Genomic DNA, 56,732 nt, shown 5'->3' on the forward strand with positions numbered 1-56,732 from the left:
TTGTGTTTCCGCGAGAGGAGACAGAGATTTGTGTTTCCGCGAGAGGAGACAGAGATGTCCAAGGAACAGGAGAAGAACCGTTCTCAGCTCAACAAAGGGCTGCCAAGTGTGCGAGAGCGCCGCCAGGTACAGGACATGGTGGGAAGGAGAGGGACAGCATGGCACCAAAAGAGCCATAGTGTGGAACAAAGTAGCTGGGTGACATGGCTGGCCCTGAGCGCCTCTGGCCAATGCACCTCTCCTCCTGCCCCGGAGCATTTCCAGGGGATATGCCAGCTCTTAGGCTGGCCTAGGCGCATGCAGGCCCAGCAATGCTGTGTCCAGCAGCACACTGAGCTCAGCCGGACTGTTTGTGTCCAGGAGCTGCCTCCTAATGGGAGTCAGGAGTGTCGGCACTGCTGGGGATGCTGGTGGCAATGGAGCCAGCTGCATCCCACACACCTCCTTCTTCCCACAGGTGGGCAGCAGGCCACTGCAAGCAGTGCTGCCAGGCAGCTGGAACCAGGAATCATCCCTCCGTGAGGTTCATCTGCCATCACTACCCCACCTGGAGAGCACTCATGCCTCTGGGAGTCACAGTGCACAGGTAGGGAGCCCTGGGGAAACTGGGCAGAACATCTTCCTGAGTTCAGGGAGCAGGGCAGCAAGAGGGGCTGAGTGTTGCCCTCAGGGCTCCCCGCAGGGCCTCAGGGGGGCCTTTCCAGTACGGACACGTAGAGCACAAAGGGAAAGAACCCCTCTAACTTAGCTCTCTTTCTCTTGCAGGCGGACAGGAAGAAGCTCAGGCAGGTACCGCCCCACAGCAGTGACTCCAGGGAGGGCAGACAGCAACCTTTGCCAAGGCAGGCAATGCCACTGGCAGGTGCACCCCGGCATGCAGCTTCTGCACATACGGAAGTTCACAAATTGCCCCCTCTGCAAGCACCAACCTCCATGCGTTCCCCAAGAAGCAGTCACTATGCTATGGGATCTGCAGCTTGCAGACTGCCCCCACTTGTTCCATGTCCTCCAGGCAATGCTCAGCAGCAGGATATGCCAGCGAGGGCCAAGAACTGGGAGGCAGATAAACTAGTTCCTATGCCCCCCCTCCAACCAGCACATAAAACAGCAAAGTCACTAGCGTTGGCATATCTTAGGCGTCCAGTAGCTGCAAAAATGGCAGAAGTTTGCCAGAAGCCAGTTGCCGCAAGACCAAAACCTTGCTGGAAACCAGCACATCCACAGCAAGGCCCACCCACCAGCACTGTGGGAGCATCAAGAACAACCGCTCCAGTGCTGGTCCCTGAGGCTGGGAGTAGCCCTGCAGATGAGGTGCTACCAGATCCCAGTGCTCAAGAGGGTGTAAGAGATGCTGATGGGGCTTCTACTGCAGCACAACAGGCAGCGGATGATGGTGCCAAAGCTGTGGGTATTCCTCAGGGCATGCTGTCTTCCAAGGATGCTGAAAAGAAGGTGCGCTCCTGGGTGAAACAGCACATGTTCTTACCCTGCTTACTTTGCGCTTCCCGAGACATTGTTCTGGTGGACGTACAGGAAGAGAGGAAAGACACCCCTGAGAGAGAGGCTGCAGCAGAGGCAGCTGAAGTCTCGTTGAGAACACCGTCTGGCGAGGCAGTGGCCCAGCCTGCAGCTTCTGCTGTGTCTGTGCACTCTCAGGACAAGGTGAGCAAGGCACATGTGGTTGGCAACAGGTGTGAAATGGTGGCAGGTTGTGAAGTGTGTGTGGTGGAGTGAAGCCTGCCAAGATGAGCCCTGGTGTAGTGGGCTGGCTGCCAGGATGTGTCAGCGGCTGCTGAGACGGGGTGGCTTGTCTGTAGGGGTGCAATGTACAAAGCCTGTGCAGCTCTAGGAAGCAGGGCAGCTGTGAGCAGGGGGCTCAGGGCTACCCTTGGGGCTCTCTGCAGGGCCTTCTGGAAGCCTTTCCAGCAGGTACACATACGGTATGAAAAGACAGGGTCCTGCTAACTTTGCTTTTCTCCTCCATTTCTCTTGCAGGCAGACAAGCTGGAGCTCAGGCAGGCACAGGCCCCCAGCAGTGTCTCCAAGAAAGGGAGACAGCCTCAGTCAACTTCTGGAGCATCTCTCTTTGTTCCTGTACCCCCACTCCAGCCTGCACATGCCACACAAAAGTCACTCCAGTTGACATATCGTGGATATCCAGTAGCCCCAAGACCAAAACCCAGACAGAAACCAGCAGTTCCACAGCAAGGCACACCCGCCCGCACTCTGAGAACAAGAAGAACTAGCCAGGTGCTGGCCCCCAAGGCTGGAAGTGGCTCTGCAGATGAGGCACCAGGTCCCAGTGCTCAGGAGGGCGGAAGAGATGATGATGATGGCGCTTCCACCTCATGTTCTGTCGCAGCACAACAGGCAGCAGATGATGGTGTCAAAGAGGCTGGGACTTCTCAGAATATGTCGGGTGCCGTGTACATGCGCTATAGGCCACTCTCCCTTATGAGAGTGCGTGTGTACTTGTCCTGCAGTCTTTGCAATTGCAAATACGTTGTTGAGAGGGATGTCAGGAAGAGTTGGAGGGTACCCCTGAGCGAGATGCTGCAGCAGAGGAAGCCAGTGAGAACACCATCTGGTGAGGCAGAGGCCCATCGTCCAGCTTCCTCTGTGGCTGTTCGTAGCAGGCATACCTAGCCCCAGCTCACTGCCAGATGACTTGGGAGACCACAAGCCCATGCTTTTTTTCTGTGGGACAATTGAGAAGACGGCCCTGAGTAAAATGGAGCAGCAGAGGCAGCCGACATCCCAGCAAGCATGTCTAGAGCCCAGTCTCGTGAGGCAGAGGCCAAGCCTTTGGCTTCTGGTGTGGCTGCGAACCCAACAGCACCAGGTAAGGAAGGCACACGTGGTTGGCCATGGGGCTTGTGAGAATCCTTCTTTTTTTTTTGGCTCAAAGCTTGCTTCCTGAGGTTTTTCTTGTGATAAGACTCTGAGTGACTTGTCAAGGAGGCAACTGATGGGTGCTAACTGTGTGACAATTGATATCGCTTTGGGAACATTTGCAAGCCCCTTCCTCCAGAGCTCCTTGCTCTATAGAAGAGTGGATGAGAGTGCTCAGGAGTGTTTACTGGCGGAAGATCTGGCCTGTGACTAAACAGCTCCAGCTAGGTGTGGGAAAATTGGGGAACGATACCATCGTGTTCTGTGAGAAACAGGATGCAGATGGGCATCCATGCTCCCTCTTATCTGCTGGCAAGGCCCGGAAGATGGGAACAAAGGAGTTTCTGCTGAGATCCCAGAGCCAGAAGCTGCCACTCAAAGGAGAGCTGACTCAACCATGTTCGATTTGAGCTGTCACTCCAAAGACAGCTGACTCGACCACTTTGAAAGCATTGAAAAGGGGCCATCATCGCCATGGTTCGTCGTTGTGCGTCGTCCTTCGTCGTCAATAGAACAACAATGCCCGACGACCCACCATTACTGAGGATCAAAGACTGAACTACAAACCTCGCTGGATCCATGGTGGTGACTATGTCCCTCTTGCTGCCTATAAAGACTCCTTGCTTCTTCTTTCCTATCTTTTCTATTGCCCTCCTTCCCTTCCCCCATTACCCTAATTCATAATAGTGTCCGTCCTCCCCTTCCCCATTTCCCTGATTAAGATTTGTAATAAACTGGTCGGACCAACATTTGAACCGTTGCTTCCTAATCTCACGTCGGGTATATAGATATTAAAAGAACCTCCTCTCCCTCCTATAAATTGGAGCGAGACAGGGCTGAAATGGAGGCAGGGGCCAGAGAGTGCATAGTGGGGTGAAGCCTTGCAAGCTGAGCACTGCTGTAGCAGGCTGGCTGCCAGGGCTTGTCAGGGAGTGGAGTCTCAGGGATGGGAGACAGCCTCCCTCAACTTGAGGACCGTCCCTTCACATTTTGGAAGCAAACCAGACTGCAGATGACGGTACTAAAGCTGATGTCTCTTCTCAGGTCCTTCTAGGTGCCAGTGAGGCTGACGGTCCACCTTTGCCAGGATGGCACTCTGGGCTCTGAGCAGGGCTTTCACCTGAAGCTGCATCAAGGGACAGCAGGAGGAAGAGTCACGAGGTTGCTGGCACCAGGCAGCTTCCTGCAGATGGCTGCTGCCAACTCAAGGATTTTGGAATTTTGAATAAATCTTTTATTAACTTTCTCTTGGCTGTGTGCCTGTGTGTGCTTGTGCTGTGTGCTCTTAATGGCAGACAGTCCCTGTGCCTGTGGTGCCAGTGACTGGAGTGCCATCTCTGGCTAGCGAAGGGGCAAACCAGATCAGCCTGTGAGTGCATGAGGCCTGTGAAGAACTGGCTGAGAGGCCCTCTAAGGCCCCTCTCGCTCTCTACTCTGCCCTCCTGAGGCTCCATCTGGAGTACTGCATCCAGCTTTGTACAGGAGAGGTGTGGAGCTGCTGGACAGGGTCCAGAGGAGGGCCACAAATATGAACACAGGTATGGAGCACCTCCCCTACAGCAACAGGGTGATGCATCTGGTCTTGTTGATTTCTGTGGAGACAGCTTCAGATCAGGAACGACTGCACAGAGGAAGGGATCCAAAGCAAAAAGGGTGACAAAAAACTCTGGAGCTTTCTGAAGCCAGCAAAGAGCGCTTTGCCTGTGCTGGGGAGCTTGCAGCTTGTGGACAGGCTGCTCAGCTAGCATGGGCAGAGCCAGCACTGCCCTCCCTTGAGCAGGCTACCAGGCCTTGGTAGAGTGCACAGGGTGAGTGATTGGGGAGTGTGTAGTGTGTGCGTGTGTGCCTTGCAGGCTGCAGCTTGCATGGCAGTGTGCTGAGCCTTCTCCAGTACACAAGGTGAAGGTGATTGCTCTAAGTGGCTAAAGATCAGGGGTACTCATCCTAAGTGACCCAACCCAACCCTCAAGTCACAAGCAGTCAGATACTTGCAGAGATCCAGCCATGGTTGCTATGTGGTCAAGGGCTGTTGTTACAAGAACTGTGCATACTCAGACAGAGGCCCCACACAAACAGGTGGGAGTCTGGCACTTGCAGTGGAGAGCGGAGACAACACCTGTGTCAGATGCAAATGGATAAATGATCTGCTCAGCCTGGTGGCTGAGCTGAAGAATGGAGAGGCTGTAGAGCAACAGAGAGTATAGGCGAGAGATGATGAAACCCCAGATAAATCGTAGGATCCCTTCTCCACTGCAGCATCACAAAGATGATTATGGGAATGGAGCATCTCCCTTAAGAGGATAGGCTGAGGGAACTTGGTTTCTCTAGCTTGGGGAAAACTGGTGACCTCATTAATGTTCATAAATACTTTACTTAAAGGTTGAATGCTAGGAGGATTGAGCCGGTCTCTTCTCAGTGACATCCAATCATAGGACAAGAGGAAATGGATGCAAGTTGAAACGTAGGAGGTTCCACATAAATATGAGGAAAAAAACTTCACAGTAAGTTTAACAAAACACTGGAAAGACTGCTGAAGACCATGGGGTCTAAAATTTAAATTCATCATCACACGAAGGCACTAACATATTGAAAGTTCAACAAACATAAGAGCTATGAAGAAAATTTTCCTACCACTTCTCACTAGAAATGCAGTTAATTGTCTGGCTTATCTTATCTTTGTGCTTTAGCATGGTAGTTCACTGTAAAGTTACATCATGAGTTCATTGCAGATGAACTTGCACTGATATGGACCCATCCTAAGACAAATCTGCCAAGAAATATTAATATTTGGAGTTAGTTTTCTAAAGTAGCTAAACTCCTTTTTTAATTTGCTACTTGAGAAAAATTGTTTGATTTTTCAGGGATACTATCTTGTGAGAAAGAAAAGCAGACAACTTTATTTGTACAGTCTGAATAATGGTAATGCAACTTCTGAATGTGTTGCACTCTTGATTAAAACAAAATAGGCAAAATAGGACATCTGGGATGTTTTAATGTGTCTTCTAGTTTATTGCAATAGCCTACACGTAAAAAGAGAGTAAATTCACTACAAAGAGACACAGTGTAACAGCTAATTACAGTAGTGCAAAAAATGCAGAAAGTTTTAGAATATGTCACCTCAAAAAGTTCTTGGGTTTTTTTGTTGTTGTTGCTTTGTTTATGGATTTATTCCCTGTCTTCTCCCATGATACAATAAGGCTTTATTTCTTGCTTTTAATGCCTGTGCTTAGGGATTAGATATTTAAATTAATTGCTGGAGGATGAAAGCACATCAGTAATTCATCTATTTAGTGACAGTCGCGCTTTTAAAATAGAATGGATACTACTAAATGTTCATAAACAGATTCTTTCGAATCGATGCCAAAATGTATCCAAGGTCTTTGAAGTCCAAGGAATATTTTAAGCAATTTACAACTAGTATGAAATGCTTTTCTTAGTCATTTGATATATAAACTATATATTACTAGAACCAACATTAACTCATCATCAGAAAAGTCCACCTTAAAATACTTATGGTTTCATTACATTTATCACCATGAAAATTCACACAAGGATTACAAGTCAGATTACAAATGGGAATTATTTTTATGAAAAATAATTAGGTCTTGCTCCAAAATCATATGCTTCTGATTCATTTAAAGTCAGTCCATATCAGGTCAACTCAGTTTTGATTTCATTAGGGATGAACATACGTCAAACATTGCTGCCTGAGTTGAGACTTTCAAAGATCCACAAAATCTAAACTACAGTGACCTGAAGTAACATTGATGCTTGTCACCTCAAATGAACATCAGCAAAGGCATTGGTACAGCAGAGCCTATAAGGAATGCAAATACTCTCTTGTTATGACTGGGGAGACCCAGAGGCATCTTGTTCTGGTTTCGGTACAGACTTCCTTTAGATTGATAATGTTTAGTGTGTTGACTTCTAAATTTCCTCTTGGATTTTGAGTGGTTGAGCCTTGACTATATTCTGACTTTTTGCTATTCCATTCTTCATATTCACTGTCTCTCTTAATGATCCTGGGGTCAAAGTAATTATGTGTGAAAATACACAGAGCATGTATAGAACACAAAAAAGCAGAGGCAAAGTTCTTTTGCTGTGATAATACAGAAAATAAATTCAAATTCATGATTGTTGTTTAAACTTCTCTGGATGCTCCTGCTCAGAGCTAACTCCACTTTCTTCTCCAACTATCATTGCATTCACTTTACAGCACCCCCTCCAGCTTTCCCAACCTGAAGTAGTTCTGCTATACAAGTGCCCACCATTATTTATTTTTCTCCTCAAAACTTCCTCTCTCCACCATCCTGTGCCCATTATGCTCTGTCCACCCTGTGCCACATTCTATATCCATATTTTGTGGACTATGCACTTTCTTCTGGAAAATAGTTATATACTGGATTTTTTAATTTAATCTGCCCTAAACAGTAACCATGTTGGGTTGTGCTTTGCCACAGAAACCACCCTGTCAAGTTTTTAAGCTTACATCACTTTGACAGCAGGTGAGATTGACAACGTATTACTTTGATTCATTCAGGTCACACATTATTTCATAGAAATCTCTTTGACAGTCTTTATGTACACACATATATACATTTTTCAGATAACTCCTCTTCAGTCAGGTGAGCATGTCTTTGCAACTGTATTTTGTAATGCAGGCATACAATAAAACAGAAAAAAAAATAAAACATCTCTGCCTGCTTCCCTATACAATAAAAATTTTGTAACACTAATTCTTTTAGTTGCAATATTCATATAAAACCCGCTTTTTGAAATTCCTGTTTTATATCCTTGTGTCTCAGAGTTTCCTAAAGATGATCCACTTTTCCTATTACTAATACTTTTCAAAACTGCAAAGTCCAACAACATTGCTCCTGTTTTGGAGGGGAGCTCTGTCATCTGAAGAAGGCATCACACAGCAATCAGTTGTATGACCTTGTGAAACAGGTCATCTTTCCCTTACTCCTTAGTACTTAACTGAGATTTTCCAAAAATGTGTACATCTTTACATACTTGTTTTGCATTACATCCATATTTTAAGAGTATTAGATGTTAAATGGAGCATAAGTTACTATAAAATTTTCTCAAAAACAGTTTGTACAAATCATTAAATGCAACCTAGATGGGGCTTAGAGCAATCTGGTCTGGTGCGAGGTGCCCCTGCCTATAGCAGGGCAGTTGGAACTAGATGATCTTAAAGGCCCCTTCCACTACAAGCCATTCTATGATTCAGTGTATTATCCTTTTCTTTAAAAGCCACATTTTTTAAAGTCCCTACTTATCTTTCCCTAATGCATTAGGTACACAATGTCCTAAATAAAAACATTATCTGCTTGTTAGTACATTAAATTCTTACACGATAAGACAACTTGAAAAATGCCTCCTTGTAATGTTAAAATTCATCATCATATACGAAGGTGAATACTCTATAGGAAACTGCTACCAGCATGAGCTTTCAACATAGGGTTAATAGAATAACAGTCTAGAAATAGTTATTAAATGTTGCTGAATGAAGATAAAACAGGAATGCTTTCTCTAGCCTATGATATTGATCAGAAGTTAAAATACTCCTTCTCAAAAGGAATCAGGTGCAATGTGAATCTACATTGTAGAGCTATTTGAACCACCTGAATAGAAAAAAAAAAAAGCCAAATGTTCCCATGTGGGCATTCCCTCGATAGCCGGAACTCCTTTCACAATCAAGTCTGCTTAGCCACTCTTTTAACACAATTCTGTGACTCAGAAAACACAGGCTGGTTTAGATGCACAGAAACAGCCACATTCTTGGGGTAGTGATAACCTGTTTGTTGCTGTCTTCTATCATAATCTTAAAATAGAGTCCATTTCCTTGTTCTGATACTTTTAAGTAAAGGGAATAATCCCCAAAGCGTCTGATTATACACTGTGCTACTTTCAGTTCATAGCAAGCCTTTAAAGCTACTTTATAGATGTAATGATTCATACTGTTATCCCCAAATGAAAATATATTAACGAAGGCCTAACAACACTGTTTTCTCAAATGATTATTTCCATATACCACAACAAATGGCACACACTGAGTATAGCATGAATTCAGGCTTGAAATCTATGCGAAACCTGCTGTTATATTCTCCTTGCTTTGTTTCTGTATCTGGATGCAAACACGAGGACAAGAGAGGATCTACTCTCTTATATTCCCTGTAATCTTTCTGCTTTATGAAGACAGACTAAAAACACATATCTTGCTACATATAAAATATTTATTACCCGTAAACATTAGATGAGACAATTATAATATAAGCACTTTAAGGTTGTCAATCAAGTTTACCTATATTAGAGAGAAGCAAGGTCTGTCTTACCACTAACTCTTAGCAACAGTGTTCTCTTTTCTACTCCTAGGCAACCAGTTCCCACACAGCTGTTATTCCCTATTTATTCTTCTACAACTGTTTCACAGCAGATTAGTTGCAGTTGCATAAACAGAAGGCCACACTGTGTCTGAAAGTCAGAGGAGAAAACATGATCAACAGAAAATTGCTATGATGTCAGTTGTGAAAGTTGTACAGATGTACAACTTATGTCAATAGGGGAAGTAAAATCAGCTTACACTATTTAAGAAAAAAAAAAGCCTAAAATGTTATTCTCAAACTGTTGCTCCCAAGATCCGGTAAATCTGTGGAATGAAATGCAAACGTATTCCCAGATAGCAGTAAGAAAAAAAAGAAATTAAATGAAAATGCCCTGATTTGTCATCAGGTAAGAGAGTAAATAAAAGAAAATATTTCCCTGCATGAAAAGTTAAAGTGATTTTTCACAAAGAAGAAATGAAATTCCAAAAGGAAAAATCCTATAAAGGAACTATCAGATTACAAAGTCATCTGAGTTACTAGAGACAAGGAAAAGGGATTGAAGTGTGGAAGAGATATACAGCATTGCCTCTGTTCATAGTTTTTCTCAGTGATTAATGTCTCTACTTAAAACAACAATCAAACACTTGAAACAACAGTTCCAAGCTTACCTTAACTGGGCTCCACAGCAGGCACAGCAGAGGCAGGGCCTCTGAACCTTTAGCTGCTTCCTACAGGAATCTTGTGATTGGAGTTAATGTTGAGGGGGAAAAAAAAAAAAAAAAAAAAAAAAAGCAAAACAAGTCTAAAAGTTATGCTGACTTGATAATCTAACAATCAATAAATAAATAAATCACAGTCACTGTAGTCAGAGCTTCTGTAGTCAGAGCTTCTGTAATAATACCTTATTTGTATTTATACCAACTTTATTCAGTATATTTATTTAACATACTGAATCCTTTACAGAAAATTAAGGTCAGTAACAGCTGTGATAGTCACTGAGTTACTCTGCACAGAGAAATGGTCTAAAAAAAAATACTTGGAGACAGCTATAACCATTTGCTAATTTATCTGAACGATGCCAAAATCTGAGTTTCTAATAGCTTCAACAGCAATTTGTTGTGTAATAGGTAGACAGCAACACAAATCAGTGCTTGCTGACACCACAACAGTTCACTTAGATTTCAACTAAAGCAAGAAGAAGTAAGAGGTGTCAGTTCTTGACATAAAAGATTTTTATTTTGCTTTATTACAAACCATGTTATTAAGTGGGCCTAATAACGCAAGATAAGATCACAGAAAGCAAGAAAAATAGCAAAACTCTTTGTTTTCCAATAAACACTGCTTATTCCTCATACCAGCTTGTTATTGAGCTCTGTGGACCTCTGGCTGCATCAGATGTTGTCTAGGCTTGTCTTCAACAGTCTGAAACTGATTTAGCTTGTAATAGCAACTAACACACTAGCTATTACTGCCAAATTTGTTTTAGCTTGTCTTTAGCTTAGTACAAGTATATGCTGTAACATCTCCTTTTATACACAAGGTTTGTAGGACAAGACAAGTGGTTAAAACTATTAATCATGTGCAGAATGAACTACATTTGACTGTGGCATAAAGCACAATGTAGGTGAATACAGATGTGAGATAATAGCAGGAGCCGTTTATGTACAATTACAGGTTGCTAACCAAGATCCAAAGGTTATAAATTGAACTGTGCTACTTCCTAGAGGTCAGTCATTAGTCAAAAGAATACAGCCCTGGGAGATGAGCCAAAACTGTGGTGGGGATAACAAAGATAACACTATTCTATGATTCTGTGATTCTATGTAATACATGCCATGGACAGCAAAGTGGATGCACCATGTGACTGTGAACGAAGGTAGAGACAACAAAGCATAAAATTTGTTAACAACTTGTAAAAGCAACTTTACATAGGTTATTGTATGTAGATGAAGAAACTATCAGTATTGCAGTTCTTCTGTTAAAGTACATAGGACACTACTGACTTGCTGAAAGTGGCCAGTACATTTGTAGGTAGTTGGATTTTCTAAAAAAAATAAATTCTGAACTTCTCCATCTATTGAAAATAAATTGAAGCATCCAAACACGACAGAAGAATACATATGAAGGACAACGGTGTGTGTCCAAAAAATGAACTTTAATGATAAATACTGAGAGCAATAGAGAAATGGATAACATATAGTGTTGAAAGCATAGACTACACTGCATTTTGTAAATCTTTATCCTTGATTGACTTTGCTTTTTAGTTATTTTTTTCAGCTATGACAAGACTAACAATCAGAATTTGGCAAATAAAAAACGTTAGTCTGTGAGAGGATTGCTACAGTGCAGTAAATATTTTTGAGTATCATTTAATTTGCTTGTGTAAACATTCCTGTTCAGCATAAAGAGGAATCGCTGGGAACTTTGCCAACCCACATCCAAACTCAGTGTAAAGAGAAATTCTCAACCTCTGCTGCATAAGCAGCAATTAGAGGAACAACGATAGCTTCTTCACAGAAGACTTAACTCAGATCTCTTAACAGGAGAGCCAGCACATATTAAACTAAGGGACTAGGGCAAGAAGTGCATCTTAGCCTCTTCAAGCAGACATAAAGTTGTACGTATCTGTATGGGAACTGCTGAATCACAGCCTGAACCTCTGATTGATCACCTGAGGCGAGCAATGAGTCAGTCACAGGAGCACAGGTGAAAGCAATCCAGCTGTGCTGCCTGAAGGGGTGGAGCCTGGCTCCACCTCTCCTAGACCCATTTAAGAGCTGACTACCAGTGGAAAGGCTCTTCTCTGGAGATCCACTCCACTGGAGTTTCATAAGCAAGCCCAGGATACAGGTAAGCATCCTATCTTTTCTGCTTTGATGTAATAACTACATAGCCAAGCTCTCTGGTATACCTCATAACTATATAACATCTGTACATTCATTGATTGTGCAATATCTCATTAAGAAAGTTAGAAGTGCTGTCAGAATATATGATTTTGTGCACTGTAAGCTTCACATAGTTTTCTGACAAACACAGCAGAAAGATGTAATTCTGTAAGTAAATGAACATGCTTATAAAACTTTAACAATTAACTTGTTGACACCAGAGTAAATGAAATAAACATAAGCCTTTGTCAGCTAAGATTTAGTTGATGAATTTTTTTCAAATATATTTATAGGCTAGGCATTTTTTCCCCTCATGTTTTTACAGTTGAAAGTTAGATCAAATGGAAGTCCTTCTGAAGTCAGGTGCTTAGAAACCATTTAGAACTTTGAAACACTTCAGTAAAACACAAGAGGACACCTACTGGAGTGACTGTAGTGGACAAAGTAATCCAAGATAAAGGAAAAAATAAACATCTTATTGATGGAGCATTTTGTCTGCCAGCTGCAAGGTTTAACTTAGATGTGTCATAGCAATTTAATTTTCTTATTCAAACAAGAAAGCCTAACATTTGTTTTGTATGCTTATAATCAGTTGATTTTAAAACATGAATATTCATGCCTATTTTATTTCTTATTAATATTCCTGTAAACAACCTCTCCAGTCAGTTGTTATTATCAGAACCCTTGTAAGCACTGGTGGAGAAGGAGTCTTAAAAATAACAAACACCAAAGCCATGGAGCTAATTTAAGACTGCATTTTCCCTACAGTAAACCACTCAAATGTAGAGATATCTTTAATTTGAGTGGCACTAGGAGAAAAAGATTTTACTTAAAGAAATTAAAAAGATGTTTCTGTTTTCACTTGCATTTCAGAGCCAAAGACTCTAGAAATTCTCAGCTTCAGTGGGCTGAAGGCCACAGCCTTTTCAGGGAAAAGTAAACATTTATATTCTAATAAAAGCACCCTTAATATGGTTATTTGAATTTATTTATTTATTGTGCGTGATATCGTATTGTATGGAATAAATATCCTTTTGGTCAGTTTAAGTCATCTATGCTTGTCTCTGTACAGCACTACTCTCAAACAACTAGAAACTTGGTCTATTATCAACAGTACTTTTCTTGTTAAAACATAGCATCATATACACTGTGAAAGTAAAATCAATTCTTTCCCAGCTAAGCTAGGACAGAGACTCAGGGTATTGTCATAATCTGCCATAAGAAGTCTAAGAAGAATGAATATGGTAGATTTCTAATAGGACCACTCAAAAATACGACAGTGTAAAATTCTTTCAAGTGAATACTGTGAATAAGGATGAGATATTAAGCAGGAATTAAGTTAGCTACTAAGCTAGCTCTGGTAGGGTGTTGCAAAAACAGAGGAAAATATCAGAACAGAAACAATGTCCCTTGCCATCCAATACTAGGTATGCATGCTTGAAAACATATGATATTTTTTTTTAATTGAATCACTTTTTAAAAGCATGAAGGAGGCAAGGAAACTATTGATTTCTTTCACGTGGGTTGGTTACTTCCCATTACAGATGGTAGGACTTACAATTTATCTCTGGATATTTTATGTTAACGTGGATTATATGAACAGAATCACAGACTAAGAGTGACCATCTACTGAATTTGATTACCAGTAATTCTACCAATAAATAATAGTAATAAAACAATATAAAAAACAAAATAAAGCAAAGATTGCCATGCCTACCATCTGATTTATACTGTAATCAGACAAAACAGCAAGCCAAGACAGTATTTATTGAAAGTAACAAACAAACATTAATCTGTTCATCAAATTCCCAAACTTAAAAAAAACGTTCAAATACTACTTCTTCCACAGCTTTGAGGGCTATTAGCAATCCATATGTCCTGATGAAACCTATTGCTAGGGATGAAAGAATAATTATTTTTGCTCTCTGCAGATGGTATTTTGCTGCTTTCATAGGAAGGTTGAAAACATTCAGTTCATGTTTTCAAATGCGCAACATTTGCCAGATGCTATATTGAACTCAAAAACTTTTTTTTTTAAACTGAAATCAGAGAACTAATAGCAGCAGCTTTGACATCGCAGAAGACATAACACAAAAGACACCTGAAATAGGTTAAGAATACCAGTATCACAAAACATAGTAGTAATTGTTTTATTCATTTGTTCACCAATCTTAAAATGAAAGTAGAAACACAATTGAAGCTACGTCCCTTAAAATGAATAAAAGTAAAATATTAGTATACTTTGTCCTAATCCTTCTCTAAATATTAAGAGAAGTCTTCCTGCTTTATTTTTTTCTCAACTTTTAAACATTTGTAGCAGTAATATATAAACTTCTTGTGCAAGATATACTAACTCTTTTGCAAAAAAAAATGAGTACTCATTCATCATTTACCTGCAAATTGGTTTAAGCTGTTAGCTAGCATAATAGTGGAGAAAAAAATAGATAGGAATATAGTTATTTATATTTATATATACACACATGCTGTGTGATTTACATTTCTTAAAAGTTTTTTTTAAAGGAAATTCTTTTTTTTTTTTTTGTATTAATTTAGAAAGATAACGCCAACTTGAACAACATTTTCCAAGAGGATATAAAAAATCTGAATTCTATCTGTTATTGACAAAATAAAACAAAGAAATCTACAGATTTCTCTTGATGTAATCATGTACTGGAAATATTTTTGAGTCAGTAGTCACTATCATCAACTAACTATATGTCACATTGGACATGTAGTCAGTGCATCTGACCTTCACATGCCACACATCTAAATCATGAGCTGGAAGTATATAGACTTGTAGGAAAAAAAAATAGATTACAAAGTGCAGAAAACTAAAGCTCTTGAATAATCTCATAATTTAGTACTTTATTGGAATAGTATGTGCTATACTTCAGAGCTGTTTCTCAATCCTTGTGTTTCATTAGTTGATAGAGTTGAATAAATATTTCCTACCTATGTCAAACTTTTAATTATTAGTTCTACCACAGAGCAGGAAAATTATCATTCAAAAAAATCTAAGCAATAAATTCCATTAGGACAAGATTTTGAAGTATGATTTATGAGCTTTTCCATGCTACTTAAGTCACTCATGTGACATCTTACTCTCTGCCTGTGAGAGTATGTCCTCACATAGTCTAGATATCGCCTGAAGGTGAACATGACCAATCTTGCAAACTCTGCAATGATCCCTAATACTTTCTCAATCACTATTTGTAATGTCACTCTTCTGACCATCAGGCTATACTTCCACCACCCACTGTAGACCTTTTGGCACGTTGCCGCTAATGTATGCCTCTGTCCGTCTCCATATTTCATACTTTTGAAAACTACAGTGTCTGCTACTGCCAAACAGCGAGTAAATTGATTTCTACCCTTTCAAAATGATTCAGTAAGGATCAGTTTCTAGTCCACTCACTCAAGCATGTATCTACTCCTCTGCATTCTTTCAGGTTGTTGGTTTTTTTGTTTTTTTTTTTTTTTAAACACTGAATATTTAAAGAACTTTCCTTTACTAGAAGGGTTAGACCCTTCCTGCAAGCAACATACCTTAATTCAGCTAAATTGTTTCAAAATTGCCTTAATTTCTATAACCAGCTTTCAGCAGACATTTAGCATTTAGAAGGGAGGTTGGGCTTGAGGGCCTCAAAGCACTCCTTCCATTCTAAACCGCTTTAGGATTTTACATTTTCAGGTTCTTCTGTGTTTTCTCATACACTGATGTAACTAATTATTCTCACTTCAACCTTCAGGTCTGACCTACTGACAATTGTTTACATAGCCAACCAGTACTGATTACTCCCATGACCCCTACTGTCTCTGTAATTTCACAGACATGGACTACAAACTCTTCAAGTTCTGTTTATCAGCTCTCGGATGTAAGATGCTCTCTATCTTAAGACAATCCTTACTTTCTCTTAAACAGAGAAATCAAATCTGCAATGTAATATCTAATCAATTTCTTATAAAAATGTATTACGTTAGTAAATGGAAAGTGATTACTGTCTCAACATCTTAAGTTATATAAAAAAATTACTTCCACCAGAAGAATAAACTTTTTATATATGCCCATCACAATCTGTTTCTAATATACATACTTGAAGTTGGAAATATGTAAAACTTTCACAATATTGGATGCATCAGCCAGCCATTTCAGCTTGCTTTTCACTGAATTCTATTACATTCAGTCAGTGAAAGTCTTGACGTGCTTTGTATTTTCAGGATCTCTGTCTTTTCAGTATTTTCAGAACTCCTACTTAAATACATTTTGTTATCAGTGGGAAGCATTTTCTAAAACATCAGTGCAATTCAAGAAGTCCTAATTGAGTCAAGGGAGTTTGCACTTCTTGATTGCATGCATACTTTTCTACTTCAAGCATTTAACAAGAAATCTTTTTTATTTTTATTATTCTTGCAACATTTTTTCAGTGCTTTAACTAATTTCCTCTGAAGGTAAAACATTTTTCATTTTCAATTATTGGAGTGGAAAATTGCACACATTTAAAAATTTATGAAGTAGTATGTAAGGGCCTGTGGTCTCATCAAATATTTATGGTACGGCACCATATTTATTCCACGTACTTGTTAAATTTGCTTGAAGTGCCCACTGTGATTTGTTTGGCAGAGCATAACTACTTATTTTTCCATAACAGTCTTGTGTGTGTTTTGTACAGTATCATGTATTGTTTGAACTGTACCAGGGAAAAAATAAGTGTAACGTTGCAGAATGCTTTTCATCTCTGTTAATAGAGGGTAGCTTCTAGTGGGAATCCTGGACACCACTTTTATGCGGTCAGCCAGGGAAACTTAGAAAACCATCTACAAAGCAAAATACTTTTAAAAGTGATTTCATGATAATTTTTGAATACAACTGAAGTGTTGCATCAAGCTCTGTGAACCTGGAAGGAAAGTGTCAATTCTATTTAGTGATGAGGTTATTTCAGGTAGTTACGAAAATCTCATTCTTAACTTGTAGAAGAAAATAAAAGCCTTTCCAGTAAAATATCAATGTCGTTCAATAGGATGGTTACCTTTAGCCTTTGGACAGAGCAGTTTTCCCTTTCATGTTAATCTAAGATTTCTTACCTTATTTATTCTTATTTAGTTCAGTAATTTTCAGTCTGAACAACACTACAAGTAGTCATTGTTAAGATCCTACAAACAATTAAAGGGACAAAAACATGTTAAAATTCTATATATAGAATTGTTTTATTTTGCCATAAACTTCATTTTTCAGCTCTGAATTGACTCAGTAAATAAATACAGTGAATGAGCCTTTGTACTGATCAGCATTGTTCTGTACAGTAATAATTTTCTGAATATTAGAGATAAGTTACAAAATGAGAGTCAGACTTTGTATCCTGTTAAAAGGATCCTCATTCTGAAAGAAATGAGGGAGATTAACGCTTATGCATTCAAGAGCAGTTAGAAGATCAACACATGACATTTCCTTTAGGATAATGCAATACTATTTTCTTAGATTTTTTAAATTATTTAATGTTGAAATATTATGAGCTATCAAATACCTCTAGGCAACAGCTAAATTCAAACGGTAATTTATTGAAACTGACAAAGTCAAATACTCTTCATTAACATTTTGTTCTGAAAACAACAACAAAAAACAAACAAGATTCCTCCCTGTTTTCCCTTTATTTGGAAATATACAAGTGTCATCTACTTAAGCTGCTCTCCAGTTTCGATTTCTTGACCACATTACAAACAAGAAAAAAAGAAAGGATAATCCTTAGAGTTTCTCTAAAAGCTGAGTACTGCTATCTAGAAGAAATGTTCTCCTGTAAGAGAAGCACTTCCATATTTTTCTACCTACTACCTGCAGAAAATTATTTATAATCTTATATCCTTAGAAAGTTATTCAGAACGCCTTCAAGCTTAAGTGCAGAATCTGCTTGTATGTCCTTAAGTATTGAGCTCAAAACAGACGCGCGTAATCTGAACAGGGAGAAAATTTCATGGATGGCCAGCAGGTTTTGAAATGCTTGGATTTTTTTTTTCTGTCTTTGTGTGTGTTTCTTTTGCTCTCCCTCAATGATTTCTGTATCAGTGTTTCTCACATCCCACTTACAGCTGGTGGTTGAATGCTATTTACATCACTGATGTTTGTAACTAAGTCTCAAGGTAGATTAGGTTCAGTACAGCTGAGCATTTCAACTGAAAACAATTTCCCTCTGGCAGAGAGCCAGGAAGTTGTAGATGTCAGCAGCAGATAACTGCTGTACCTAAAAAGTAACACTTTAATGATTTCACAACAAAGAACAGGGGTATCAATCATTCTACTCTCACTCTTCCACCCAGCACAAGGTTTCTCACTGTAATAAATGAGAAAACTGTGAAGATATAAAACATATCTTCAGAAATTGTTAACAGCATTTTGTACTGCAAACAGATTTTCTTGCTATGGCTTTCAGTTCATGCTGTTTATAGGTACTGATCTACTTTAAAAATGCAATATTGGCTGCAAAGCATCCTTAGTGAAGATCAAATTTAACTATTGACAAAAATAATAAATCAAGGAATTTCTAGTCATTGTCACACAGAAACTCCAAGATATACTTCATACTTTCTACCTTTTCTAGTAAAGAATTTCTATCTGCAGGCTGAAAACATTGCATTTGTATAAGTAGACAGTTACAGAGTGTTACAGCTGAATTTACCAGTGAGCTCAAATCTGACATTTCTAACCTCCTTAAAAACAGGTTTCCTAGGCAGACAGTGGTTTTGAAAACTCTCAAGTCAGCTCTGCCATGAGGTTCTCAAAGCATAAAACCACACTCCAATAACCAAACTATTTCATTAGGAAGCCAGTGTCTACATAAAATGGTCTTATCTTCCATCAGCACACAAAATCTGTTTGGTTTACGCTAGGTAATAAAAAAGTACTTTGATCAGGAACCTGTTAAGTTTATATTCCATCTTCACCAAGCCTCAAAGCTTCCTGTTTTTAAAAGATCTTTTAAGAGATATTACAATGAAAGAAGTTTGTTTTAATAAATAATAATTTTAAAAAGGAATAGAAGAGGCAGCAAATGCATCATGGAGTTCAAGAGAAAGTGATGGAAGAAAAAAAATCAGCACAAAAGGGGTATTGCAGATAGGAAAATTGACAACTGATTGATTATCCTCCTCTTATGACCTGAAAGATTCCTTAAGTGGAAGAAAAAACAGTTTATAGTAGAATATTTTTAATTAATTAAAAGATAATTAATTGATGTCCCTAAAATTGGGGACAACATTTCTAACTGGAGCCATTTCAATTGTAAATTATGAAGCTGCATAAATTTGAAGTAGAATTCCATTATTAGTAATTCATTTCTACCATATCTGTTAAGATTTACTCTAGAGTGGAAAAGATTAACTTGTTCCTACTTAACTAAACTTCCAGAACAGATCTTCTGAATAGAAGGATAAACGGTCTTATTATATAGTGCTGATAGTACTTTTTTTCTGCCTTCTCCCAGTGAAGTATATCACAGGAGAAAGAACTCCACATTTTCGTTATTTTTAAGATTTACCAAAATTAAGATCTATCAATGCTTGTTCTAGCAAACTATAATGAAGCGTGGCATGAAGTGAAAGGGGCTGGCAGTAAAGACAGGCTTTGGCATATTAAAGTAAGTAAGATTTTAGAGCAGGTGCAGAAGTCCTCGCTTGACAGATGCTTACAGTATAGATTAGTTTGCAGATGCTGCACCATATGTTTGGTTACAGAAAGCAGTTACCTTTAAAATTGATACATAATCCACACAGTAAGATTTATGTGTATGAGATTATGGCAGTCAGCTGGAATCACTGTGCCTAGATAATTAAGAAGTAGTCTTTATTTAGCATATTTTGGAAAGAATTAGAGAGAACTTGAGAAGTACAGACCACCTGAGAAGTACATGGAACTCCTGCCAGATCCAATCAGTACGTTTTTCAACCTGAATCACATTATCTAGCTACCTGCTCTGGATCTGGAAGTCTCATGCTTTTGATGAGGAGATGGCTGCCAAATAGATTTGTAGAAGTTACCTTTTCTTTCTAACACAGGAATAGTAAAACAAAAATAGAGATGGCATGTGGAATATATAAGAAGTACATTAAGGAAAAGAATGTTTCAGTAAGAAAAAAAAGAAAAACAAACAAAAAAAAAATTAGAGAAAAGGCATTCAGTGATAATAAACACCAAATATTTGAATTTGCAGAATAGAATAAGAGCTCCACAACCGCACATGCCTGAGAAAACAAAATACTTTCTATTTTGGTGTTTGTTTGATTTTTAGCATTTTGTGTACTTTTCCCCAAAATTAGCAGCTGTTAGCACCATGAAATGGCCCAAAGTTTTTAGAATATTCCAGACCACCTCTGCCTTCTAGAAAAAAACATGGGCTGCATGTCTGAGAAGTTACTGGCCTTTCCAGATGCAATAAAGGTGATAACATTACATCTAGAAGTGTTGTGTTGAAGGACTGAGTCAATACTAAAGAGCACAAAACAATTTCATGTATAGAAACTGAAATGAATCAACCCTCATGTGAATTAAAAGATTTTAGAAGTTTTAATATGATTAATCATTGTAATTAATGACTTCTGAAATCCAGCAATGTAAACAAATATAACGTACTCAGAAAGATGTATTTTTCCCCCTGCTTAGTTTCTCTAAGAACATATATGACCTTCAGTACTCATTCTTTAATACTTTGTTGTTCTTTTGTTCTGTGAACAATGTTACAAAAGAGGAAATAAGTAAATTTTAAAAATAAGTCACAGTACTTGAAGAGTTTGGAAAACTACACATAATAAAATTACTTTGAATATATTTTAAAAAGAATGTTCCTAGTATGGAACATTTTCATCAGGTAACAACTCCTGATAAGACCATATGAAATCAACCTACTTTTTAAAAATTGGTTCTTTTGAAGGACTTCATTAAAACAGCAGTTCTGCACTAATATGTTTGAGTCAACAAATACATCCAAATTTATGTTCTTCAGATAATACAAACAAGTTATTTCATCAAGTCTGATTTCCTTCTGAAAACGGATTTCTGTCAACCATTGAAATGAAAAACTCTTCCCTGCACAAAATGTCTCTGCAATCAGGCTATCTCCCATTTAAATTCAAAAAAGGTAAAAAAAAAAAAAAAAAAAAAAAACCATCAAAAAATGTTTTCTATTCTCTCAGTGAAGGAGAAAGAACAAAGTTTCAAGGCTGCCAGCTGGCAGAATACAGCAAAGGAAATATAAAATTTGACAATTCTGTATTAATTACCATTTATTTTTGTTCTTATACTATACGCTTCTATAAAAACTACCTCTAAGCTATAGAAAAAATTAATTAAATATCAGACATTCAACCACTGGCTCAGCTGCACACCCTCAAGCTTCTCAACTTCTTTTCTCCCATTTGTTAGCATAACTAGATAGAAATTGTTGCTAAATAATTATTATTATAATTAATCGTCCCAAAAGGAAAAAATTGACACTGTCAAAAGCAAAAGGCTGCATGTATATCCTTAGGGTAGCAGTTTCCTCAGACGACATTTGGTATAATCTGGACTCTATTTTGAAGATCGAAAGGTCATGACTAAACTTGATAATTGATTTAGCTAAATCATAGTTCCAACAATCAGTTTCTCATCTTAAGTATTCTTCCCACATCTAACCTTAAAGTAGCAGAGAAAGAGTTCAGGTTGTGACTTCAGTTCAGACACTATTATCACACTTCACAGTATTATTTCCTCTGGCATTCTCCCATTCAAGTCCTAAGAAATAGCCAAGCTAATTTCTTGGCTTTATTTCCGTGTCTGAAAACAACATGGCTATTACAGGATGAATAATGGAAAGTAAAGTAATGAAGTCTTCCCACTCTATCTAGCTACTCCTCTAGGCAGAACCTGCCAGCTAGGGTAGTCTTAGGAGATTAGTCCTTTGCCAGACTATGGAAGACATAAAAGTTTAACGTATCTGTATTCCAAACAACTTTTTTTTTTTTTTTTTTTTTTTTTAAGAAAAAAAACAAACACACTGCATGCCCAGTTCAACCAAGATTATTTCTTGCCATTTAAATTCAGAATGGGTGGAAATACTGTGGCTTAAGTCAGATAAATGAGTTGATCTGGTAAGCAAATAATAAAGTCAAACTTTACTTGTTTTGCAGCTCAACTTCTTTATGTGAGTTTGCTTCACTCCTAAATCATACTCGATAGCAAAAAAAAAAAAAAAAAAAAAAAAAAGCAAAACAAACAAACAAACAAAAAAAACCATTTAGCAGATATGCTTTATTTATCAAGTAAACATCAAGGTGATCTGAACTGCACTTCTAAAGACTGCTTCCTGTATTTTTAACAGCTACTTTGACCATCCAAACCAAATACAATTATCAGACAGCAGCAGGTCCTAATTATATATATATATATATATATATATTTAATACTTTGATCAACATCTGTAACAAGTTCAATCAAAATTTATGGTTATGACAACTTGTTATATGTTACTACATGCTCTTTCATGTTGTCTCCTAACTAACGGGTCTTCATACCATCACTACCTCAAGAAACTGTTCAGAATTAAAGTTTGGAATCTGCGGAGAAAAAAAAATCACACGTATGAAAAAGTATCAAGTATTTGCTGCCATCATGAGATGTCTAGGAAATATAAGCTCTATGTGGAGAACTGGCAGAGCATTTCATTGAACAGTGAGGGTGAAAATTATTTTTCCTTTTTTATTGCCCAGTTCTGTACATTTCCCAAGTAAGCTAATGCATGTGTACTCAAATGCGTCTCCAGTTAGCTCTGATATTCAGTCTACCAGCAGTGCAATAAGACACCTTGGTAAACTTATACTAAATAGGTCCAGTTACATGGCTTCCAGAAGGCAAGCAGAGCCAACGTTTGTGTACTCAAAATCACTCATACTGCTCCTTCTTTACAGAATGTTGCATGTTGAACACATCACTGATGAGTCCTTGTTACTTTCATGCAATAAATCACTATCTTAACAAGCAGCGCATGCACACTGTAGCATATGGAGCCAGGTCCTGACTGATTAACCTTCATCTCAAAGCCTTAACTCATTTCTTACAAAGATAACAGAAGTTACATAACTTCAAGAACTGTTATAATCTCATTCCTTCAAAAACAGTGACATAATATCATGAAGAAGAGTTGTAATCAGTTGGAAAGCACAACAACAACAGCAGAACAGCATGATCACAGGCAGCAGTGAGAATCCATTCAAACACAACAGGAGCAGGCACGGAAATAAGAAAAAGAAATCGCTTACTTTTAGAAGGTCTGTAAGGTCCTCAAGTAGGCAGGAATCTCCAGAGGAGAATAGCCCGTCTCCCCCTGCCAACCCTTAAATGAGGTCTGGGAAGGGGTGGATCCTGGCTACAACCCTTCTGGTCACTCTGGTCGATTGCACACACCTGTGCTCCCCTGGATTGGCCCTGCCTTCTCACCAGGTGTTCAATCACTGGTTCAAGATGTGACTTAGCATTTTCACTACAAGGGTGATTAGATTTTATCTCACAGAAGATAGGGAATAATTTATTCTCATTATTATCACTATGTAACATGCTGCTAGCAAACGTACACGTAAACGTAAGTGATGTATAACACATCCACACCATGGGGATTATATGTTTTCTCAGGTACCATATTCTCTCTCTGAGAATTTAGTTCCCTACCCTAGAAGGCTTAATTGCTTTTAAATCATTCACCTTGCCTCAGTTTTTACTTTTTATTTACTTCCTCAAACTTTTTAAGTTGTTCTGAGCAAAAAGGTTTTTAAAACAGTGCAACGTTAAAGCCCTCTATGTCTTCAGTATCCCAATCTGTAAGCTAGAAAAAATGTGTTAGCCTTCTATATATGTAGAATCTTAAGTAAATTCACTGAACTTAACTTTCTTTTACATTAAATACAGACCATTTATGAAAGTACCCAGCTGTAGATTAAACTTCAGCTCTCATGTTCATAGGTCTGGCTCTGCAGTTTTGTTTCTCCTTGTACCGGTAAAAATTTACGTGTAAATGTGTGTTGACATATATACGTAGGTATATTTTTGTTTTTGAGTGTGTGTATCTCCTTATACCTTTGTTTTCATACATATCTTGCTCTATTTCAATGCTGAATTGCTTTGCTGAAAGTGGTTTAAGGTTGTTAAGAAAAAGAAATAGAGGATCAGTTACCCATTTATACTTCAGAACACAAAACTAAAAGCATTACGAGGCTGGAATTTTCTTGCTAAATAAAGTGACTTGGTAAAACACAAATGCTGGGGCATTTTCTTAAATGTTTCTTCTTGTGGATTGGCATCAAGATATTCCCTTGTTTCCAGCCAAGTTGTCTGCTAGACTCATTGGAAAATCTCAATTTCTCTCCATTCTCAGTTTTATCCTTCAAAGGAGACCGAATTTCAGTCCTGGAAGTTCAGTCTCTAATCAGGTCTTGGACTTCAGCTTTGCAGCAGGAAGGCTGAAGATTTTAATTCTCTCAAACTTAGCTGGGTCTCTCGTGGTCTGTTAAGCTAAGGATTTATTCATGGTGTGAACTAAGTATTAAATCATTCTCACTTCAGCAAGATGCTTGAAAGCCTAAAAAAGACAGCTCAAGTCAGAGGGAGCACTTAGAGATGTCTAACTTCATGTGAATGGGTTCAAAAAAATATTTTAAAATACCTGAAATGCCCAGACACCACTTGCTTAGTTTAAAGCCTTTTTTCAGAGTCCAAGGTAGGAAATTCCTTTAGAAAATAAACACTACAATTCTAGATAGGCTCTGAAGAGTTGGATTTAACTGCAAGATATGATCAAGTTACACTACTGGTCTGTATTTAAATAATAACAAATCCATGTATTCCAGGAGTATAGCAGCTATGATAATAGGAAGCAGTTATCTGAAAGCATTCAGATTTGACCAATACAGAAAACAGGATTAGAATGAAAATTTCTCTTTAATGTAAAGCAAATAAAAATAAAATACCATCAACTGCATTTATTTCATAAAAAGTGTCAAAGCTCAAACTCTTTACTGACTAAATCTTCCAATTTTTTTAACTTGATAATATCCCCAAATACTGAAACAGTATTTTTCCACTAAAAAAATAATGCTGACTGAAAAGTAAGATAAGTTCTAGTACTTCTGATTGTAAGGGAAATACTACTCAGGATAACAAAAGTAGTTCTAGTGTAGCACAATGAAAGATGATTATGAAATGGAAAATGTATGCAAGCCACAGGCAAAAACTTCCTGGCATTTATATACATGATTCATGGCACTGATAAGAGTATTCAGTCTAGCCTCACTTTTTCTATGATTCAGGGTACCAACTTTCAGCCAATTATCTTGTTATTGATCTGAATAACTTTTGTTTAGATAAAAGGCATCTTTGGAAAGACAGTCATCTATACTTGATAACAAAAGGCAGAAAATTCTACATTTCCGTTTTGTTGTTTCTCCAGTGACTAATCTCCCTCCGTTAGTATTTATGACTAATTTATACTCCAGATTTAGAAGATTATCTCTTTAGTTTATGGTGTTTTTTTTCCTAATTAAAATTATTCATTCTCAAGTTATCTTCTTGCTGTTTCTAATAAACCTATGAGGTTAATGGTTGCCTTTCTCATGCTAGTTGACGTAATAAAACACATCCAAGCAAGTGTGACGTGATGTTTAGTTCTCTTAAACAGAAACTTTCTATATTTAAATTTATTACTGTGAAAGATATTATACCAGCAACTTTCACAAGGTAATTGTAGAACTTGTGTGGAAGAATTTTTTGTTATTTTCTTCTCCAGCAGGGTGTTTTTCTGTCATTTTCCTTTTTCAGTGGAAAATATGCCCCTTGTTTCCTTTTTAAGTCTCAATTTCACTGCTGAGTATGAACTTTTCATTTTGAATCTAAATCTTAATTTATTGATCCCATGTACTTATCTTGGCCTTCATTCATTTCCCAGTGACCATCCAACCAAAAGGAGGGCCAAGAAAGTTTCCAATTTTGCAGTCATCCACTCAAATCAGGCAATACTTCATTCAAATCATGGGTACTGTAAGAGTTTCTCAACTGACTTAGTTGCCCTATGCCCCCCTCTCTGTATTACACCTATCGACATCAGATCGTTTTGTTGGATAGATGTTAGAGTCTCTATGTTTTATATTGCCATGACTACGTATGAAAATTCTAAAGAATTCTAAGGTTTATTGTGAAACAGAATCAGAAATCAGTTGCTTTCTATACCATACGGAAATAGGTTATTGCTGAACAGACATCTCTGTACCCAAGGATGGCGGAGCACATTTTGTCAATCCCAGTGTGTTTTGGAAAGCATCATCAGCAATTGTGTGTAATATCTCAATCACATTTCTACAGTCATTGCTTAAGGACAGCCCTTCCATATCCATTTCTAGAGCATAGAAAAGATCTAATTTGGGGGATCTAATAACACTTGGATTTAATGCTGACTCATCTAAATGCTATAAAGTCCAGAACTTTCAATGAAACTTGTTGAATCTTTGTGCTCCCTACTACCATAGAACACAAATCTCATTCCCAAGCTCTTTGGGAGTTTTGTGCTCCCATGTAAAGTCAAAAATTAATAAATCTGTGCAGAGGGATGAGAGAAACAGCTGCCCAAAAATGAGACTTCCACTGTGAACACCACAGTCATACTTTGTAAGGCACAACCAGATATGAGGATCTTGCTTGCTACTCCATATGCTCATGACAACTCACTTTCTTTGTCATTCTCTTAATAAATACGTAGTAACAAAAATGCCTTCAGAATGTATTGCATAGGAACACATTCTCCTGTATTTATTTAAAGGGAGAATTTTAGAATAAAACCATGTAATTTTAAAAACTTCTTAACTGGTAAATCTGCTGACATTTCTTCAAATACAGTTAAATCAGTAATTACCAAATTTCATGTTTTCAATGCAGTTTATAAGTGCCTAACAATTTTTCGGCATTGTTGTGCTTCTCAAAATGTCATAAGAAGCATGTGGCAATTTGAAAAGCTGTAGCTTTTATATGAAAAAGTATATATAAACAGAAATTATTATAGAAATTCTAAGTGTAGAGTATATTTATTGATATTTTCAGAAAAAAAAAAAGTATAGAATCAAAATATTTTCATTTTTGCCATTCATGCTACAGTAAGAATATAGTCTCCATGAAACCTGGGGACATCAAATAAGCTTACTCACTTTTTCCACCAACTTCCTCTGTATAGCCAAAAAGGGAAGGGAGAGAATGAATGTTAACAGCCTGGTTTACCATTTTCTTCAATAAGATGATAATCTCCCAAGGTGACTTGCAGTTAAGTTATAACTCCATATTAATAAATTATAACTCCATATTAAATAGCTATTTAACTTAGGACAAGTAAAAATCTTTGCAAGAACTTTCATATCTATTCATATCTATTCTTTCATATCTAGCAATGGAACAAGAACAAGACTCATTCAAAGATGACAAACAACACTTCTCCTTACTTTAGGACCTATAGAAGAGAAGAAATAGTTCATGAAAACAAGATCCTTTGAAGTATTCCTCTGAGTGTAAAAATAGCAGTATTAATGTCTCTAATAAGCCTAGTTCTAGAGAGTAAGTTTTGGAATGTCTAGACCAACATCCTTATAGCCATCAGGTGGGAAAAGTTTTGAATTTGAACGTCAGTGTACAGGTTGTTATTTCAGACAAAAACAGGAACATAAGGTGATTTGGCTAATTAACCACTGCAGTAAGACTTGCGAACAAGAATCCTAAGAAGTTTGCACAACTGATTTGCAGTACAAGAAATATTTGCTGGAGGAATCAATTATTTTTTATTATAATATATTTTTTATTATAAATAATTCTAATGTCAATGTATCTCAGACAATTTCCAGATGGTGAAAGGGGCATACATTTATTGAACAAGTTATTGATATCTTTCTAGCTGCAGAGCGTAATGTCAGCCCTTGGACATGATGCTTAGTAACATAACATTCAGAGCAGCTGCTGAAATATTCTGGTAGAAGAGTCAGTGTAGATATTTGTCCTAAGGAAAATTATTAAACAAATAAATAAATAAATAGTTATTGTACAGTAGGAAACTGGAAGAGATAGCAAGTTTATTTATCAACTACCATCAAGTTTTTACTCCTTTTGTTTTGTTTCTTTTTAATTTTCTAAGTGTTTTATCTACATTAGCTCACAAACTAGTCTGTTGCTGAAAAAAAATCTCTTGTAAGAAGTTTCCATAAAAAGTGATTTACCTCTAACATAGTTTCTGAAGCATCTTGCTTCTTCAGAATTCTCAAAGACATCCCAAGATAAAAGCTTTTCATACTGAATTGATTTTACAGACTAAATACATCACAGACTGTTTGTTCCTAAATTCCTGGGAAATAAGCAGAGGCAATTTCAATCATTAAGGAATTTCTTTGGGGAAAATAAGAAAATCACTACAAAATAGAAAATGGACTGCAATTTCTACCAACTCCGTTATAATTTATCTGCTTCACACAAGCACAAGACATTCTCTCAGCAAGCTGAAACACTTCTAATAGCTGATGCATCTGAGAGTATAAGAACATTATTAAGTTTCTAAAGCTTACTTGGTGCTCATTTTTCTAGTTATTGTTTTTCTGTACCAGACTTGGTGCATATCCATCATACATATCCATCTAAATGAGGCCAAAGCCCATATTCCCTGGCGACTGCTAGCTTGACACAATTGTTTTGAAAAGCCAAAACTCTTCACTTGACTTTTTGTAATCAAAAACTAACACCATCATCACTATCATACGTATGTTCAACAAATACTATTTGTTTTAATTGCCATAATAAGCCATTGTCCCACATTTTTTTTACTTCAGGGAAACCAAAGATGGTATAGTTGATGCACTGCCTACACGATAGTCTGCCTACATGTCTACAGTTGACTTGCAGCAAGTTGGTAGCAGTAGAGTTTGTTTAGATAACAGAGATCAATAAATCTTTTTTTCTATATTCTTTGAAAATATTTGTATATCTGAAGCAAAAGTGAAAAAAAAAAGAGTGGACTATCCAGTCTCAAAGCAGACAAGTGAGGTGATAGTGAAGTAAGTTACGAAAGTACCCAAGTAAGAAGTTACAAAACTAACAGAATTCCAGAATACTAATTTGTGCAGAACACCACATTTTCTGTAAGTATTAATAAAACAGCACAGTTCTAATGTATCTTAATTATATAGAATATTCACCAAACTACATGCAAGTCTTATACTCCTTTTTCCAGTACTTCACAGTAAAATTCATCTCCAGTTATGTTCTACATCACTTTTCTATGTTCCACCTTTCTTCTAGAATTTCCTATGATTTACATTATAGGAACTGTATTTTGCTGGAAGTTTAGAGTAGAGAAACTAGGATAATAAAGGAAGTGGGATATATTTCAATGATTTTAGAGTCATGGCAGTTTATAAGTGATACAGTAAATTGAACATTTTGTGTATACAGTGCCAGAAGATACGTACCTCAGTTCTGCTGTTGCTAATTGTGTCACAGACAGAATACCTGCTAAGTCAGTCAAAACCAAAGACCGCTTTAAAATTCCACAATATAAAAAGGAGAGCCTAATTCCAGTAACTTATATACAAACAAGTACAAAGATCATTATATTCAATTCAATGTAATTAAATTGTGTAATGCTTTGGAAACCAAGGAGACAATTCCTCATAATTCTAAAAAGATTAAAACCATCTTTCTCCTAAAAATTTAAAAAGAGCAGGAAAGAATTTGCTGAGACATTTGACAGATAAACCACCGCTCTCAAGAAAATTCCATAGCAACACAGAGTGCAGAGAAACCTATTTTCCGAGCCTCACCAACAATCATTTGAACTACAAGTAACAGAATTAAAGTAAGATTCTCTCCTAGGGTGACGAGTTAAGCCATGCTGATGTTAACAGGAACGATATGTGGTCAGTCAGAAAAAGTTTCCTGTGGCAAACAGTAGCTCCTAAATTGCATTGACTTAGGAAATAAATCACACAGCAACAAGACAAAAGGCTTCTACTGCTTGCTTTATCCCCCAGATGCTGCATGTCGTTCTGCTTTTCCCCAAATCTACCTAGGTTTCAGAAGCAGCAACCGCTTCTCTCATTAGATTCAGAATTATACATCATCATACCTGGTTCACAGCAGGCAACAGGAACTCCTCAACTCTGAATTAACCATCAGTCTCCAGCACTGCCTAAAAGAAAACATACGCTCTTTTCCCACTGATCTTAAGCCACTGTCTTAGACCATTTAATCCAGCTGAAGTGGGGAAATGTCTTTAATATATACAACAATGTAAGAGTATTTGTTTACCTGTGTTGAAGTTGTAAAAATGAGTTTCTTTGTTTGCACCAAGGTATGACTCTGTGATCTGTCATGGCTTTGAGAGACAAATGTTATCCAGTGAAAAAGAAGAATATAATCTAAGGAGAAAATAGCTTACCCTGCAATACTGTCCCTCTGTATGTCTCTAAATGCTTGAATATTTTGGAAGAAGTATTTAGCTTTCCAAGCAACCAGAGCTGTGGAACAAAACACTGGATATCTGTTTCTTAGCATGTTATTGTAAATAAAATTTATTATTGTAAATAAATCATGATTTCATCTTCTACCAAAAATGCAAATCTGCTTAATGCTGAGATATGAGCAATTCTTGACAGATGAGCTACAATGGACACGAATGAAATCCTTCTGTCTCTAGTATAAGCATGTACTTGTTAAAAGCTAGTAAGAAGTGACTCAATCCATGTATCGAATGTAGAACATAGTTTTAAAAATGAATCTAATGTATTGTTACAGAAATTCATTGTAAAAGTATGAGTCTAAATACAGATGCTACCCAAGCTTAGAAGAACTGGGGCTGTTCAGCCTGGAGAATAAAAAATTCCAGGGACACTTGATAATGGCCTTTCAGTAAATAGAGAGGACTATAAGATAGAAGAGGATAGACTCTTCTGCAGGATCTGTTGTCACGGGACAAAGGGAAATGGTTTCAAACTAAAAGTAGGGAGATTTAAATGGGATATAAGGAAGAACTGTTTTATAATAAGGGTAATGAGGCACTGGCACAGGTCGCCCAGAGAGGTGATGGATGCGCTGACCCCGGAGACACTCAAAGTCAGGCTGGATTGGCCTCTGAGCAACCTGATCTAGTTGTAGGTGTCCCTGCTCATTGCAGGGGAGTTGAACTAGATGACCTTTAGGGGTCCCTTCCAGCTCAAATGATCCTGATAATTAATGTTTTCTGGACCTAAAACAAGTATAAAAATCTACATGACTTCTGAAGAGTTTGTGGGGCAAGGGCAGAAAAGAGCTGATCAATAAATGTGCACAGATATCTGCATGTATGTAGAACTGTAATACATGTATTATGCTCCATGGAATGCAGTGATAACTAAAACAGCTACAGGTACAGAAATGCAGATGAAAGACTTAGCGTTGCTTTTAAAGGTATATTCTGTTCTTGACAAGCAAACACTAACAGGCGTTACATTTTGAGTACTTAAATCTGTGCTTTTGAGAACACAAATCTGTTCCTTCTGTAGATTTTGGAAGTCTTATCCATGTGTCCTAGTCTCTAGACAGATATATTATGAAGGAATTGTGCACGCACAAAAGAATCCAAATGATTGTATGTACTGTATACAGCATGTATGTATTTCGGTTTCAGTAGTTTAAAACAGTAACAACAAAAGTAGAGAGTGTTGTTCCTTGCCTAATATAATATTTGGAAGAGGTTTAAAAAAATGTTTGAAGTGATATTATTCAATTCTCAGATGTCTGGTTATATTGGACAAGAATGGGGTAAGTTACTCTAATCAGGTTCATTTTATTACCACAGAATTACCACAGATCAAGATAATTAAGTAGTGGATGTTTCAGTAAATATATTACAATCTTCTATTATTTACAAAAATCAAGCACCCAAATATCCAACTTCATAGGATGCACACACACGTGAGCTTTAATGCTGCTCAGCCTCTTACATCATTTATTCATATATTCTGCTGAATCTCACCAAACAGCATTAACTGATTGCTGTCCACATGCTGGGAAGAAGGGGGAGAGCATGTGAAACATTTAAAACATACAAGTATTTCTTCCTGCTCTCATCTTCTTGTTTGTCTTTGAAGCCAAATATAAAACACTCTAACAGGTTTGAAGATAAACAAAGAAAATTGGTTTCCTAGCAACAGTAATTTCTGCAAAGCTCTCTGAAGTTTCTCCTGGGTGCTTTCAAGGCTTTGCCTGTTTACTAACATCTGAATAAAAGCACCCAAACAAGGGCAAACCTCTGTTTCTTTTCAGAATTGAAGCACAGAGTTCAAAGACCTCATTGTCCTTCAAAAAAAACCCATAAATCATAAATTTCCTTTCAAAACTGAAAAACAAACAGCCAGCATATATCCAGAAGGCACAAACAGCTTTACTTCCTTGAAACATAGTTTGTAGTCTATCATTGACAAAAACTAACAAGCTCCATTTCAAAACACAAAGCTGGCAGCAGAAGTTCCTAAACTAATAGTTCTCCTAAAGTATGAAATTGTGTTCTAGGGGTAATATTCTAGATATATTGTTATCATTATTTGACAAAAACAGTGAACTACAACACATCCTTGCCCAGGGTTACATTTCTATAACACACAGTGTTTTCCAGGCTAGGGTGTTGATACCCACCATGCTAAAGCAAAGGTTTGCCTGGCTGTGCTAGGAATCAGCAATTGTAATTGCAGAGAAAAGAGTTTCCCTTTCATCTTCTTTGGCAGCTGTGTATGGAGAATGATGGAAAATAGATTTGGTCACTCCAACTCGAGCAAACTTTCAAAAAGAATGAGAAAAAGGAATGGCGCCACCCTTCTCTTTAGGATGGTTTCCCAAAATCCCTCCGTAAATTTCATATTTCTTTAGAAAAGCACATCTGCAAACCATTTTATCTTACAAGGCTTCCCTTTATATCAGCGTACCTTATAAATACCAATAAAAGCTATGTTCTGAACAAAATCTTTGTCCTACTCAAAATAAAGCCATAGAAATCCGTTTCTGAGAAAAACTGAAAACAATAATAATGAAAAAATCTTGGGGTACAGCTGCTATGAGGATATCTCTTCTAATATCTCTTCTAAGCTAATTATAGAAGGCCATTATTCCTTAGTGATAAAAGTAAAAGGACTTATCCAAAAGCATTATATTGGTCTGAAAGATTATTCATTTTCTCTCTATTTTCTAAGAAAAAACAACTGCTGTGTTATGCTTTCTGGTCTATGTGGATCCACTGAAAAGGTCTAAAAGCTGTATAAACCCATTAAAAAATACCACTAACAAACTGTACATTATTACAGTTTTTGTATTGTACACCAATGTCAGCAGCAGCAGTAGCATAAATCTAATAGAAGAGACATATCAAAGTACCACCATTCCTAAAATCCAGTAGTCCCAACATTACCCAAAACCAATTTACTACACTACAGTAGTCAATCCTTCATATGCTTCTTGAAAATCTGCTGCTGCAAAATCATTTTAGTGTGAGCACGACAGACAATATTCAAGTGGGTTATAAGTCAGATGTATCTGTTTTAGCTTAGAATTTGCTACAAAAAAAATGTTTATGTTTCATTTATGCAGCATCGGAAAAGCAAAAAAAAAAAAAAAAAAAAAAAAAAAAGGAAAAAACAAAGAAACCCAAAAAACACACAACGGGAAAAATAAATGTGCAAAGGTATACATCCATGGTACAATTGCTTGTTGAGCATGAAATTTTCATGCCCTATCTCAAGGAAAAGCATGACAAGGCCAGAAAAGAAGAGCAGACAATAAACAAAAGTATAAAATGAATTTCATACACATAGAAAATAAGACAGTTCATCTTCCAGGAAAGGTGGCTATAAGGAGTGAGAAAATGGCATACCACGAGTTTTCATTTCAAGTTGGAAAGTCCAGCTTATTCCTCGTGCCAAAAGTGGGCGTTATGGAAGCATTGCTTTATCTCTTATCACATGTGCCAGCTTGAAGTCGGACAGGCTTTCCTGGATGAAAGGATGAAATTTGTCGAAGACTGCTCTGCTCACCTCATAAGATATGAGCATTCAAGAACATTTTTCACTGCACCCATCCCTGAGATATCTGTTAATGTTCTTTGACCTGCCCTACACTTTCCCTATATACCAGACTGCACCATTATAGAATTTTTAAATTACACTAAAGTAGTTAGGAGTATCTGGGGGCATCCCAAGCTGTCTTCAGTTAACTGTTGTCAGTTACACAGTCATTTAACCCAAATAAGCTCTACCAGGAAAAAATATTTACCATCTGTCTATAGTTGCACAAAATTCCAAATCTGAAGCTTGATAAGGAAGAAGTGTTAGAGTATGCTGCTTAGCCATTCTCACTGTCAGTTCAACAAGAGGAATTGCTTGTGCTTATGTCTTCCTAAGTTACTGCTCTAAGTTTTTTATATAAATTTAAAGAGATAGTATTGTCCTGATCCAAGCAGAGTGCAATGCAACTCGGATGTGGATCTCATCTGCTTGGTTACTCCTCATCTAATTACTAAACTGCAAGTGGAAGTGAGATTGCAGAGTTTCTCTCTTTATGTTATGATTACGAAACATGCCTGGCAAAGCCCAGTATTTTGTAAGGCTCGGCATAATTCAACAGCTAAGCTTATTAAACAAAATAAGAAGGCTTTGCCATTGGCAGCTCTAGCAGTCTGGCTGCTTTTCTAGAAAATCACAGTCCCAAGAGCTTTATGTATTCTCACTTCTTAGCATGTGCAGCAAACAACAGTTTCTTGCTGACCAACTAAACTGGCCGTGAAGTTTTATCGATGAGTCATAGAAATAACAATTTTTTACCTAAAATGAATGGTCTTTGCCTTAAAAATTCATGATGCAAATGTGGCACATTTATAACCTGTTCTGAGTCACTCTGCTGTGTTTTCTGTGGAACAGATGATGCAAATTCCCCTCACTGCAACTCACTGGCCCAGTTGCTGGCAAGAAAACAAACCCAGCTTTGTTCAAACAGTACTAAGCATTCCTGGCAAACTGACACCTGGCATAAGATGCTGGCTGCCCATTTCACTGATGAAGTAGAAATTCCGCATAAAATGAAGATAATTGCTTCTAGGATCTTCTAAAAAAAAAAAAAGAAAAAAGAGGATGGCCCAAAAGTTGCCTCCACTCCAGACCAGTGTTTAATTTTCTTGTTGATTTTTAAAAATTTCTTTATATTTGTAGGTATATTTCTTCCTTTTTCTTTCTCTCTCTCTATTTTTTATTTACTTATTTATTTATTAAGAGCAGTAAGAAAATAATAGATTGGGGTTTTTTAAATGTGTAAATGTAATAGTACTTCAATAAAATAGATTCTTTGGGGAGGAAGGAGAAGGAGCAGCAGTGTGTATATATATGTATGTGTGTGTATGAGAAAAGATTTCATATGGCCTTGGTTATCAGCATGGTAGCAGATTCTTAGATTGTATTTGTCTACTATGTGCCTAGATTTTCTGTTTTTATAATGGTGATTTGAAAATCACCATTTACAGTTGCACAACCAACTTCAAAATATTCCAGTGTCATTTCCATGAAACAAATATATAGAGTCATTTCTTAGAAAGATCAGACTGTTTTCCTCTCTTATTATTGCAGCACATGGATATGTAGAAGAAAATGGAGGCTGATTTAGTCAGCTGCTATACAAACAGTGAAATAGGAAACAGAGAGGATGGTTAAGAAAGGAAAGCCATACAATATCCTTACTTTACAGATAATAAACTGTGTGATATTTATTGAAAGACTTGAGACTCGGTCTGTGTACAAGCAGTTAGCTGAATAAATTGAATTCAATAAAGGCCCAGACAGACAAAATACATTATGGTGTTCTGAAAGCAAGACTAGTGATCTAGAATTATATGCCTGATGTTGTGCTGCTCTGCATATTTTACACTTGCAACTTGATTGCTTAAAGCATCGTGATGCTATGCTTTTCAATATCTTTTTGAAGAGAAGCAGTCACTAATGTTTTACAATATTATATATTGGCAATGTTGCTGTCTCTGAAGTCCCACATATTGGCTATGCTTGCTAAATGAAATTTTAAACTCAAAGGGATGCAAAGTGAGTGCTGATGTCTGCTCAGCTAATCAGAAGAGTAGCTTCCATTTGTTTGAACTCCCATAAAGCTGTGCCGTATTTGAGTTGAAATAATATTTGCTTCTTCTGCGGACCTGTAACTGAAACTGTTCCTGCAACTACTGCTATACCAGCAGCAGTCTAATGCTGTAGCTAGAACAGCGTAGGAACCAATTCTGTTCAGCTCCATGCTCAAACTGGTAAAGGTTTTCATATTTTTTCTGAGCATTAATTAATATGTCAAGGAAAGGCAACAGGAAGCTAGGAAAACAAATAAATAAACACAATGGTCCTTGAATAAGAAACATCATAAATTGTTATAAATGTAAAATATTAACTAAAACAAGCAAGAAGCTTAAAATATCCACTACAAATTCTGTATTTACTATTTTGAGTGGCTTAGAAAGCAGGCAAAATGCATTCACTTCAATATGTACATTTATGAAATATGTTTGCTGATAATAACTTCTGTCTATATTTACAGAAATAGACAAAACTTTTAGGAAGTAAATATTAAAAAAACCAAGATTTTGACACAAAGGTACATTATATGGAGCTTACCTCCAGGATACCTTTAGCAGTAAAATGACATTTCTGTGGAAAAACAAAACCAAACAATGTGAACCAAAAAAGCTCTGGAAAAGTATTTGTCTTGCTGGAAAAGGTAGTCAGTGATAAGGTATGTAGTTACACATCGCTACATGTTTGTGACTTTTCGTTATGTATGGACATGCCACTAGTATACATATATACATAACGAGGAATAATATCATTTATATTCAGCAGTTATTGTTTGTTCTTACTGAGGTGATAAAAATAATGCTGATGAACAGACTGTGTTTCAATAAGCCTCAAAAATTCTTACATCTGACATTTGGAACAAAATGAAATGCATAACAGCCTACACATCACATATCCTTATAATAAAGACTTACTCAAATATTTATCAGAACATTTCCTGTAGAAACTGTGATTGATAAATCTGAAGAAAAAGGACTGACAGAATGATAGTTTAGGATGCACATTCCTGACAGAGTATGAAATAAATGTTCGTTGACTGTAAGGTGGCCCAGATCCCCATGAGTGTGATGAAGCATGAACATCAAAGCTGAGATAACGGATTCTAACTATTTACTATAACCCCTACTTACTACATGACTACAGAGAAGACACTGTACTCAGTTGAAGTAAGTCGTACTGGGGTTCTTCCTGCACACTTTAGCAAAGCCATTATCATGGGCAGAATTGGCTCTGTTTTGACAAACCCAGCAATCAACAATTATTTTTAGATCATTTGCAGCTAACTTTTTAAAAAATGGACAGTGTGCAGGAACTGACTTGGAAAGCAATGCTGTATTTGAGCCCTTTGAATTTGGAATAGTGCTTCTAAACAAAATATTGCTTCATCCTCTTCCTTTCTGCTACTATGTTAGAAGTCTGAGTCTAACTCTAACTCCCGTTTAACCAGTGATTTCAGTGGGCCTGTTTCTGCTTATATGTCAGTCCAGTTGGTAGTGGAATCTGATCATACAAGATGATACACAAGCAACATGGAAAAGAGGGCATAAATTTGGCTTTTGGCCTCTTAAGAGCTCTATCATTCTTTCAGCATAGATTTCTGACGGCATTTCAATGCACTGCCCACCTGCTTCTTACTATGTGAGTTACAAAACCAAAGCAAGTCATAATTTTTGCACTGAAGTACTTGACACCCAGTTCTGCTCATTCACTCAAAACCATGCAGTATTTGGGTCGATCCTGCTCAAGCAAACAATCTTTCAGTTTTCTAGACTTCTCAGGAACTGTGCCGCTATTCTCAACCCTTACAGAATGATGTTACAGACTGCATTCCCTTCTCTACTGTGTTATTACACACATAAGCAATGAAGTTACTGAAGAGCCTTTAGCTTTTTACAGATGAATAGAACTCTTCACATTAAACTCAACAGACACTGATTCTCCTTAATTTTACTTTTCTGACACATTGTAATTTTGCTGAGAATGCACACCATCCACACATTACAGGCAAAAGTACAAGTGTCAAGAGTAACACGCAACAATAAATACATTCAAGCAATGTCTTCACTGATGTGAAAGCTAATAAATTAAAAAAAAAAAAAAAAAAAAAGACAAAGAGAAATAAAAAAATAAAGTCAATATTCCACTAATTTCTATTCTTGGTGAGTAGCATGTTGAATATATCTTTCGGTGGAGTATTTTGACAATTTATCTCTTGCCTTTTTACTTCAATATTGAAAGAAAAAAAAAAAAGTGTATTCACCTGCTGAGGTACAAAATTATTTTCTTTTTCTTTTTTACATGGGAAATACCATATTGTTAAAGCAGAAAAGGTAGAATAACTGGAAACTAAAACAATGAACCATTAGCCGCTTGCTCTTTTCTCTCTTTTTTTTTTCCCCTTTTTTTATATTTTTATTCCCCCCCCCCCCAAGCTCATACAATTTCACTTTGATAATGTGGTAGCTAGCTTTTTTCCCCTCCACTTTAGGCAGGTACATTGTAACTCCCTTCAGAGTTATCATTATATAGCCTGTTATCGCCTTGAAAGAAACTGTATTCTGTGCAATGTTCATTAGGGATAACAAATCTTCACAGCAGCCACAAAGGCTGCAGTATCACCAGATTGCTTAAAATTCCATGGCTTCCTTCTCCATTTCTACTGAATTCAGCTGTGTTCTAATCTCCATTTAGAATGCAATATCTCCAGTTAATTTGGATATTGCAGTGCTGAAGGAAATATGCACTCTTTGTAAGTGCTGAGTAAGGTAACCTTTTTTTATTGATCAAACGGCTTTTGCTCACTCTGTATGTGATGGCTTTCCGCTTTCTGTTAGCGATTTATACATGTATAATTCCAAAGCCATTGTTTTAAACAGGACATTTTACTTACAATCTCCTCTCCTAAAGTTCTTCCCCCCCAACCCAGGAATCTGCTTTTCACATACATTCATAGCTTTCTCTGCTCAGTAAGACATCACTGTATGCTTCTCTCACAGTTTCCTAACTAGCTGAACCACTATACTGTATGGGGTAAACAAATCATTTCATATGTCAGGTGAGGCACATTTATCAAACTATACTGAAAATAATGTATAAAGTGAACTAATGAAATAAAGTATCTTTACTGAGCTTTCTGTTTGCATTTTTTTTTTTTTCTTTTTTCTTCTCTCTCTCTCTCCTCCACGTTTCTTTTAACAGTGCAATGTGAGAACAGTCAAAAAATGTTCAGCAGAAAGGCCACTGCACAGAGGCACAGACCTTCACCCTGTTCATGGCTAGGCCACTGGACTTCTATGAGTCCCTTCTATTTTCTCTTTTACTCACTTCACTCAGTGCTTTTGCATATCACTCTGCTTAGCACATAAATAAGAACACCCAGAGTCACTTGCTGTTTATTTACTCAAACACTAGCAAAGTCCTCATCCCACAGAGGAAATCCAGAAACAACAACAACAAAAAAGTCATTTAAAAAATCACATTTTTTATGCCCTTGTCAATCACCTCATATCAGTTCCATTATTGGTTTTGTTGTTCATTTCTCCTGTTACCTTTCCTGTCTCTGTGTATTTTCTGACATTATTTGCAGTTTAGCTTCTTTGAAGTATAGAATGCCAGGAAAGAAGTAGGAAGGAACTGAAGCTGCAGCCCAAAACCTAATGATCTGCACACCTCCCATCTTTTAAATGGTGTCTTTGCTACAGTAACTGCTGCTGGAGTGCTGTGCAATATTTCTGCTGCTTCTGAAACCAGATACACTACCACAGATTGTCGCAACTGGAAAAGTTCACTGACTTGTTTTTACAGAAGTTATGAGACATAGATACTCATAATATGCCTTCTTATAGCACTGTCCTTTCTATTTTTGTCACTGTTCATTGGACTTGCTACTTTTTGACTTCTGGAAGAAGAAAAAACTTCAAAAATGAAAAGAAACTTGTATTTAGAAGAACATTTGAAATGAATATCAGAGCAAGTTATATTTTGAAAAATATATTAAAACAAATTACACTGGAAGTAAACAAAATTCTTCATAGTCCTTATCTAAAAATCATCCCATCAGTATCACTACAAACCTAAAAGATTTAATTATATCACAAACAAACATGTGTTACAGAAAGAAGAGGTTTAGATTTCACCAAATACTATTGTACTTATCAATAGAATAATTTTTTCTTGTTTTTCATGTCTATGTACCAATTAAACTCACAGAACTATCAACTGGCCAAGCCTTATTTTAAGAATTCTATATATCTAGTTGTGTATTCTTCAATTGTGTCTTCAAATCCAGAAATTTTCATTTTCATCTTACTACCTCATTATTGCTACAATGCTGATCAACATCATCTCATCATTTGGCTTGTAAAAATGTCTTAAATGTGTATATAAGTAGGATCATGTGAGAAAAGACCAAAATGCCATTACAGTAAACATTTTTTAAATTTTAATTTAAAGAATTCAGATTTTAAATAGTATCGGGACGTAAAAGCAGATCATAAGACTTTCATTTGACCTATATTCTTCAGAGAGATGGAGGATTATGCAGGAGTGTCCAACATTTTGTCCTGTTTGGGTGAGTGAAGAGGAATTGCCTGGGGCCTCACATAAAATAAATAATGCTGTTAAGGAATCTAAGTATCAAAACTGAAGTATCATTTATATTTTTTTTATTAAAACATAAAAAACATTGACACAAAAACATGAAAGTAGGGGGTTGGACATGTATAATCTACAGCTTTGAGTATGGGACTGCAATGTAAGACCTTGAAGTGATGCAAATGATTGGCATTCATATTTTTCAGAGGATAAATTTTCACATTAACTACACAGGCACTCACATATACTGAATATCATTAGCGATTAGCATAATACTTCTATTAGTGACACTAGCTTATCTAGCTGAGATATGCAGTGTAGATGAGAACAAAGTACTGGAATGGCGAGAATGAGCTTTAAGTGTTTCTAGAATGGTTTAAGGAATGACCACTTCCAGGACAACTATTTTTACCTTACATGCTGTACTTCCAGTAAAAAATATCTGTACGTACATAAATGATAACCCTCCCTTCTATATTCCAGGCATTTCTCCCTTTCTACCCGACTAAAGTTCTGCACAGGAATCACTGAAAACTGAAGTTGATGCCTTTTAGGATACTTGATGGTTGAAAATAGCATGTGTGTATATCAATTAAAACTATTTTTTTTTAAGCTATGTAACTCTCAAATAATAAATACAATAGTTTATATTATTACTATTGCAGTTTGCAATTGCTACTACAACTGATAAATTCGGGGAAAAAAATCCTTTGTTAAATGCTAAGTTATTAATTACTTATCCACGATTCCCATGGTTATATATTGTTTTTTTTTTTTTCATCCAAGTAATTTCAATCCAGGGTGCCCGTGCTCTACATGTTTACACAAACATATGAATGCTACATAAACACTGCAGATTAAATTCTCACAGTAGATCACACTGCACTACTGCTGATGTTTTTTTTTTTCCAGTGGAGAAATGCTGTGATTTCAATAGAAAGTACAAAGCACAGTGACAACATTTCATCTGTGCTCAATGGGTTTTTCATTGGAAAGCTGTTTCCACAGAGAACACCTGGTGGTGTTTGTATATTTTTAAATAAAGCTACCATACCTAAAATTCTTAGCTAGAATCAGCTATCATTTCTACTACAAAAGCACGTTAACATGAGAGAGCCTGAGACTGATGAGGAGGGAGGAAAAGAAACGGCAAACCAATGAGCCAGGCACAAATTGATCTGTCTTTTAAAAATGGCTCTGAGTTGAAAAGACATTTTTGATCTGAGTCAACTTTGCTCCAAACCAGAGAAAAACCTAGGATCTTTATACTGTTTTGTACCCCCAGCTGAAAACAGTTGAAACAGAATGGAGAGCAGTGCCACGTGTTAAAATCCAGACAATAATTATTCCTCTATTTGGGTAAGTTTTAATTTATGCACAGAACTATTTCATTACAGGTGCATTTTTTCAAATAAAGTTACTAATTCACAGTTGGAGGACAGGAGTACTTTCTGCACAACAGGAAAGCAGTCTGTCATCAGAGCAATTCTTTCTATACCACGGCTTTAAATGTCTCAACTGGCAAAACATCAGTGTCTACCACCACCCTGTATTTCATCATCACAGCAACAGGGGTTCCTACCATGACAACAGACTCTTTGATGTTTTTGTTTGAACATTCTTTCCCCTACAGTTTTCTCAGATATTTTTACTGAATAATTTTCCATAATATTACTACTGTCTTCTGAGGACTCATTACACTTCCATTGAATATATCTTGAGCCTGCATACATTTACAACTCCTTATTATCTAGCCAAAACCTTAGCTTAGTTCAGGCTCTAAGATCTCAGCCTTACCTCTGTTGAAATACAAACATTCTGGTGAAAAATCTGGACGAAAACATAGCAAAAAATAAACCAATAAAATAAGTAAGAATTAATATTTCCTCTGGATCCTGCTCCAAAATGTTCTTCAATGAAGGAACAAATTCATAGCATAAATGCATAACTGTGGTGTGTCCTGGGAGTTGAAAGTCTTAGTTAACACTCCACCATCACTGCCTTATGTGCTGTATCATGGGTGATTCTATAAAAGAGAAGAAGATCATACTCTTGCTCTTCATAAGGAAAAAAAATATATATATAAATAAGTAATTTATGCAGAATATTAAATTCTAAACTCTAAGTGAAATACTATATGTATGCTCAATTACTCTTAGAACATTTTATATTTCATTTCAACCATGCCTTCATTTGCTCTACTGAAAGTAAAAAAAAAAAAAACCAACCTTGGAAACTACTTTTAACTTAAGCTACTTTTAACAAAATATCACAAAACATGTTTGTTAGAAGGATTTGACTACTTCTTGTTTCACTGATGGGACAGTGTGTGTTGCCACCACAGAACCACATCTACATCTTACATTCTAATATCTTGACATGTTTGATATCATAATCTAAAGTGAACCTTTAAGAGCAGAGGTTGAATGAGTCATGAGACTTGATTGCTTTTGTAAATTGTCCTGTGGTATGAAAACTATCCCTGCTATTACTTTCTTGTTTACAAATTGCACTTGTCTGTTGTATCAAAGTTAATGAACCAGTAGTGTTAATGGAAGAGCTAAGAGCTAATTAAAGTATTAAGTAATGCATGCAATTAAATAGTTTTAATCAATGTTTGTATGTCTTACTGATAATAAAAGTACTCTGCCACCTACAGTCAATCTCCATTAAGAAGTCAATCTCCATTAAGAAGATAAATTGCTGAGATTGTATAGGAATGCACCCTTTTGCTATTACAAATTATATACTATTAGAAATATATTATTATTTTGGGACTTTTGGTATTAAAGCATTAACAGCTCCACATGTGAAAAATCTAACAGATTCCCAACAAAGAGTATTGGGTCCTGATATAACTTGACACATTTATGTAGAAATAATTAAGACTGGATATCTCTATGCTTAGTTTGCAGGCAAGCAAATTTATGCAAGCCTTTTCTTTATTTGATTGATGCACGTCTCTTCAGCTTAAGTCACTATATTTCTTCCATTTCCAGATGGTTTGTAAAACAGCACACAGTTAAATTAACATGATTGATTAGAGCTCTGGTCCTGATGCTATGAGTTTTCTGCTTCATTTATAATTATACGTAGCTCTTGATCCTGACAATGCTTATCTTCCTCCAATAAAAACCACTTTCAAGCAAGCAAGTGGAGTCGCTCTGAAATTTTTAATGTCCCTTCTGAAATAAGAGTACTACCCAAATACGAGGCCTAAGCACAGTAAAAAATTCATTAATGCCATGAATATTTTAAAGAAATTATATACCTAGTTCATGGTTTCCTTAGTTAAGATTTACATGTATTATTATTTTGAATTTAATTTTCTCTCATATTATTCTGCAAAAGCCATTCTTATTTGGAGTCAGCATTACAAGATGAACTTTTGTGTATGTAAAGCAACAGATTTTTCCATAATTAGAAAACTAAAATGTTAGAGTTTAATTTCAAGTGTAACAAATTTTAGATAAAGAAATCATAGGATCAGATTTAAATCAAACAAAGGGAAAAATATTGAACCAAACTCTTAGAACCTGAGCTTAATAATCTGTAGGGTTAGGCTATTCAAGCTATTATATCTGTATGCCTGTATTATATCATACATCATGTGAAAACGTACTGTGTTTCATGAATATTTTATTTGAATCCTTGAATTATACAATGAAATATCTATACCATAACCTTTGTAAAGGAGTACAGACTATGTCCTGTACAAACCTTGTTATGAAACATCATTGCAACTCCACCTTGTGGAAATCTTCTGCATACACTGTATTTTCGTATAAAAATGAATTTCTTGATGTGATCCAAACCATTCCAGTAATGTAGCTGTAGAACTCAGTGTATTCACAGATCCTCCTAAATTTGTCATCATGTACTTTACAGCTCCAAAAGTAAGTTTTCTGTTAGATGGGCCTGAAACTGTCTATGAGAGTCACCAGAAAGGATGAGGGGAGAGGAGGGGAAATGTCAGTATTGGAACAGCTCAAAATGAAGACTCAGGTTTTTGTCCCAAAGATCATTGAATGCAAAGTTGAATATGAAACAAAACTACAGTGTGCTCAACTGTGCTGAACTGATATTGTGAGATATTTAAAATATCACTGTATTTCTGAGCACTAGTCCTATTCAGCCTCAAAAAAAAATTCACTGAAGCACTGAAGAGTTCATTTCAGGAGAAAGAAATCAGGAACACAGATAAATGATTAAAAAAACAATCTTACCTTGCTCTGGAGGTGCGAGTCCGGCTGTAAAACTGAAGTGGCAGTTTCCCTTTTCCCTCTCCAGCTGTACTTCTGACTCCCAGAACATATTTTCCTCTGCCATTTAATGGTGTGAAAAGAAAAGCAGAAAAGCAGACCAAGAGTGATCATTGGGACAATTGCATTTGCATCTTCACTGTTATTAAAAAAACAAAAAACAAAGCTTACTTTAAAAACACTGTTAAGTTCTATTTTAATGCTTTTGTATTAGAAGGTTGTTACAGAAATAATTTATATTAATAGTTCAGAGTCTCTTTTAATTTCCATCTTGAAAGAATAATGGTTAACTTTTAGGTATTTCTGCTTGTTTTTTTTTTTCCTCTCCCTCTTCTTTACTATTTTTTCTCTTTGGTGTTAGCTCTTAGGTTCAGCAACTATTTCTCCATCCCAGGTGTTCTCTTATATCTCCTCAGCTTTTCCTCTGCTTGACTGAACATGTCAGTCTCTTCATGTCCTATTCTCCATTTACCTGGCCATCTATGAAGCATTTCCATGTTTTGTTTTTTTTTTTGTTTTTTGTTTTTTTTTCCTGGAGTCATCTCCTTTTCTTTAAACTGCATACAGTGTTTTAGCTAAGACCTTACCAGTCCCTTGTAATATTGCTATTCTTTGGTAAAAAATTAACATATTTATTCTTAGTTATCATACCTACACCGCAGTTCTCGAGAAACTGCCCACTCTGCCTCAGTGTGTTATGTCCAGGAGAGATTTCTTTTTCTCAAATTCTTATCTTTCCCCTAACTCTATCTAATATTTGTAGTAAAAATATTATTATTTTCAAGTCTACAGAAAAAAATTGCTTTTGCTAGGCATGTAAATTAAAAAAATGAAAAAACCCGATAGTCAATATATTTTTAATAGCTGTATTTATGTATATATGTAGGGATATTTAATTAAAAAATGCACATTGAAGCAGATATTTTATTTCTTGTATTGCCACCCAGGAGAGGTAGAACTTTGGGGAGTTCCAGGTGTGCTGGCACATTTTGGGCAGAAACCTGAATGGATCTCCAGCTGATATTCTGGTTTAGCATTAAACCCAATAAATCCTTTCTCACAAGTGCCTGCGCAAGTCGAAAGACAGTACAGTTGGCTTATAATTGCCATTTTACATCACTATTAAATCAGTCAGAGGACAGGGATTGAAATACTCTTCTACTTCTGAAAACAAAATGCCCTGTACTCATTTAAAAACTATATACTTTCTCCTTGTTTAAAGACTGCTTAGAAAGTACAATATTACAACACAGATGTGGACCTGTAGCTATATGGGCCTCTCTGTGTAACAACAGCAGATGGCAGCACGAGCTCTGTTTTTAGCATTCAATAAAAAACAGTGGCTCCAAAGCACCAATGCTGTTAGATGACCAACAGCTTCCACTGCAGTTGCATCTTTCCTGAAAACAAAACACCTTTCTTGAAAACCAAGTTACCTGAGAAAACATCCCCCCTAAATTTTTGATTGAAACTGAAACGTTTTGGCTTCAATTAGCCCCACCTAACCCAAAGCTACCTGACAGGTTTCATTTCAAACTGATTTTTTCATTTTTACAAATTCAAAACCACCAAATTCATTTCCTTAGATTAGATATTTGGGGAAGTAGCAGTGGGCATCTTCTCGTTTACAGTCTCTTCAGCTAAGCTCCCAGAGGCTCCAAATGCTGTTTGAATCTCTACATCACAAGATGTACAGGTCAAGCAGCCCTGTCAGCCAAGACTGAGCTACATGTCTTTCTAGCTACCATTTCTCTCTGCTTATTTCAGTATTCCCACAACTAAACTGAGAGTCATTAAAGAATGGACCAGAAATGCCTGTAGGATGCTAAGCGAGATTTCATAATTTTGTTATCATACAAGAAGTAGTCAGAGGACCATCCTCCTTGAATGAGAATTTCCACAGACAAGGAACATACAGGACAACTGTTATCACCCCAAACAATTAACAAAAGATAAAACAGAGTAAGATTAGGACAACTAGAATGATTAGATAACAAAACAAGCAGATATTGGAAGAGAACTACTGCTGTTCCTTTGGCCTTTACTTCTTATCAAAAAGATTCCTCGGGTGAAGCTGGAAGATTTTGGCACTGGCCAAAAGCAGCAGCGTTAGCTGCAGCTGAAAGCTGGAGAATCTGTATTTTCCTAAGAGTAGATTTATCCTCACTTTTCTCCTGGTTGAATAGCACTGTAGACAAATTCATTTCCCATAAACAATATCTTGCCAGCAATATGAACGTATCACACTTTCTGAACCTGAAAGCAGCCATTTGTACAGTGCTTGGTTTCCTTGTTTCTGTTGGACTTAACTTATTCATTACTATTGCTATTTTTTGTTATCAGCAAGGTGTCCCAAGCTAATCACACAGGCTATACAGCCTTTAGTGTTCAGTGGTGCATCAGTAGGAGTTAGAAATATGAACACTCAGCCTCTGTCAAGTAAGATATTTTCCATTTCTGAAGCCATGGGGCAGAAATGCAAGCTACAGGAGACTGATCAAACAAGAGCATAAAGAAAATCTACATTTTCATGGAAAAAAATGTGTCTTACTGTCAAGTGATGCTTATGACTAAAAATGAGTTCTTTATTTCTTATTTCAAGGCTTGCATTTGAAAATTATTTACTGGTCCTGTCTTTCTAGACTCACACCTGAGATCTGCAAAGAATGCTAAACAGTTCTACATGTCTCATCCAAACCTCTGTTCACACAGATTTCTCCCCCTCTTCCTCACTCACTCACACCTGCCCTCCAGCCTCCTATCAGATGGCAATTAGCACCCCTGTGGCTGGGTTTGTACTCTGTCCCTTATTCTGGACATGACCTGTCTCTGCTCTGTGTTCACTCTCATGGTTCCCTGCTGCATTGCATCAACTTCTAATTCATCAACATCCCCTTAAGGCCCTTAGTTTTTTCACCCTGTCACTCTTCATTTTGCCTTGCTTCTCCACATCCTCTTTGCCACACTAGCAATATCCATTCACCCATTTATTCATCATATCCATCACTTCTTTCCCTCCACCAGTGCAAAACAGCACTGTCCACCAGCTCCTTTCCCAAGACCAGCTCCAACACAGGCCTACACAAATTAGCAAAATATCAACAGTACATGCAGACATACATTTGGTTATGTGACAGCTGAGGAGACACTGTCACCATCAGAAGCATTAACACACGGAAAGTGTACTGAGCCAAATAAAATGCTTGTTAAGGACATTTTAAAACTGAAGGTCTCTTTACCTGCATTTAAGATCCAGACTTCTCCCCAGAATGCAGATGCTGCCAGAATTAACATCAAAGACAGAACAAGAAGATATTTCACACGTTTTTTATGATAGTGAAATCAGGCTTTGGCAACTAGCACACTTTTACATTCTGCCAAGATTTCCACTTTAATTAGAAACTTAACTGGAGATATCTTGCCTTTTAATTTGCTCAGTCCCTTACTTTGGTGCCTTATCTTGTACTTAAAAGCCTCCCTTCTACAGCCAGTTTGTAATTACTTTTAAGAGAGGAGATCTGCCTAGAGGCCTATGTCTCACAGACTTCAGAAGAAAAATACAGGGCTTGGGAATCCAGGTAGGACTCCTGTTTCGCCCCCAGATTCACCAAGTCCTATTTCCAGCTACCTCTCCTGCTTGCACTGTATAAACCCAAGTTCTTTCTACAAGTTCCTGCAACCCAAGTCCTGCTCTGTTTCAGATGGAACTTCTTTCCTCTAGTGCAGAGTACCTAAACTTCAACATTTTGGCCTCTTACTTTTTGCTTCTATGTTTTTCTGCGTTTTCACATGTGGCTGGCAGGAAACCTCCTCTTCCCTGTGCTCTTTGCATGAAAACTGTGGGATAGAGTTTATCTTTGCAGTTCAATTTCCCAGTATAACCTTTCATTTCACTTCAGACCTTTAGTTCTCCTTAAAAAAACCTTACAAATATTGTCCCATTGTATACACATGACCTCTCTGAAAGAAAATTTATGAATCTCTTAAAATTAAGCAATGGCCAAGGTGCATTTGTCGTGCTAAAAAATACAAACATTTGAAAAATTTTATTTGGAACATGCTTTATGCTCTAACCTATAAACTTCTTTCTTGGAAGGAAATATTCATTGTTAAATGGCACTAAGGGAAAACTAAGAGAATCTCATGCTCAAACATTTATTTTCAGAAGTTTTGCTCTTCATAAAATTTTGCTTTGATAATGACTGAATTTATGAAAAATTCACTTAACTGAATTCACGTATTTTTTAAGTCTTTTTCCTTGATCCTAAATTTAATAAATATTTTCAATTTCAGTCACTGAGTAATTCTGCTTTATGAAGGCACCAGACCGTAAAGCATTAGAGTTCTCGTCTTAATAAACAACCCTTTATTGATAGCCTTTATTAATAATATTCTCATTTTATTAATTAGTTTCCCACATTTTAAAATTCAACACCCTTAATTGATATTTTCACACTAGTTCATATCTGCATTATCATTACCTGGAAAGAGGAAGTGATGATTTTGAGAGCAATGCTACACATGCAGTGCATGTACATACTGTTCCTCAGGCTGGGAAGCTGGGAAGCCACAGATGGGTTTGCCTGTAGTGTCTTCTTGCCAAGGAACCCAGGCTGGAGGCTGAGTCAGAAGCAGCAACAGGGTTGTCTCTGTTCTGTCCTGTGCTGAGAAGCCACAGCCAAAACACTGGAGATAATGTAGGCTTTGTGTGCTTTCATATAACCGGTTTGGGGCTACAGGTGGGAGATATGGCCTGTTTGAAAATCATCCCATATATATTGGTAGCAGTTTGGTGTTGTTTTTTTTTTTTAATATTCAGAGTATTTCCTTGCAACAAGAATTATCAACAAATACCATTTTAAAAGTGGCAGAAATTCATTCAGAATAATTAAGTTTGCTGCTGAAATTCCTTCATTATTCACTTCTAAATTCACCAATTATTACTAAGATTTAAGGGATACCTATGTACTTGCATAATGAAGAACTGTTTTGAAATGCCTAAGTTAAGACACATCATAGTTTCCCAATATGCAAAACTGGAAAAGGAACAGATTGGAATAATTGTCTGAAAGTGGTTATTTTCAGTCACTGCAAGCAATCATCATCAGCTGAGCACAACTTTATGCTGTAAGTATTTTTTTCCACCAGATGTCAGTATTATGCAAATGTTGGCATCAAATTCAGCAGTCTTCCACCAACTCATTGTCATTAAAAGTTGTAAAATAACTCTGTGACTGTCTAAGGAGTCAACCTCCTGGGAAAATCTGTGACACAGATTTAACTCCAATTTTCTTCTTAACACAGCAAATTGTTTATCTGTATGCAATCTTAAGTTCTGGTCCGTAACGAATCAAATTGTCTGCATGTCTGTTCATAAATATCTGTTCTACAGGTCTGGCCCATGTACAAGTCCAGGAGGCGAATGGATTTTTTCCTCAAGAATTTAACCCAGTTAAAGAGGTGAATGCATGAGACAACCAGCTGTCCATGCCATACAGGGAAACTTAGGGAAGAGAAGACTCTCACAGACTTCAATGGTTTCCTCCGTGCACATGGCTCTCTATATTATTTTAATGAAAGGAAATACAAACAGATATATTAATCTGTGTATCTATTGCCAAAATGAAAAAACACCAATTACCACTAGTGAAAACGCGTGTATAGTTCCTGAACACTCGTAACCATTCTTGCTTTTTAAACAAGGAAATTTTTCTTCTTTTCTTATATATATATTTTTCTTTTCCCTAGAAACAGTTCCTGTTCACAGAACTGCATTATATATCTTGTGGCATAAATTTACATTGTGACTTTCACCCTTTTTCACAAAATATGTAGTTTGCTGCTTCAGTTATCTACTGCTTCGTCCCAGTTGAATCTCCAACCAAGATTTACCAAAACATTCTTTTGTCAGATGAAACAAAATCATACAAAACAATGTAAGAAAGAAAAGCAAAAATCAATCTTGAACACCATCTGATAAGTATCACATAGCACAGATTTACACAGCATCTAAGGTAACGTGACACAGCAGGTATATAGGTTTCTCCCCTTCCTGATTTTCCCTTATTTTTACACTTTGAATATTGAATGACAATAGAAGTTGTTTTATGGGGCTCAGATTTTTCTTCTTAGTTAACATCTTCTCTGTAGCCTTCCCAGTGTACCTCGGGTTTTCTCGGTACCTGCCTTTGCTATACTCAGCATATTCCTCGAAGTTAGGCAGTCAGGATGAGAATGTGGTAGAAGAAGTGCGATGAATAATTGTGGCAGGGACTTAACTGGGTACAGCCTCACGTTTCTCAGTCAGGTAACATCAGTCCCAGTGTCACTCAGTTGCTCACAGCTGGAGCTGACCTGACCTGCAGAGAGCATGTGGAAGGGGGGCACAGCAATGGTTTGCCTGGGGACAGCGATGTGTTGGTGAAGGAACTATTAGGAAAAGAGTTGGGGGAAAGCAAAACATGAAGCTTCAGCACACAGGGTAGTTCTCCAGAGACTGTGCAGGAAGGGGAAGAACAGTATTTAGCTTGTTGAAATATGACAAAAAATCCTGTTCATGCACATGTTAAATTCTGGGAGAAATCCTATGTACTGCTATGCTTAACACAAGTGGTTTGGAGGAGTTGAAGAGAAAAAAAAAAAAAAAGCAAACACAAAGGTACAGAGGCCTTTCATTAGTAGAAATCAAACTAAGGTGATAAAATCCATTAATAACAAGCAAAGCTGCTATTATTTTTGTAGACTATCTTATCATCTTTACAAAGATTATGGTATAGTAACTGTCATTTTAAATATGAAAAATACTTCACCTTATCATTGAGTATCTTATTTTCCCATAAAGATGGCTCTAACATTAGTGAAGCATGGAAGTGCATTTTCCACAAATGCAACTGCTATAAAAATCTAAGAGGATCCATATTCAGTACAGCAGGTGCCAACGAGCTAAGGAGAATTATCATGGTCATAAAGTCCCTGAGTCACATTCCCCTGAGTCACTAATGACAAAGTCAAGATAAATTAGATTAGGAAAAGACAGAGAAGTCCAACTCCACAGAAATGAACAAATACTCTTTCTGAGAGGGATGGATGAGTCCATGCAGCTGCAGGATTGCCATGCTCAAGGAGAGTCTAGAGCTTAAAGTCTAAATACAACCTATCTCCAGTGTACAAACTGTCATATTTATAATGTTACCGAACACTTTTTTTTTTGTTTTCTTTTGACCTATATAAGAATTTGCCTATGGTTGATTAAGCTTAAAATCCTTTGGCAAGAAATAATGTGAATCTTTAAAAAAATAAATCATAAATATACCGTACTGTCAGTATCTATATAGCTGCTGACACCATCCAATATTTTTCTTAGTAGATTTCCATTTGTAAAAGCCATTTTATGTCTTCTCAACTATATTTAATTTACTCAGGTGTTCATTAATTGTATTCTTTTTTACTGAGGTTTCTAAGAGAAACAACTAAACAAAAACTATGGGCTTACAGGCTACAGGATATCAGAATACCACAACAGTCTGCCCAGTCTGTATGGTACAGTTTCAGATAACTGAGCACCGGTGAACTGCATATCAACAAAAAACAAACAAGAAACAACAAAAATAATAAACAAGCCCATGTTTTATCAGACTATATCGATATTGTGTTCATATGACTAATACGAAAGTGTAATCAGTTAACTTTAACTATTACACTGCAAAAAAATCCTAACATTTTTCATTTGTTTTTCAGCAGATGATACAAGCATCCAATTTTCCAGATTGCAGACCCTGAAATTCTGGCTTTCTTCATTTCTGTAGTGAAATGCAACCTCGCTATAGAGGGGGTCAAGCTTCTGTCTGTGCAGCAGGGGTCCATCCTCATCTGCATCTTCAAGCAGCCACAAATGACCACCTGGCTGTTCCATGCTGCTGCACATGCAGTACATCTGCCATACCATCATGCTACTCATGCTGGGAAGGCAAAGCAAGAGCACATGGCCACACCACCAGCTACTTGATCCTACTGCGACAATTAAAATCATGTCATAAAAAGTCATAAAGACATGTAGCTACAGGTTTCTCTCAGCTATCTGTTCCTCTTTAATTCCTCTAAGGAGAAGTAAGCTTTGGAACTGCTCAAAATTCAGGTTTTCTTGATAGCATTTGCATTTTGTATCTTGTAGGAAACTCTCACTAGTCCCGGGGTGTCCAACCTTTTGGCTTCCTTTGGCAGCATTTAATGAATAGAAAACGTCTTGGGTTGCATGTAAGTATGCTGCTCCAAAAGTAAAGCCTCCTATTTCCATAGAAAAGATAACAGCTACACCAACTGATACAGGAGGAAAAAAAATAAAAACAACACCAAAAAAACCACACAAAAAAACCCCTATGTTTTAACATAGTCATCACCATTAACTATGCATTTTTGCCAGCAATGAACAAGAGCCTGCAAACTGTGATCATAACAATCTGCACCAGTGAATGTGACCCACTATCACCACTACTGAAACACCCACCACCTCACCGTGTTCGCATCCACTCTTTGGTCTCCATAAGCAAGCATTGGCAAATGTCAGTGGGTGCAAATCTTTCCACCTGGAGGAATTCAATGATACATCTTTGCTTCATATGCATTTCCATATCAGACACCATGCTGTCAGATTGCCCCTCTGCTGTCATCTGTAACACAGCAACAACATGTAATGGAATATGGTGGGAAGGTTCAAGCTCTCCTGCTGTACCATCACCACCATCTGCCTCTGATGTCATGGGCCAAATCATGAAATAGGACGCATTACTTTCAGAGCAGCATTTGCAAAATATACAATATCATTAATATGTAAGTAACAAAACATTTCAATTTAAAATGTTTGTCTTAAAATATTAAGAGAAAAAGAGAGATGATCAAAAACATAAAGCTAGTGGGATATGTGACCTTGCTTTTGTGAAACTAACACACAAATCTGAGTTGCTACACTGTGAGCTGTGCTGGGCCTCGTGAGGTCTGCAGATCACGGGTTGGAAATGCCTGTACTAGTCCTTGAGTTGTGTAAGGCATACACATGTAAAAATGTTTTAAGGCAGATGCCCTGATCCAGATTACTAGTGTACTGCTATGGCTACTATAAGGGAAAATTCTTGCATTTCTTCACTTCTCTCTTGCTCTTTTTCACTGCCCTCATGCCTGTTTTATGTTACTTTGGTTCCACTAAAAATTATGGTACAAAGAGCAGCATGTCAAGGAGAAAAACAAATGGTGAAAGGAGAACCTAGCCATAAAAGAAGAACCTTAATGAGGTATTCCTGCTCAACATGTTGTTTTTTGTCCCCTATCATAAAGATATGGTCTCAATGATAGGGGTTCAAGACCGCCTTCTTGATTGCACATGCAAATAAAGCAGATAGAATTAGAAAATTGCATGTTTTAACTGGGACATGGAATTTCTCAGGATAATTTGTTCCCCAGTGAGTTTCACTCTTAATGCTTATCTTCAAGAAGAAATTCAGTCAGCTCTAAGTAAAGCTTTTTAGAGGATACAGGACCAACAGCCTCAGAGAGCAAAATACTTTCTTATTCTACGAAAATGATTCATGCATACATATCCTTTTTTCTTGGAAAGCTGAGTAAGAAAACCATTTAGATAGATGGTCTGGAAAACACAGTGCTTGTCACTATTTTACTGGTCTATGCACTAGTTCTGGCTTGAACTCAGCATGCAGAACCACAGAATATTCATGCAAACTTCTTACTTCTTCAGGACATCTTTTTTTATAGCATGACTGGGATTGAGTGGCAAAATTTTAGTTGTTGCTCTGTTATTGCTAAAGCTGTGGCAGCTGCTGTAAAAAGAGCTTTAGTTTGACATGGCCTCACCACTTTTAGAGGAGATACACCCATCCTCAAGCCATTTCTTCCAAACAGGGAAAGTTCAGCGACATCAAAGAAAAGCAGACAGATCAGAAATACCAAATTCAACGAGGAACCAAGATAATCTTTCCTGGATGATCTGGGCAGACTCAGCATGACATGAGGGGAAGAAGTCCACAATAGATTGTACAATTTGGGCAGAACCTTCTTCTAAAAACAGATCTCTCTGCAAAATAGCTACCAAGTTCTTGGCTGACGCTCAGTCAAAAAAGATCCACTACTAACCAAGTAATCATCACACTAGCAGGCATCACTTACCTGTTGCCATCATTGCTAATACCTGTTTATTGCCAGAATAAGCCTCTGAAGTGTTGGAATTCTCTGTAGATATCTGAAAGAACAAGAACAAGAAACTATGGTTGAAAACTTTCAGAAATGGCTGAGTTCCTCCTTTGCAAAGAATACAAGTCAGAAAAAAATCATGTGGGACTAAAGCTGCTAAATATATTGAATGCTGCTCTTTTCAAAGGACATCGACCCAAAATGTCAGTGGTGCTGAAAAGGGATATCACCAGGAGACATAAATGCTGCATAAATAGTATCTGTTTGCAGCATTTGGTGCAATTCAGTGGAAATAAAATGCTGCTTATATTTAAAAGAGAGTTTGTTCAAGCAAAGCCCTTCCTCTCCTGGGATGAAATGCATTATAGTCTGCTCTTTTATGGCTTAGCTGAATTGAATGTGTGTGTGAAAATCAGCTAAACCATCAGTTGCGGTAATGCAGAAATGACTAATTAGAAAAATACACTGGCACTTAACTGTGGAAAGAATTATATAATATTCTGTCACTGATTGTTATGGTAAGTACGGTACAGAGAAATTCTGTTCTAAAATTTACAGTGCCAACCATAGGTGCATTGCATCCATGGATCAACAGATAATTTTGATCAACAGGTAAAGTCAAATTATTATCCCTTAAGATCTGTCCAACTACAGGGAGAATTTATCTTATAAGTTAACTTATACCTTAGTAGTATAAGAAAGTCTGAGAAATAACACTTTAGAGCTGTTTTTCATTTTGCAGTTTTTGCCATTTATCTTGTTCCACTAAAATGAAATGAGCAAATAATTTCAGTGTCTCCTCTTTTCAACTTTACAGCCAAACTATGGGATAAATTGACCTCAGGAATAAGATTGGTTTTAAAATTTCTCTTTTCATCCACTCCCGCTGCGCACATTCATCCCCACATCTTTAATGCATTTTGCCATTGCCAAAATCATGCTGATTTGGTTTGTTTGGCTGTGCTGTAAACAGAGACATCAATAGGATCCTGCTGGCATATAAAGTTTCTTGCACAAAAATAAATAAATAAATAAATAAAAGAATGGGTAAGAATAAGGGCAAACAGGTAGGAAGATCTTGTAACTCAGAGAGGTTTTTTATCTGTTTCGTAACATGCTTTTAGTACTATTGATGAGTAAGAGCAAACTGTAGAAAAAGGGAAACTGAAGGTCAAGGGCTGTGAACTTTCAAACTAGTCTTCATCGAACCTGCCTTTCCTGCAGCAATAAACAAATAAGCAAGCAAGTAAAAATCTTGCACCAAATATTTATCTACAATTGATTTTCTTGCTCCTGAAAAGCACAAGTCACAGTTTGACTAAGCACAGCAGTGCCTATAGAAATGAAGACCCATGCAACCTATCAATATAAATCAGCTTAGGCTGCCAACAAACAAA

The 56,732-nt window shown here is 37.0% G+C and overlaps 1 long non-coding RNA gene across 1 annotated transcript; it reads left to right on the forward strand.

The window, feature by feature from the left end:
• Window positions 1-12,057: 12,057 nt before the first annotated feature.
• LOC122179547 lies at window positions 12,058-42,212 on the forward strand. Its single transcript, XR_006178734.1, has 3 exons — window positions 12,058-12,074; window positions 41,360-41,455; window positions 42,162-42,212. It is a non-coding gene; the product is annotated as an uncharacterized LOC122179547 (long non-coding RNA).
• Window positions 42,213-56,732: the final 14,520 nt, after the last annotated feature.

Source organism: Lagopus leucura, unplaced genomic scaffold, assembly GCF_019238085.1.
Source record: "Lagopus leucura isolate 7727_CA_CO unplaced genomic scaffold, USGS_WTPT01 Super-Scaffold_100004, whole genome shotgun sequence".
NCBI lineage: Eukaryota > Metazoa > Chordata > Aves > Galliformes > Phasianidae > Lagopus > Lagopus leucura.